The sequence below is a fragment of the Jatropha curcas genome, chromosome 10, assembly GCF_041381405.1.
Source record: "Jatropha curcas cultivar XTBG-Jc1 chromosome 10, XTBG_Jcur_1.0, whole genome shotgun sequence".
Lineage (NCBI taxonomy): Eukaryota > Viridiplantae > Streptophyta > Magnoliopsida > Malpighiales > Euphorbiaceae > Jatropha > Jatropha curcas.
In genome coordinates, this window is record NC_143160.1 from 21,601,708 (window position 1) to 21,673,796 (window position 72,089).

Here is a 72,089-nt window from a genome sequence, read left to right on the forward strand (position 1 = left end):
TACCTAAATTGGACTTATGAAGACAGAGTTATGCTAGTGTTTGTGACACATGTACAGGCAGCCTTGGCAGATTTCAAGGCTACATTAGACATGATGTTGGGATGCATATGTAGATTCATTCAGCCTAAGATATTTACTGAATTTAACCTTCTGAGTTAACTTATATTAAAATCAAGAATTTTGTTAATTTGATTGGTATAAATTAAGTTACATAAAGATTAGTAAGAGTTGTGTCGCAGGTGCAACAGTCAAATTATTTCCATGCAAGTTCCTTTACAAGTGATTAATTGTTTGCATTATTACTCATTAGATATTACTGATAATTGTCTAGGACATCCTTTTTAAAGCATGAAAGCATGAAACAGGTTAGCAACATACATAATGAGACAGCATACAGATAAACAGTATGGTTTATGCATTTCATGAATAAGTTAATATGTTGATTGTATTAATGACATACAGATAATATGCTCCATTGAGGTTAAGTAGAAACCATGTAGATAAGGCTATGTCGCGACATAGATTAGCAGATCTGCGCCCCATACAGTTTGTTACTCCGGCTACAGGCCGTTGAGTGGATATGATTATATATGGGTCATAGCAGCCCAGCCATACAGTATTCATCCAGTTTCATACAGTTCTTCTTATCACTTAGGTTTCACTATAACCTTATGGAGCCATACAGTTATGAGATTTTCTTATTTATAAATTATACGATGTTGACTAAAAATTACATAAGTCATACAACATAATGAACTACAAGTAAGATAATGAAAGTATAATGATATGTGAGCTTACATATTTATTTATTTAATTCATACAACATAAGGCTTACATGTTTATTTATTTAATTCATACAGCATAAGGAACATAAGGTAAGATCATGAAATTATAATGGTATGTGTGATTAAATGGTTATGTAAAGGATTTCTGGTATCATTAGAACTAAATTATGTATGTTATTAATTATACGATTATTTGATATTTCTTTGCTATAGATGTAAATTTATGTTGAAATTTAATGATTCTATGATTATCAATGATTTTATGAAATTTGTATTTTAAGTAAGTTGCCATCGCAACTTTGGTAAGTATGTGAATTATGAGCACCACTGAGTTTTATACTCAGCGCGTTGATTTTTATCACGCGTAGGTTGAAGATCGTGGTTGCTACTTGAAGATATGAAGAGTAATATCAAAGCAGAAGTGACTACTTTGGTAGTAGTAGATTGAGATTTATATAATTAAGAATTATGGCATGTATAATTATTACGTTTTTAGAGATTTTGTTATTGGAAATATAATTGAAGCATGTAATTATTTTGGCGTTAGTATTTGAAGAGAAGAATAATACTTATTAAATGATTGATTATGAAATATTTTAAAATAGTTCACTAAGACTTGATATATATAATGAATGCAATTATTTGATGGATATTAAATGCTATTGAGGATTTATACAGTTATGAAAATATAACAGTGTTATTGTGTTCTGATGATTATTTGGAGATGTTGGAAGTTTGGAGTTAAATTGGGAGTGATGTTTGCCGAGCTTAGTTTTATGTAGGATTTTCCAATTTATTTATATAAAAAAAAAACATGACATAATATTTAGCATGCAGGATGATATCAGCATGACATGACATAGGTTCAACCAGATTGTAGCGTCTCGGCTCGGTTCATTTGGGTTAATGGGTGGACCGGGAAGGGATGTTACAAATTTTGGTATCAGAGCCTAGGTTTAGGCGGTTCTCAGACTATATGTGTATATATGTAGGAATTTATCTGTTTTGCAGTGAGAGTATGAGTAATTTAAGTTAAAGACATGCCATATTGGTTTGATTGGAAACAACTAGCCATTGGAGAATGGTGTCGTGGTAAGCGGAGTATAGATTGAGGTTGCTATTGATGATTAATGGGTATATCTTTCTGGACCATTATTCATGGAGGATAGCCTTAGAGAATAATGAATAGGGAATTCGATGTAGTGGTTATTGGAGATGAAATATTATTGAAGCGTTAAGGATTTGTGTACTTTTCGTGAGTTGATATGAGTTCTAAATGTTATAATTATATATGAGATTTATTTTGAAATTGATTTTTATCCATGATAGTGATAGCATGAGTGACTTGTGAAAACGTTTGTTCATGTTGAATCCAGAAGAAGCATATTTGATGTTGCTTATGAACAAATGATTTTGCTATGAAAAATTTTCTTTTCTCTGAACACTTTGGAAAAAAAAAAAATTTATTTTAAATTTTCAAGTGTGGTTTTCGAAAGTTTTGATAAATGAAAGGATTGTTTTATAAATGACAATGAAGTCACTTGTATAGATTCATGAGCTGTGAAGTATATTGGTTTATGACTTAAGCATGAAAATAACATATATGTATATACTTAAGTATGTAAGATGAAGTGTGAACTTGTATGGTTGTGTACGCAAGAAGATATGTCAAGTTATACATGATTAAAATTATAAATGTTAAGTTGAAGTTAAATGATGAAAGTATGCTATTTTTGTTTAATACTTGTTGAATGTGAAATGCATACATAAAATGCATGAATGTGTTACATGTGCCTGTGGAAGGAGTATTTAAGGATGAGTTGCTAGTATTATCTAATAAGAAAAATAAATGATTCGGGTTCAAGGACATTAGATGAAGTTACATGATTTTGGTTAATGGAATTTATTATGACTATTGAGATAAGCATTTTTCTGGATAGAATATAGATACATATATTCATTGGTGTATTTGCATAATGATATTTATAAGGTTTAAATGATGAATGATTTCATGTGATTTGCTCTAAGAATGATGATGCGTATTTTTCATAAACAAATACTGTTGGTGGAATGAAACATTATTTGAAGCTATTTATGAGAAGTGACTTCTATTTATGAGAAATAATTATTACTTGGTGGAGTAAAGTATGTTGTGGTATTCATCAGGAATAATATAAAGTACTATGGTTATAAGAAAAGTATGGTGATTCTTAGGAAGAAGTAAATTACTTAAATCTTGATGAGCCTAGTAGTGGATCTTGTATGAGGTTTAAAGTCTTTTGAGATTTAAAGTATTTGTTGAATTCTAGATGTTATGTACGTTCTAAATAAGAATTTTTGTTTAATGAGAGATTCTATAATCTGAGGAAAAAGTAAACGACTCCTATAAAGAAATTAAGCTAATTATGTTATATAAATATTGGACCATGATGGTTAAGTGAAATGATGAATGACATCGGACATGGAGAGATAGTTGTCCACCTATTGAATTGATGTTATACCAAGAAATTAGATAAGTAAGAATGGATCTAGTCCTAAGAAAAGAATCAATGGCAAAAAGGTGAAGGAGTATGAATTAGGATGATTTAAATGAGATGATAGTCATTCAGAGTTTTTGTGACAAATTAGGAATCATGGTTATTACGATTTGATGGAACTAGAAGTAATGATGCATCAGAGTATATACAAGATCAAACTTACTATACTTTGAGAGTTCATGCATATGTAAAAATTGTGGATCGTGTTTATCTCACTATGCTTATATGAGAATAAATTCTAAGCTAAGACGATTAAGAGTTTATAAATGATCATTGCTACGATAGAAAAGATTGGTTCATAGTTAATAGAAGTATTTACAAGTCTTGGAAGATTTATGGATTTATGTGAGAAATCTATAAAAAAAAAAAAGTGGAATTGTCTTAACTTTCTAATGAATCTGATTTCATTCAATTTGGAGGCCCATAACTCAAATTATGTGTTAAAAACCCAGCAAAGGTCAAGTTTATGAAAATGCTGAAAAGTTCTTGATTTATGTACTTTTATACTATATTAAGAATATATATCTATAGTGTTTTGAGTAAAAATTTTGAAATGATGGGTATTAAGAAATGAAGAGTTTTTGATTAAGAATTATTGCTTTTGTGAAAGAATGATTTTGACTTGGGCTCTACTATGCATGGTTGAAACGTGGTATGATGAGATTGATTTTGTTATGTGAAGCTATGATCATATGCTAGGGTTATCAGCCCTTATAAATAGGCGGACGCGCTTATTTGCGTGATGGGGTGGTGCTTTCATAGGCCACGATTGTGTGATGGGGGTGGCGCTTTCATAGGCCACCATCAAATCTGCTTATGTTCATTCTGCATGAGTACGAGCCTTAACGAAAAATGAAATTTTATTGTTGCTATAAAAGAATGAAGATGTATGTATAATCTTCTCATTGCTTTTAAAGTATTTGAATTAAATGAATGCGATTTCGGTATTTATATAGTTGAGTAATTTAAAGCATTTGTGAGATTTGCCTTGGCTATTCTTGTTATTTTAATTGTTGGTTATTTAGCACCACTGAGTCTTCCACTCAGCGCGTTGATTTTTATCACGCGCAAGTTAGGAGCGGAGGGTGTTCATTAAGACCAGAGGAGTAGCATCAGAGTAGATATCATATTTTGGGTAGGATATTTTGTAAATGGTGATTTTTGGCATGTATAAAAATATTGTGTTATGGAGGTTGTATATACTAAGTTTTATTAAGAGTTATTATGATTTAAGGACAGAACATCTCATTATATTTTTGGTGTCTGATGATTTATATATTCCTTGAAAGGAATATGTTTAGAATATTGTGATGGAACCTAAGTATATTGATGGATATTTAGAAGTGCTTATGGCATGTTATGTTGAATTGGAGTTTTGGGGTTTGGAAAAAATTGGAAGTGTGTATATTTTCCTTGTGTGGCAAGTTAATTTTTAGGGGAAACTCTTGCAAAAATTTCGTAGGAATTTCCTTAAATATTATTTTTTGTAAAAAAACAAAATGTTAATTACTTGCCTCCTTATGAAAATCTAACCATTTCTAATTTGTGATCTAGCTTTAATAAGTGACATAAGACAGTGCTCTGGCATCGATTGTGGCATCCGCCGTCTGGTTCTCCAGGATTGGCCGGTGGGTGTTACATTTGTGGTATCAGAGCATAGGTTTAGACGATTCTAGGATATATGATTTGGTATGAGAGTGCATCTGATTTGGAGTAATGATATAAGGTTAAATACATGCCATATTATTCTGTTTTGGGAATCTCTCTCTGATGCGAATCTGCTGGTCTTTGTAGGTATTTAGTGATGTCTCAGCACTTGCCGGATGACGAGGTGGATAGTTATGCCCCTCTAGAGGGTGCTATGTTAGAGGGTGGTATGCCAGCTGGTGGTGTCGCTGGTGGCATTCTGGGTTCCGATGCAGAGCGCGCCTCGGCTGTAGGGCAGGCTACTGCGGGTCCTGTAGGGCCTAATCAGGGTGATTTGGTACAGCAATTGGTAGCTGCATTGAGGCAGGCTACATGAGTTGTTCCCCAGGCTCCAATCGCACCAGCCCCTGTTCCAGTCCATTCCCTAGTAGAGAGACTGAGGAAGTATCGTGTTGAGGATTTTATGGGTCGGAGAGATGATGATCCTTCTGCAGCAGAATTCTGGCTCCGAGCTATAGAGAGGGTCTTGGACCAAATGCAGTGTACTCCTCCAGATAGGTTGATCTGTGCTGTTTCCTTGCTGAAGGAAGAGGCTTACTTATGGTGGGAGTCTATGGTTAAGACAGCGAGAGCCGAGGATATTAATTCAGATTTCTTTCTCTCTGAGTTTCGGGAGAAGTATGTGGGGAAGCTATACACGGATCAGAGGATAGCAAAGTTCCTTGAGCTTAGATAGGGACGGATGACTGTCTCCGAGTATGAGCGGGAGTTTCTGCTGTGACATCCTACCGAGTCGAGTCTTTGCATAGTCGAGTCTTTGCATAGAGTCGAGTTGAGTCGAGTTGAACCAAACCCGGTTGGGGTAGAATGGGATTATTAGTGGACTTACTTGATTGAGAGAAAAAGAGCAAAGTGTAAGGATTAGGATTTAATGGCATTAAAAGAACAAGCTTGGGTATTAAGTTATAGCTTTTTGACAATTGAGGTATCATTTAGTAAGTTTCCATCATTTATCTTGATTTTGTGATGACTTACCCGTAATCATCATTTTACTTTCCCATTGTTCATCTTTATCTTTATCTTCTTCATATTTCTTCATCCATTTAGGCAACCTCAATTCTCTCCAAGTAAGTAGAATTACTTGCAGCTTATTGTTATTCAGTCTCTACTTGAGTTATATTGTAGATAAGTTATCAGAATTTTGGTGTGTATAGGAGAAGGGAGTTCAAAGAGTGTAGAGAAGAGAAGCTAGAACAGAGCTCACGCGTTTTTGGAGTAAAGGTTTGATATCTCTTGATTTTTATTATTGTCTTTGCATGAGAATTTGTGTGGTGTGTTGCTATTGAGACAATATATTGCTTCATGTTGGAGAATGGTAGTGGTGAGAAAACAGGGGAGGTATTGAGTTTATGTTGAAAACAGGGGAGGACTTCATCTTGATTTTGACCCCAGTTAATGATGGAATTAGGAAGTGTCATAGAAGAGTTATTTGTTCCTCTATGTGTTAGCTTTGCATGGGTTTTTGAATCACCCAAATTGGATTTGTATATTGAGAGATATGACCAAAAGAGTGCAGACTGCGCAGGCTGGAAACGCGTCGCGACCTGGCACTGCGTAGGCTGGAAGCACGTCGCGCGCTCGCGACTTTGCACTGCGCGCGCGCGACTTTCACTTCAAACTCACTGACTCTCATTTTGCTCTTCTTGCGCTCGCGACCTTGCAAGACGCTGTGTACCCCTCCCCAAAATATCACCGGCATATGAATGCATGTGACTAAAGGAAGAAATGCACGTGAGTGTGTGAGTCGCCACCTTGTTTAATTATTTTAGGGTAAACTAGGAAAAAACCCTAAGTGACTCCATTTTTAATTAACCTAGTTACTAGATTAATTATCCCAATGTTTAAGGCACAGTCTGCGAACCCGAGGTGGATCCCGAGACTATGTCATGCTGATGAACTAACCGATGGATGAATGCTTTGCAAGGTGAATGATGGATTAATGAAATGTTTGTGTGATTTTGACTTGCCGCCCGGGGTGAAATCCCGAACGTGCCTACGTACTTCCGTTTGAATGGAAGATCAAAGTCAACGTAGTTCGATAGGCCTTCTTTGAAGGGCTTTGAATGGGTATGCTTAATGCATGAGTGTGAATGCTTTGTGCATGAGTGTGTATGCTTTGTGCATGAGTGTGTATGCTTTGTGCATGAGTGTGTGTATGCTTTGTGCATTTTGTTTAGGCATTTTGCCAAAAATTGATTGATTTAGGCATTTGTGCCAAAATGGTTCATTTAAACGATTTGTCGCTTAAAAGATTGATTTTAAGGCATTTTGCCAAAAATGTTGATTTTAAGCGATTTGTCGCTAAAATGGTTGATTTTACGGTTTTAAACCGAAAATGATTGATTTTGAGGCATTTTGCCAAAAATGTCGATTTTAAGCGATTTGTCGCTAAAATGGTTGATTTTACGGTTTTAAACCGAAAATGATTGATTTTGAGGCATTTTGCCAAAAATGTCGATTTTAAGCGATTTGTCGCTAAAATGGTTGATTTTACGGTTTTAAACCGAAAATGATTGATTTTGAGGCATTTTGCCAAAAATGTCGATTTTAAGACTTTAAGCCAAAATTGTTGATTTTAAGGCAATTCATTTGCTAAAATGTGTAATTTAGGCGATTGTCGCCAAAATGGTTGATTTTGAGGCCTTCGGCCGAAATGTGTTGGTCTTAAGGCTTTTCGCCAGAATGGTTTGATTTTATGACTTTTAGTCGAAAGTGTTGATTTTAAGGCGTTTCGCCAAAATGGTTCGATTTTACGACTTTTGGCTGTAAAAGGTTTGATTTTTGATTAAGCAAGACTTTAGTTGACGTGTATGCATTTTTATGCAGTTATAGAATGATTAAGAGTAGAAAAGAAGCATGCATGAAGTGCTAAAATTAAATAGGCAGAATTTTAATTACGTACCTGATTTAATCGTCGGCCACTTCTTAACTCCAGATTTAGCTCCTCGTTTAGGTATATTAATTAATTTTTAATTTTATTTTATTTTAGTGGTCAAATAACACAATATAAATGCAATAAAATTAAATTAAATGCAAAAAGCGGTAAAGAAGACGCAAGGAGCGTGAGAGGGAGAAGGTTTCGTCCGTCAATACAGACAAGAGGTGTCAAAAACAGCCTAAAAATGGCCTATTTATAGGCCATTTTCGGGTCCCGGGCGGTGGCTGCCGCCGTGCATGGCGGTAGCCACCGCCAGAAAATCTGGGCGGTAGCTGCCGCCCAGGCTCGGCGGTAGCTACCGCCCTGTCGGTGGGGCGAGAGGCCCCGCCCGCGCAGGGCGAGAGGCCCCGCGTGTGCTGGCGGCAGGCCTCGCCCAGGGCGCGAGGGGGGGCCAGGCCCTGCGCGCGGGGCGACAGGCCTCGCTCGCGCGGGGCGAGAGGCCTCGCCCGCGCGGGGCGAGAGGCCTCGCCCTCGCGCGGCGCTGGAGGCCTCGCCCGCGCGGGGCGAGAGGCCTCGCCCTCGCGCGGTGCGGGAGGTCTCGCCCGCGCGGGGCGAGAGTCCTCGCCCGCGCGCGGCGCGGGAGGCCTCGCCCGCGCGAGGCGAGAGGTTTCGCCCGCGCGGGGCGAGGGGTCTCGCTCGCGCGCGGCGCGAGGGGCCTCGCCCGCGCGCGGTGCGAGGGGCCTCGCCCGCGCTGGGCGAGGGGCCTCGCCCGCGCTGGGCGAGGGTCCCCGCCCACGCTGGGCGAGGGTTCTCGCCCGCGCTGGGCGCCAGGCCCCGCCCGCGCTGGGCGAGGGCTGTCGCCCGCGCTTGGTGGGGGCTGGCGCCGCCGTGGCCGGTGCGGCCACCGTGTGTCGCTTCGGGAGCTGTTTTGGGAGTTTCGGACCTCCGAAAAATATTCCGGGACCTGTTCCGCGATCCTCGTAAAATTCCGGACGTTTCAAGTACCATATTGATATATTTTCGGTGAACTTCCGAAATGGCCTCCGGTCCGGCCGGACTGTTTGCAGTCCGGAAAAATTGGCTCTTTGAGCCTTGTGAGTCAAAGTTACTGTAGCAAATGCACTGTAGCACAATTAAATTTGCTGTAGCAAACTCATTGTAGCACAGTCAAATTTACTGTAGCAAAGTCAACCAATAGGCTTTTTGAGCCTCAAAATTTGAGTATTCACAGTTGCCCCCCACCGTCGACCATAAAAATGATTTATGGGAGTCGGTGGTTGTATGAAACGCAAATTTTGTAGGCGAGAATTGGACGCGTCTAGAAGACCCGCCTCTTGGCTATTTGCTTATAAATAGCCTAAAAAAAAGCTCATTCTCATTCATTCAAGACTTTCTAAGTTAAGGAAATCTCTCAAATTCTCTCAACTTCCTAGGTTTTAAGGTTTCTCTTCTTTCATGGCTTCCTCTGATCTGAGCGGTGAGGAGTACCTGGGGTCTCTGGGGATCTCGCTTGACGAAGTCAACCTTACGGTGGACGCTAACAGTCACGCCTCCGTAACAGGCATCTTCGCCCAGGTACGCCTTCTTTTACTCTGATTATTATTTTTTCGGGCCTTAGGGGCCTAAAAGAAAATAGGGATTGTGGCTTTTCGGGCTTTGGGCCGAATTTGTGAAATTGTGAACTTTGGGCCTCCGTGGCCCGAGTGTGATTTTCGGTCCTTAGGCCGAATTGTGAAATTGTGAGCTTTGGGCCTCTGTGGCCCGAGTGTGATTTTCGGTCCTTAGGCCGAATTGTGAAATTGTGAGCTTTAGGCCTCTGTGGCCCGAGTGTGATTTTCGGTCCTTAGGCCGAATTGTGAAATTGTGAACTTTGGGCCTCTGTGGCTCGAGTGTGATTTTCGGTCCTTAGGCCGAATTGTGAAATTGTGAGCTTTGGGCCTCTGTGGCCCGAGTGTGATTTTCGGTCCTTAGGCCGCATGGTGAAATTGTGAATTTTGGGCCTCTGTGGCCCGAGTGTGATTTTCGGTCCTTAGGCCGAATTGTGAAATTGTGAGCTTTGGGCCTCTGTGGCCCGAGTGTGATTTTCGGTCCTTAGGCCGAATTGTGAAATTGTGAGCTTTTCTGCGCTTACTGTTTCATGAGCATGCATGCTAAGATATTATCCTTAGTAAGGAACCAAGGACCAAATCTCATATTGTTTTACCTTTTTTAGGATCCTTACATTAGATTGGATGTGGCTGAGATTTCTATGTCCGAAATCCCGATCGAGACATTGGATCCGAACCACCCGGTTGGAGCGATCATCAATCCGTCCCGACTGGGTTACTTGAGACATTTTGATGCTTGCCGAAACAGTCACAAGGAGTTGCTGGGTGCTTTGGCTGAAAGATGGTGGGACACCACCAACACTTTTCATTTTTCCTGGGGCGAGATGACAATGACTCCCGTGGATTTTTCTGTGATTACCGGAATCCCTTTTGGTATTCGGCCGATCGAGTTATACGACGACTGGAGGACAGAAGTTTCCCCTGATCGGATGGTGGAGTTGATTGGTATAGACCTGCCTCGGATTGTCGGGCCAGGCTCCGCTACTCCAGCTTTGAGCGTTTCTAGGCGCTGGCTATACCTCCAGGCCCCCGGTATTTATGCTAGACACAGGCGGGGAGAGCTGACGGCTTCTCAAGTGGCCAGGTTCGCTTTGTTGCTGATGTTTGCGTCGACCTTCTGGTCCAACAGGAAAGAAAGGTTCAATCCTTCTATCTTGAAGAGTTTAGAAAATCTAGCCCATCTTACGGAGTACGACTGGGCCGGCGCTATCCTGAGCCGTATGTATGATGATATGTGTGATCTGAGTCGGAGCCACTGCAAACTTAGCGGGACCTACTACTTCTGGGAGGTAATGCAAGCACATTCTGTATATTTTCTGTTTCATTTGCCCTCTTCTGACTCTCGTTTCTTCTTTGTTGCAGATTTGGGCATTTGAATACTTTCCTTATACTCGCCCGGAGCAGATTCAGGCCGATCTCGGATTAGGGCTAGTACCTTTGGCTTGGAGATGGTACCGAACAAATCTTCATACGAGTCGGCATAGGCACTCGCTAAAAGATCTAAGAATCTTCTTCGATACGTGCAGCCCGGCACAGGCATGTATTTAGCAACTCTTGAATATGTTAAATAAAAAAGATTTATTAACACATTTGCTTCTTTTGTAGGTTGAAATGGGGGCGATGGCCACCCATCTACAGAGCTGGATTCAAGTTGATTCTCATTTCCAGCGATCAGATGACTTGCTTCGGCGGAGGGTGATTCTGTCGCATCCGATCTTGAGACGATATTACTTAGGCGAGAGAGTAGACCTTCAAATAAGAGGCTGTCGTTCCATTCCTTATCCTCCTCCCAGGGACATGCGAGCGGGCAAACAGATGATTCTCACTGATGCTCATATTGAGGGTATTCCATATGGAGAGCTCATCTTGGAGGGAGATTATGCTGAGTTCTGCAGACTTTTTCTGATGCAGCCTATTGGGTCGCGGCTTGATGATTTTCAGAGATCAGCTCCCTTCCATCCGCCCGCCACCCGCTCTTCTCGGGCTGCGGGTTCTTCGAGTAGGACTCCAAAGAGAAGGCCTACGACTGATCCTTCTTCTTCTACTTGGGCTGAGGGTTCCTCTCAAGCCGGTCCTAGCCGCTCGGCCAGCCATTCCAGGGCTCCCCGGGCTGTTTCAGAGGCTACCGGGTCGCTTCACTCAGACTTGGCCAATTTACGCCTTCCGTACAGCATTTCCTACCATACTCCAGACGCTTCTTTAGCCTTTCGAGAAGTCCCACTGGAGAATGTGGATCGCTTGGCCCTGCCTTCTGAGGACATTACCGAGGTAAGTAAAAATTGTTAAACCTCTCACAAAAATGATTCATGAGAGATTTGACGTGGATTTGCATTCATCTCTTTTTTTTTTTTTTTTTTTTTGTAGGTTCCTGTCGATTGATCAATCAAATGATGGAATTGATGCTCGGGATGCAGCAAGAACTGTCTTCGTCCTGGACTCGTGAGGCTTACAGTGATCAGAGAAGGCAGAGGCCCCGTCGCTGAAGTCATGGTTGCTGAATTTTTCTGTTCCCCTTTCTTTCTCTCTCTTTTTTTTTTTTTTTTTTTTTTTTTTTTGACTACTGTACTAAACCTTGACTGTGCTTCTGTACTGTATCTTTGTACTGAGCTTTATTTTGTACCTGCACTTGGTTAGTATCGAAATATATGTATGCATGCTTATTGTATTTGAAATGAAATGGGAGGACTTCATCTTATAGACAAAATACTCTCTTTTTCCTTTTTCTTCTTTTTTTTTTTTTTTTTTTTTTTGTGTGTGTGGCGGTCGCTACCGCCATCATTCGGCAGTAATTCGGCGGTTGCTGCCGCCGTCATTTATTGGCAATTCGGCGGCTGCTACCGCCTTCATTCGGCGGCTGCTGTCGCCCTCATTCGGTGCTTTTTCTCCTATAAAGGCTTATTCTTTGTTTCGGCTTTTCACTCATTCCCTATCTTCTCTCTCCTTCTTTTCTCTCCGTGTTTATCTTTTCCAAAGAATGAATCCTTCTTTCAATCATAGCATGCACAGTTGGGCTAGGAGTCTCTCTAAAGTTGAAAAGATCAACTTGAAGAGGTATGGACTCTCTCCTATCATTACCCTTAGGGGGGTAGTAGTCGACTGGGATTTCTTATGGGCTTGCATCAGGCTTTGGGATCCAGAGGCCCATGTTTTCCGATTCGGGGCCATGATGGAGGAAATGTGCCCTCTTTTTGAGGAATTCTGTGCTATCATAGGGTGCGACCCCAATGCCCCTTTGGTCAGGCATGAAGTCAAGATCGGGTATGTTCGGTCGTTTGAAAGTCTGTTTCAGTTCAGCCGACCTCAGGCTAGGGCCATGATTGTTGGAGATCAGAAAGCAATTTCTGTTGCCCCTGATTGATGAGTTCTCGGGGGTCTGTTCAGATGACCCAGACCGGATGAGATTAAGAATGCGGGCCTTGGTTTTTTGTTTATTGGCTGGCTTCTTGTTCAACAAGGATCCGGGCTACGGGGATTTGCGACTTTGTCCCATGGTTCGGCAGATGGAGGATATGGGTTGCATAGGTGGTATTGTGCTGGCAGAAACTATCAGGAGCCTCGACAGAGCCGCTTTAGGCTTTGAGGATTGGACGGTTTCTCCTATTATTCTTCAGGTATTTCTTCTTTTTCTATTTCTTATCTTTTCTTCTTTTTGGCCTGTTCCTTTGTAATAGAAAGGATCCATTACTCAGGTTTGGTTGAAGGACCATCTCCAAGTGGTTGCCACTCCTACTTTGCTGCCTTATAACCCTGTCCAGTATCGCATGCGGAGGATCTTGATCACACATCCGTCTGCTGATGCCTGGACCTCATGGCTGATTGAATTGGGTCCAAACGAAATGTTGTGGTTTGTACCTTGGTACGGCATTACCCGCTTTATTCAAGTCAGCTCTCACCATACTCAGGTTTACCTTTTAGGCCTTACCCATTGTACTTGGTACTGCGCTTCGCGCGTTATGAGGCAGATGGGAATAGATCAGACTGTACCGATCATGGATGACTCTTTATCCGATTCCACCATCACTCCGGGAGTTACCCGAGCTGTCCTTAGAGCTTGGGTTAGAGATCATCAGATGGTTAGGCCTTTACCTAATCCTGCTGGTATTCAGACTTCTCCTGAGTATCGGGCCTGGTTCGTGAATGCTGTCTGGCCGGTTGAAAAGCTGAGGAGGAACGCACTGCTGAGTGCACTTGAGGGTTGGACTCAGGCTGACACTGGTGAGGGGGTTAGGATTGATGAGGAGATTGTGTTGACTCCTTGGACAGGCGAGGCTGGAGAGAGTTCAACAGCTAGGGATGACTCGGAGGACGTTGCCCCACGGAGGCGACGGGCCACCTAGACTCTGATAGGCTTTTATTCTTTGGTTTTGAGATGTATTTTTGTTTCATGGATTTTATTTTATTTTTTTTTTGGCTTTTTGCTTGTACTGTTTGGCTTTATTTTTTTTTATTGGAGTGTTGTTTGACTTTTAAGCTTTCCAAGCACGTTCCAACTTTATTCCTTTAAGCTCTAATTTTTGCCTAAGCTGCCCTTCCGGGTTTTCAACTTAGCGAGCTACCCATTTTTGCCTAAGCCGCCCTTTCGGGTTTTCGACTTAGCGGGCCCCGACTTTTTGCCTAAGTCGCCCTTTCGGGTTTTCGACTTAGCGGGTTTTTCTTTATTTTTTTTTTTATTATATTATTTTTTTTATTATTTTTTTTTTGTTTATTATTTTTTTTATTAGCAAAGAAGAAAGAATGATGAAATGATGATTTTTATTAATGTTTAGACCGTACCCAATGAGGGCTGCCTACATATCTCCGATATGTAATTTCTTTTTTCCGAAGAGAATCAGGTCTAATGTAGTTCGTTTTACATTATGCAATGCTTATTACACAAAATATCTTTTTAACTGATCTAAATTACATGGATTCGTGAATTCCAAACCATCCAAATCAGTTAAGATGACGGCTCCGCCAGACAGTATTTTCTTCAACACATAGGGTCCAGCCCAATGAGGGCGAAACTTCCCACGTGGATCCGTGATTGGCTGTCTAATTTCCTTCAGGACTAAACAACCTTCTTCCAGTTTTCGGTCTTTGACCTTCTTGTTAAAATGTCGTGCCATTCTCCTTTGGTAGACTCGAGTTTGGTGGATTGCTTGTAACCGCTTTTCGTCCATGCCCAAGAGTTGCGAATGATAATTCTTCACCCAATCGGCTTCGCTAATCTGACTTTCTTGGATAACTCTTGCCGACTGAACTTCCAGCTCAATAGGCAATACTGCTTCCATGCCATATACTAAGGAATACGGGGTTGCCCCAGTAGGTGTTCTAATTGAAGTCCTATATCCCCATAAGGCATTCGGCAACTGTTCATGCCAAGCTTTATGCTTTTTGACTGTCTTCTGTAAAATGACTTTTATAGCCTTATTTGCAGCTTCCACAGCCCCATTTGTTTGTGGACGATAGGGCGAGGATTTATGGTGTCGAATCCTCGTTTCTTTCAACAAATTAGCAAATTCACCCTGGAAGTGAGCTCCATTGTCCGTGGTGATCTCGAATGGCGTTCCGTACCGACAAAGGATGTTGGTACGAACGAACTGCGCTGCCTTCTTGGCATTCAGAATTGAATAAGAGGCTGCCTCGATCCACTTAGTGAAGTAATCTATAGCAACCAAAATGAACTGGTGACCGTTGGAAGCTTTCGGGTGGATTTTTCCGATCACGTCTATGCCCCAAGTTGCGAAAGGCCATGGTGAAGCAATAGGATTCAAATTGACCGGAGGTTGTCTTTGCAGCTTAGCAAAAATTTGACATTCGTGACACTTCTGCGCGTGCCTCACGCAATCTGCCTTCATGGTTGACCAGTAATAACCTAGGTTCATGATTTTTCGAGCCAAGGCTATCCCGTGCATGTGTGGGCCAGATTCCCCGTTATGTAAGGAATCCATGATGGTTTGAGCTTCTCCCTCATCGACGCACCTTAGGTGCAAGCCGCTCCAACTTCTCTTGTACAGAACTCCATCAGTAAGGAAATATCCGGATGCCAACTGTCTCAATGTTCGTTGATCAGTCTTAGTGGATCCTTCCGGGTAGGTTTCATTCTGAAGGTAATTCTGTATATCCCAATACCAAGGCTTGTCATCGACCAAATTCATGATATGTGCTGGCTGTTTCTGTAGCCGCACTGTCAGAGGTCGGATGACTCGGTCTCCTTCTACATCGACCATGGAGGCTAAAGTAGCCAGAGCATCTGCGAACTGATTTTTGGCTCGCGGCAAGTAGTGGAAAGATAAATCCTCAAATTGCTGAGCCAATTCGTCCAAGCGTTGTAGGTAAGGAACCAAACGCTCTTCTTTAATTTTCCATTTCCTTAAAGCTTGGGAGACTATTAAGTTAGAATCTCCGAAAACCTTGAGGACCTTTATCTCTTTTTCCAGGGCTGCTTCTAACCCCTTTATGCAAGCTTCATACTCGGCTTCATTGTTTGTGCAGTCGAAATCTAATTTGACTGCAATCGGAATGTATTCGCCACAAGGAGTTTTGAATACGACTCCAACCCCGTTTCCATGGTAGTTCGAAGCTCCATCGAAGTACATTTCCCAGACCTCACTTTCCAAGTTCAACAAGTCTTCATCAGGAAATTCTACCTCCGGCATTTTGTCTTCGACCGGTAATTCTGCTAATTGATCGGCCAAGGCTCCGCCTTTCACCGCTTTCCGTTGCACAAATTTCAAATCATAAGCCGCGAGTACTGACACCCACTTAGCCATCTTACAATCAAGAACCGGCCTCTCCATAAGGAATTTCAAGGGGTTCGATTCAGAAACAACATTTGTGGTGTAAGATGAGAGGTAGTGCTGCAGCTTTGTACAAGCCCATACTAGAGCCAGACACAATTTCTCTATCTTATTGTATTTTAGCTCATATTCTAGCATCCTTTTGCTGAGGTAATACACGGCATTTTCTACCCTTGTATCTTCTGCTTGTTGAGCTAGCATTGCACCCATCGCTTCTTCTGTCACCGATAGGTACAACAGCAAAGGCTTTCCCAGCCTTGGTGGCTGTAAAACTGGCGGGGACAACAGATATTGCTTGACTTGGTCGAAAGCTTTCTGACAATCCTCATTCCATTTGACGGCTACTCCTTTTCTGAGCAATTTGAAAATCGGACCACAAGTGTCGGCCAATTGATTGATGAATCGGCTGATGTATTGTAGCCTTCCTAGGAAACCCCGGACTTCCTTTTCCGTCCTCGGTGCCGGCATCTCCATAATGGCTTTGGCTTTTGAAGGGTCAATTTCTATGCCCTTTTGGCTGACCATATGCCCCAGAAATACTCCGGATGTAGCTCCAAACAGACATTTTGCCGGGTTGAGCTTTAAGTTGTACTTTCGAAGTCTAAGGAAGAACTTCTCAAGTGCTGTTGCATGCTCTTCAGCTGTTTTTGACTTAATGACCATATCGTCGACATACACTTCTACTTCTTTGTGAATCATGTCATGGAAAATGGTCGTTGCCATTCTTTGATAGGTTGCCCCGGCATTTTTGAGACCAAAAGGCATGACCCTGTAACAGTAGGTTCCCCATTCTGTGATGAATGCCGTTTTCTCTTTGTCTGGCACATGCATCATTATTTGGTTGTATCCGACAGCAAGATCGGTCAAGGAGACCATCTCGTGTCCCGCCATTCGGTCCTACTAACAAGTCAATATGCGGTAGGGGAAAGTCATCTTTTGGACATGCTTTATTCAAATCCCGATAGTCTACACACATTCTGACTTTGCCATCTTTCTTCGGCACTGGCACAATGTTTGCTAACCATGTCGGGTAGGCAATGGGTTCTATGAACTTGTTTTCTAGTTGCTTGGCAACTTCCTCCTTGATTTTCAAGGACCATTCTGTCTTCAGCCTCCTTAGCTTCTGCTTCACTGGCTTAACCTCGGGATAAACTGGAATCTTGTGTACCACTATTGCTGGGTCAATTCCCGTGATGTCATTCGCCTTCCACATGAAGCAATCGACAAACTTCTTTAAGCATTCACTGATCTGTTCCCTGTTCACACAATCAGATGCAATGTATGTATGTTCGTTTTCTTCTTTGCCCATTATTATTTTTTCTTTTTCATTTTTCATTTCATTTATTTCTTTTTCATTATTTTTGCTTGGAAATGCTTGGAAAGATAGACACGCGGAGTAGTCAAAGATTTGCAAGCCTTTATTGATAATGACAGAATCGTCTTCAAAAGGTACATTAAATTTGAAATTTGGATTTTCGAAATCCAACACAGATGACTCAGGACTGGAACTGGACTCTGACTCGGTTTCGGACTCGGGGTCAGGCTCAAACTCAATACAGGACTTAATTACACATTTTGACTCTGGGTTTGACTCGGGAGGGGGTTTATCAGCAGCGCGCTCCTCCTCGACATACCAGTTGACAAGAGGCCCTTCATTTGGCTTGATTAAACTCAGCAGGTCTTGATTTTCTTTCTTTCCCGTAATGACTGCAACCTCATCAAAGAGACTTGGCAGCATGAAGTCTTCTACTTCCAGCTCAGCTATTGCCTCAGACTTGTTACCCCAGACATCAGCAAATATCTCTAATCCAGGTAGCACTTTCTTGGCGGTCGGGCAGTAAAATGGTTCTTGGAAACCGTGATAAGGAATTGTCTCTCCGGATTTGCGGAAGTGACTATTCAAAGTTAAAAAGTGTGATGGCATCTGCATTGTTCTGCCTCTGTTCCTAGAGCTCCTAGCTTGGTCTTCCTCAGTAGGCTCATATCCCAGCCCAAAAGTCCCTTGGTTTACTGGACATTCCCAGGCTTGCAGTGCGGGGTATGTTTTTCCGGACCTCGCCATAGCCATTCCTGGTAAGTAAGACATTTTCAACATTAAAGGCACTATGCAATTTATTTGCACCGTCCCAAAATCAAAGAGAATTTGGGAGTTCATAGTCTTTCCTTCTATAAATTGCACAGTATCATACTGAAATCCCGAGAGGGGAAAGTAGGCGCTTTCAGGGTTGACCTCAAAGAGAGGCTGGCCCTTTGGCTTTTTAAGCTGGCTGTAATCATCTCCTTGAACTGTTATGATTTTACCCTCATAAGGGAATTTGACTTTCTGGTGTAAGGAGGAGGGTACTGCTTTGGTACGGTGTATCCATGGCCGTCCCAAAAGCAGGTTGAAACTGGTGGGCACATCGATCACCTGGAATGGTACCTCCATTACGGCTGGCCCGATTGCCAATTTCAGCATAGCAACTCCCAATACTTCCCTTCGGGTGCTGTCATATGCTTTCACTATCTGGTCAGATGGCATGAAATCCGTTTCTTCCAAACCCAGACAGCTGGCTACTCTTAATGGACAGACGTTTAATGCTGACCCATTATCAATGAGAACCATGGGCACAGTTTTGTCTCTAGTCTGAACCGTGATATAGAGGGCATCATTGTGACTATCTCCTCCAGTGGGTAAGTCATCATCCGAAAACCCGATGTTTTGAGTCTTCGAGGATTGGGTGAGGGTGGATACTAGCACTTCGGGGCTAACCTCCACCGACGTTTGAAGCTGACTCAAAGCCTTGCAAAGAGCTTGGCGATGAGGAAAAGATGCTGCTAGAAGTTCCCAAATCGATACCCTAGCTTGTGTCTTCTTTAGCTGTGAAAGTACTGGGTCTTCTTTTGGTTCATCTGTCCTTTGGTAAGGGTTATTTGGGACTTTGTCCAAGACTATCGGCTCATATTGTCTCCCGCTCCTGGTTATAGCATCGAGTTCCTCGACAAAGTCATTTAAATCTAGGACACAAATTTCGTTCCTTTCAAGGAATAGATCGAAAGGATCGATCAATTCCTGGTCATGAAAGATAGCATTTACCCCGTGATTTGGCAAGGGGTTAGTGCTAATGTTCGGTTTGCTTCTCGGAATAATTGAGCCATTGTCTACCAAGTCCTGGATGCGGTTCTTAAGAGTCCAACATGCCTCAGTCTTATGCCCATATGCTTGGTGGTACTCACAGTATTCATTGGTTTTGAAATTCCTCGGTAAGGGGTTAGGTGGTGGTCTTGCCTCCAAAGGTTTGATGTAGTTTGCTTTAACAGCTTCTCGAAATACCAAAAGGATTGGCATGCCGAGATCAGTATATGCTCTTCTTGACTGACTGCCGTTTCTCATGTTTCCCATGCTTCCCGTGTTTCCCATATTTCCCACACGTAAAGGGTTTGTGGGGGTGATACTTGCCACTTCGTGGATTTTTCCGGGCTGGATAGGTTTTTTGTATCTTGAGGCTCCCGAATCTTCTTTCAGTTGTCCCATTTGAAGTAAATCCTCTACCTTCGTAGCAGTGGCAATGAGCGACTGAAACGTTGGTAGGTATTGTGTTTGAAGCTGAGACTGGTAGATAGGCAGTAAATTTTTGATTATTATGTCAACTTGTTCCTGTTCAGAGGGTCGGCTGATCATTTGAGAGGCTTTGGCCCTCCACCTCGTAAGGAACGAGGAAAAGGGCTCATTGTTTTTCTGTTTGGTGGTTTCCAGTTCTCTTCGGGTAACATCCACTTCCATGTTATAGCGATACTGTGAATTGAATGCATTACAGATATCTTCCCAAGTTTTCATCTTTGATCGGTCCAAACTGACAAACCATCTCAAAGCAGCGCCGGTGAGTGACTGTTGGAACAACTGAGCAAGGAGCTCGCTGTTCAATCCGAACGGGTTAAGGGCACCCACATACATTTTCAAGTGTGTTTTTGGACAAGTAGTTCCATCGAATTTGTCCATGTTTGGCATTTTGAATTTGGTTGGCAGTCTTGCTTCGGGGAACAGAGACAAGGAGTCCATGTCCACGACTTCTTTGTGTGTCTTAAGGGCGGTAACAGACCTTTCTAAGAGTTCTAGCTTTTCTCTCATTTTCTGAGCTTCCAGCTCAGAGGCAGTTTTGGAAGGCATGTCATCCAAGTTAAGGGTAGGGTTTGAGGACGCAGATGCAGCACCCGGTCCTGGATTGGAGGCACCATGATCATTTCCCCCAACCGGAATCCCGTTTCCATTACCACCGCCTAGTTCAGCTAGCAGGGCGGTTCTCTGGGCGGCCAATGCCTCATGCATTCTAGCTTCCATTCTAGCTTCCATTTGTTCCATGAGGGCTTTGATGTCATTAAGTGATGCCATTGGCCTAGTTGAAGTTGGTGAACTTGGTGAATTTGGTGATAGCACAGTAGGTGTAGCTGGCACTGACGTTGGCGCTTGAACAGTAGGTACCTGATAGGATGAGGGTAACCGGGTTAGGGTACTGTGTTGTGTATCAAGGTAACTAATAAGAGATAGATCGTCTCTTTGTCCAACTGTGCATGACTGACAAACAGAAGGATATTTTTGTGTCCCTCCACTCTTTTCTTTTTTTCTTTTTTTTTTTTTAATGCTTATGGTATGCAATGAATGCGCACAACAACACGTCATAATTTATTTTAATGAGATGATTCGTACCATTGGGTGCATATAGTCCTAAAGGATAAGTTCTATAGGCTATGACACAAATAGAGAATCGGCTTATTAAGGGACCCTTGAACCTTGAGCATGAATATACCTAACCACATGTGAAACAAGGAGTTTCGCGTGGGTCCAACGGTACGCATACTCATGGGCCACCTCCAAAAGGATTAGAGATGGTTTGCGGTAACAGGGAGGACGCTTTGGCTATCCGTCGGCATAATCAAGGAGACCTGCCGATCAGCGCTACTTGCTATCCAGACTCAGAAGTTTAAACAGAAGGAGAAGAAATTCATTTGAAATTCATTTTTTATGCAATGGAGAAAAGGATTCTCAATCGTGCAAATAAATCAACAAGTTTTAATGTCTTAATCACATTTTTCAATTAAGTCCGGATTTATCAAGTATTCTTAAAGAAAGAGCACTTGATTCGTATTAGGGTACCCTGCAAAACAAAGCATAATAAAATAATGCCTTAAAGAAAGGCCGGTTAGTTTTCACAACAATTGTAGTCCACTTTATGCAAAATGATTACATATCCCCAGCAGAGTCGCCAAACTGTGTACCCCTCCCCAAAATATCACCGGCATATGAATGCATGTGACTAAAGGAAGAAATGCACGTGAGTGTGTGAGTCGCCACCTTGTTTAATTATTTTAGGGTAAACTAGGAAAAAACCCTAAGTGACTCCATTTTTAATTAACCTAGTTACTAGATTAATTATCCCAATGTTTAAGGCACAGTCTGCGAACCCGAGGTGGATCCCGAGACTATGTCATGCTGATGAACTAACCGATGGATGAATGCTTTGCAAGGTGAATGATGGATTAATGAAATGTTTGTGTGATTTTGACTTGCCGCCCGGGGTGAAATCCCGAACGTGCCTACGTACTTCCGTTTGAATGGAAGATCAAAGTCAACGTAGTTCGATAGGCCTTCTTTGAAGGGCTTTGAATGGGTATGCTTAATGCATGAGTGTGAATGCTTTGTGCATGAGTGTGTATGCTTTGTGCATGAGTGTGTATGCTTTGTGCATGAGTGTGTGTATGCTTTGTGCATTTTGTTTAGGCATTTTGCCAAAAATTGATTGATTTAGGCATTTGTGCCAAAATGGTTCATTTAAACGATTTGTCGCTTAAAAGATTGATTTTAAGGCATTTTGCCAAAAATGTTGATTTTAAGCGATTTGTCGCTAAAATGGTTGATTTTACGGTTTTAAACCGAAAATGATTGATTTTGAGGCATTTTGCCAAAAATGTCGATTTTAAGCGATTTGTCGCTAAAATGGTTGATTTTACGGTTTTAAACCGAAAATGATTGATTTTGAGGCATTTTGCCAAAAATGTCGATTTTAAGCGATTTGTCGCTAAAATGGTTGATTTTACGGTTTTAAACCGAAAATGATTGATTTTGAGGCATTTTGCCAAAAATGTCGATTTTAAGACTTTAAGCCAAAATTGTTGATTTTAAGGCAATTCATTTGCTAAAATGTGTAATTTAGGCGATTGTCGCCAAAATGGTTGATTTTGAGGCCTTCGGCCGAAATGTGTTGGTCTTAAGGCTTTTCGCCAGAATGGTTTGATTTTATGACTTTTAGTCGAAAGTGTTGATTTTAAGGCGTTTCGCCAAAATGGTTCGATTTTACGACTTTTGGCTGTAAAAGGTTTGATTTTTGATTAAGCAAGACTTTAGTTGACGTGTATGCATTTTTATGCAGTTATAGAATGATTAAGAGTAGAAAAGAAGCATGCATGAAGTGCTAAAATTAAATAGGCAGAATTTTAATTACGTACCTGATTTAATCGTCGGCCACTTCTTAACTCCAGATTTAGCTCCTCGTTTAGGTATATTAATTAATTTTTAATTTTATTTTATTTTAGTGGTCAAATAACACAATATAAATGCAATAAAATTAAATTAAATGCAAAAAGCGGTAAAGAAGACGCAAGGAGCGTGAGAGGGAGAAGGTTTCGTCCGTCAATACAGACAAGAGGTGTCAAAAACAGCCTGAAAATGGCCTATTTATAGGCCATTTTCGGGTCCCGGGCGGTGGCTGCCGCCGTGCATGGCGGTAGCCACCGCCAGAAAATCTGGGCGGTAGCTGCCGCCCAGGCTCGGCGGTAGCTACCGCCCTGTCGGTGGGGCGAGAGGCCCCGCCCGCGCAGGGCGAGAGGCCCCGTGTGCTGCGGCAGGCCTCGCCCAGGGCGCGAGGGGGGCCAGGCCCTGCGCGCGGGCGACAGGCCTCGCTCGCGCGGGGCGAGAGGCCTCGCCCGCGCGGGGCGAGAGGCCTCGCCCTCGCGCGGCGCGGGAGGCCTCGCCCGCGGGGGCGAGAGGCCTCGCCCTCGCGCGGTGCGGGAGGTCTCGCCCGCGCGGGGCGAGAGTCCTCGCCTGCGCGCGGCGCGGAGGCCTCGCCCGCGCGAGGCGAGAGGTTTCGCCCGCGCGGGGCGAGGGGTCTCGCTCGCGCGCGGCGCGAGGGGCCTCGCCCGCGCTGGCGAGGTCCCCGCCCACGCTGGGCGAGGGTTTCGCCCGCGCTGGGCGCCAGGCCCCCCGCGCTGGGCGAGGGCTGTCGCCCCGCTTGGTGGGGGCTGGCGGCGCCGTGGCCGGTGCGGCCACCGTGTGTCGCTTCGGGAGCTGTTTTGGGAGTTTCGGACCTCCGAAAAATATTCCGGGACCTGTTCCGCGATCCTCGTAAAATTCCGGACGTTTCAAGTACCATATTGATATATTTTCGGTGAACTTCCGAAATGGCCTCCGGTCCGGCCGGACTGTTTGCAGTCCGAAAAAATTGGCTCTGCAAATGCACTGTAGCACAATTAAATTTGCTGTAGCAAACTCATTGTAGCACAGTCAAATTTACTGTAGCAAAGTCAACCAATAGGCTTTTTGAGCCTCAAAATTTGAGTATTCACAGACGCGCTCGCGAAGTTGGCCCTTGGCCTGGAAGCGCTCGCGACTTGCGTTGCGCGCTCGCGTAGTTGGCATGAAAACTCACTGTCTCTTATTTGGCATACTACGCGCTCGCGACTCTCAAGTACGCGATCGCGACTTGTGCCTGAGAACTCACTGTCTCTCATTTGGCACACTACGCGCTCGCGACTCTCAAGTACGCGATCGCGACTTGTGCCTGATAACACACTGTCTCTTATTTTCTGCATCTCGCGCTCGCGACTTCCACAGGCGCGCTCGCGACTTGGCTTTTCCTGCATTTTTGGACTTTCTTTTTCTATGTAATTGGGTTCTTTGCTCAACTTGTATGCATCCAATCATTTCAAAACAAAAAGACAACATTAGAACATGTATCAAAACAACATCCAAGCATGCAAATGATGTGAAATCATATGAACATTATAATTTATGAAGTGATGAACTATTACTATGATGTTGTGTTATACATTTGACATACCAACATTATGCTCCATTGAGGTTAGGTAGAAACCATGTCGATAAGGCCATGTCGCGACATAGGATAGCAGATCTGCGCCTCATACAGTTTGTTACTCCGGCTACAGGCCGTTGAGTGGATATGATTATATGGGCCATAGCAGCCAAGTATACAGTATTCATCCAGTTTATACAGTTTTTCTTATCACCTCGGTTTCGCTATAACCTTATGGAGCCATACAGATATCTGGACATAACATTACATAAATCATACAGATAAATGAAAGATATCATGATATGTGTGCTTATATGTGCCTTGTGTGCCTACATGATTCTTTATATACAAGTATGTGCTTTATTGTTTCTTTCCTTGTTGAGATATCCACTGAGCTTTATTTGCTCAGCGAGTTACCTGTTTAACTCGCAGGTTTTGAGACTGGTCCGTAGAGGGTCCGTTTACAACTGCTGCCGTTCATCTGTAGAAGACTCGGTCTTCAGGGTAGAAACTCATTTTGTTATTCTTTTTATGGCATGTACAGGGCACACAGTTGGGCCCAATCCATTTTGTAACTAGTATCATGTCTTGTAAAGATTATAGACAGTATTAATATAACAGCATCAGTACATTATTCCTATAAGCAATCTCAGCATGATATTAGATTCATTATACATTATGATTTCAGCATGTCAGTTCATTCAGTCAACCAGTTTGTAGCGTCTCGGCTCGGTTTATTCGGGTTTACGGGTGGACCGGGAAGGGATGTTACAAATTTTGGTATCAGAGCCCTAGGTTCAGTTTCCCTGGGCTTGCATTCATAAGTCAGTATAGTGTACATGCCATGACTACCCTGATGAACTAAGCAGTTGTTGTTCTTTTAGGAGGATGTCACAAGAGGGTGAGAGTGAGTCACACGCCTCTAGAGCAGTGGAGGGTGAGGCTCCAGCAGCACCAGGTCAAGAGGCATTATTAAAGCAACTTGCAGATACTTTTCGACAGATTGCAGGGGTGATGCCTCAAGCACCAGTCGTAATAGAAAGAGAAAGAAAGCCCCCACTGGAGAAGCTTAGAAAATATGGTGCGAAGGAATTCAGTGCCAGTAAGGATGATAGTCCAGAAATAGCTGAGTATTGGTTAGATGGGACATCGAGAGTTCTGGAACAATTGCAGTGTACACTAGAGGACAAGTTGATTTGTGCCACATCATTGTTAATAGATGAAGCATATACATGGTGGACTACTGTTCAGCAGCGAGTATCAACAGAGCAGCGTACATGGCAATTCTTCTTGGACGAATTCAAGAAGAAGTTTATCACAGAGGCTTACCTAGATGCGAGAAGGAAGGACTTCTTATACCTGCGACAGAACAGAATGTCCGTTTCAGAATATGAAAGAGAATTTACCAGGCTCAGCAGGTATGGTAAGGGGATAGTGGCTACAGAAGCCGAAAGGTGTAAAAAGTTTCAGGAAGGCCTGAATGATGAGATTCAGATGGGAGTGGTAGCTTCCAGATTCAGAGAATTCTCAGCTTTGGTAGAGGCAGCTCAGGAGATAGAGCGAATTCAGGCCAGTCAGCGTACCAGGCGCCAGCGGACTCAGCAGAGGAGAGACCAAACTCAGAGTGCACCTAGTAGCTATCAGTCAGAAAGTAAGAGATTCAGAGGTGCTAGTAGTTCAGCTGGTTCTAGACCTTCCTTTAGCCAAGGCGCAGCTAGGGGTGCTAACATGCCAGCGGTATCAGTTGTGGCTAGTTCCGCCGGTGGTAGTCGAGGTTCAGGCAGAGGAACTGGTAGAGGCACCAGTAGAGGTGCAGAGACAGCCGGTTATCCTTTTCCACCTTGTGAGCATTGTGGCAGACGGCATGGTGGAGATTGTTGGTTGGTGACTGGTAAATGTTGGCTATGCGGAGCATCAGACCATCAGAAGAAAGACTGTCCTAAGAGGGCAAGAATTCCTACACAGTTCATAGCAGGCAGAGGTAGAGGTGAGAGCTACGGAGGGCAGAGACAGCAATCAGAGACTGTGGATAGACCCGATACTAGAGGTCCAGCCAGGGTTTATGCTATGCGAACCAGGGAAGAGGAGGAAGCTCCAGATGTAATAGTTGGTGAGTTTTCTCTATGTGGTCATACAGTTTATGCTTTAATTGATCCTGGATCATCACATTCATACATTAGTGTACCTAAACCTTGGGTTAAAGGGTTAGAAGTTGCATATGTGAGTCAGGGTATGGTAGTTACTAATCCACTAGGTGATGTAGTAAAAACCCATACAGTGATCGAAGGATGTCCAATTGTTATTCATGGAAGAGAGTTTCCAGGAGATCTAATGGAGTTACCATTTAGAGAATTTGATGTTATTCTGGGTATGGATTGGCTATCCAGACATCAGGCTATAGTTGATTGTGCAAAGAAAAGGGTGACATTATATACACCAACAGGGGACGAGATTATAGTAGTTGGGAAGCGGCGAGAGTTTCTGGGTAATGTGATATCAGCCATGGCAGCAAAGAGATTAATTCAGAAGGGTTGTGAAGCATACTTGGTATGTGCATTACAAGCAGAGCAAGAACAGTCAAAAGTGCAAGACATACCAACAGTGTGTGATTATCCAGATGTATTTCCAGAAGAGTTACCAGGATTACCGCCAAGGAGGGAAGTGGAGTTTACCATAGATGTCTATCCTGGAGCAGCACCAGTATCAATTGCACCTTACAGAATGGCACCAGCAGAGTTAAAAGAGTTGAAGATTCAGCTGCAGGAGTTATTAGACAAAGGCTTTATCAGACCTAGTGTATCACCTTGGGGAGCACCGGTATTATTTGTAAAGAAGAAAGATGGATCATTCAGATTGTGCATTGACTACAGACAACTGAACAAACTGACAATCAAGAATAAGTATCCATTGCCTCGCATTGATGATTTGTTTGATCAATTAAAGGGTGCAGGTATGTTTTCTAAAATCGACCTCAGGTCGGGATACCATCAGGTGCGGATAAAGGAAGAAGATATCGCTAAGACTACATTCAGGACCCGATATGGTCACTATGAATTTTTAGTCATGCCATTCGGGCTCACAAATGCACCAGCGGTTTTCATGGACCTCATGAACCGCGTGTTTCATTCATATTTAGATCAGTTTGTGGTGGTGTTCATAGATGACATTTTGGTCTACTCCAGAGACAGGGTTGAACATGATAAACATTTGCGGATCGTACTTCAGACATTAAGGGATAAACAGCTGTATGCCAAGCTCAGTAAGTGTGAGTTTTGGCTGGAAGAAGTTTCTTTCTTAGGACATGTGGTATCATCTGAGGGTATCAGAGTGGATCCTAAGAAGATTGAAGCTATTGTTAATTGGAGACCACCCAGAAATGTTACAGAAGTTCGCAGTTTTCTGGGTTTAGCCGGTTATTACAGAAGGTTCGTAAAGGGATTCTCTATCATTTCATCACCTTTAACAAAATTATTGAAGAAAGCAGTTGTATTCCAATGGGATGATAGATGTCAGCAGAGTTTTGACACTTTGAAGAAAAAGTTGACTGAAGCACCAGTGTTGACCCAGCCAGTGTCAGGTAAAGACTTCGAGATTTACAGTGATGCCTCTCATATTGGGTTAGGATGTGTACTTATGCAAGAAAGGAAGGTGGTAGCTTATGTCTCCAGACAGTTAAAGCCACATGAATTGAATTATCCAACCCATGATTTAGAACTGGCAGCTATTGTTCTAGCATTTAAAGTATGGCGGCATTATTTGTACGGTGAGAAGTGTTACATTTACACAGATCATCAAAGTTTAAAGTATTTACCAACACAGAAAGATTTGAATTCAAGACAACGGAAGTGGATGCAGATTCTGGCTAATTATGATTATGTCATTAATTACCATCCGGGCAAAGCTAATGTGGTAGCTGATGCCCTTAGCCGGAAATCATTGTTTACTTTGAGAACAATGAGAATCAGCATGGAGTTGCACCAGCAGGGAATTATTCTAGCACAGATGCAAGTACAGCCATCTTGGGTTCAGGAAGTTGCAGAAGCACAGAAGAAAGATGCACAAACAGCACTATGGGTGAAACAAGTACAGGAAGATCATGGTGGGAAATTCAGATTGGATAACAGTGGAGTCTTATTCTATGAAGACAGAGTTGTTGTACCGCAGACAGGAGAGCTTAGACAAAAGATTCTGCATGAAGCTCATAACAGTCCATATACAATGCATCCCGGTAGTACCAAGATGTATCAAGATTTGAAGAAAGGCTATTGGTGGCCGGGCATGAAGAAAGACATCGGAAATGTTGTAACAAGATGTTTAACATGTCAACAAGTAAAAGCAGAACATCAATTGCCAACAGGGTTGCTTCATCCAATAACAGTGCCAACATGGAAGTGGGATCAGATCACGATGGATTTTGTTACTGGATTACCTCAGACGCAGCGGAAGCATGATGCAGTATGGATGGTTGTGGACAGATTAACTAAATCTGCACACTTTTTACCAGTTAGGATGGACTATTCTCTAGACAAGTTAGCAGAAATTTATGTTAGAGAGATAGTTCGACTACATGGAGTTCCATCATCCATTATATCTGATCGTGATCCAAGGTTTACATCGAAGTTTTGGGGTAAACTGCAGGAAGCATTAGGAACGAAATTGCATTTCAGCACTGCATTTCATCCTCAAACAGATGGCCAATCAGAGAGAGTCATACAGATCCTGGAAGACATGATGAGAGCATGTGTCATAGAATTTGAAGGCAGTTGGGACAGATCTGTACCTCTCATGGAATTTGCCTACAACAACAGCTGTCAATCGAGCATTAAAATGGCACCATATGAAGCATTGTATGGTAGACAATGCAGGACACCTGTGTGTTGGACAGAACTTAGTGAGAAGAAGATTTTGGGTCCAGATTTGGTTAGAGAAACGGAAGAGAAAGTGGGACTCATCAGAAAACGGCTGAAAGAAGCAAGTGATCGACAGAAGTCTTATGCCGATTTAAAGAGAAAGGATATTGAGTACTCGGTCGGTGATAAAGTATTTCTGAAAGTTTCACCATGGAAAAAGATCCTAAGGTTTGGACGAAAGGGTAAGCTTAGCCCTAGGTTCATTGGTCCATACGAGATTGTTGAACGTGTCGGACCATTAGCCTATCGCCTAGCATTACCTTCAACCTTAGATCGGATTCATAATGTCTTTCACGTATCAATGTTAAGGAGATACAGATCAGACCCATCACATGTGTTATCAGCAGAAGAGATTGACATTCAGCCGGATCTCACTTATGAAGAAGAACCAGTTCAGATCCTAGCAAGAGAAATGAAAGAATTGCGGAACAAGAAAATAGCATTGGTAAAAGTTCTTTGGAGGAATCATAAGACAGAAGAAGCAACTTGGGAATCTGAAGAAACCATGCGACAACAGTATCCGCAGTTGTTCACAACAGGTAAACTTCGGGACGAAGTTTTTATTTAGGAGGGGAGAATTGTGACATCCTACCGAGTCGAGTCTTTGCATAGTCGAGTCTTTGCATAGAGTCGAGTTGAGTCGAGTTGAACCAAACCCGATTGGGGTAGAATGGGATTATTAGTGGACTTACTTGATTGAGAGAAAAAGAGCAAAGTGTAAGGATTAGGATTTAATGGCATTAAAAGAACAAGCTTGGGTATTAAGTTATAGCTTTTTGACAATTGAGGTATCATTTAGTAAGTTTCCATCATTTATCTTGATTTTATGATGACTTACCCGTAATCATCATTTTACTTTCCCATTGTTCATCTTTATCTTTATCTTCTTCATATTTCTTCATCCATTTAGGCAACCTCAATTCTCTCCAAGTAAGTAGAATTACTTGCAGCTTATTGTTATTCAGTCTCTACTTGAGTTATATTGTAGATAAGTTATCAGAATTTTGGTGTGTATAGGAGAAGGGAGTTCAAAGAGTGTAGAGAAGAGAAGCTAGAACAGAGCTCACGCGTTTTTGGAGTAAAGGTTTGATATCTCTTGATTTTTATTATTGTCTTTGCATGAGAATTTGTGTGGTGTGTTGCTATTGAGACAATATATTGCTTCATGTTGGAGAATGGTAGTGGTGAGAAAACAGGGGAGGTATTGAGTTTATGTTGAAAACAGGGGAGGACTTCATCTTGATTTTGACCCCAGTTAATGATGGAATTAGGAAGTGTCATAGAAGAGTTATTTGTTCCTCTATATGTTCGCTTTGCATGGGTTTTTGAATCACCCAAATTGGATTTGTATATTGAGAGATATGACCAAAAGAGTGCAGACTGCGCAGGCTAGAAACGCGTCGCGACCTGGCACTGCGTAGGCTGGAAGCACGTCGCGCGCTCGCAACTTTGCACTGCGCGCGCGCGACTTTCACTTCAAACTCACTGACTCTCATTTTGCTCTTCTCGCGCTCGCGACCTTGCAAGACGCGCTCGCGAAGTTGGCCCTTGGCCTGGAAGCGCTCGCGACTTGCGTTGCGCGCTCGCGTAGTTGGCATGAAAACTCACTGTCTCTCATTTGGCATACTACGCGCTCGCGACTCTCAAGTACGTGATCGCGACTTGTGCCTGAGAACTCACTGTCTCTCATTTGGCACACTACGCGCTCGCGACTCTCAAGTACGCGATCGCGACTTGTGCCTGATAACACACTGTCTCTTATTTTCTGCATCTCGCGCTCGCGACTTCTACAGGCGCGCTCGCGACTTGGCTTTTCCTGCATTTTTGGACTTTCTTTTTCTATGTAATTGGGTTCTTTGCTCAACTTGTATGCATCCAATCATTTCAAAACAAAAAGACAACATTAGAACATGTATCAAAACAACATCCAAGCATGCAAATGATGTGAAATCATATGAACATTATAATTTATGAAGTGATGAACTATTACTATGATGTTGTGTTATACATTTGACATACCAACATTATGCTCCATTGAGGTTAGGTAGAAACCATGTCGATAAGGCCATGTCGCGACATAGGATAGCAGATCTGCGCCTCATACAGTTTGTTACTCCGGCTACAGGCCGTTGAGTGGATATGATTATATGGGCCATAGCAGCCAAGTATATAGTATTCATCCAGTTTATACAGTTTTTCTTATCACCTCGGTTTCGCTATAACCTTATGGAGCCATACAGATATCTGGACATAACATTACATAAATCATACAGATAAATGAAAGATATCATGATATGTGTGCTTATATGTGCCTTGTGTGCCTACATGATTCTTTATATACAAGTATGTGCTTTATTGTTTCTTTCCTTGTTGAGATATCCACTGAGCTTTATTTGCTCAGCGAGTTACCTGTTTAACTCGCAGGTTTTGAGACTGGTCCGTAGAGGGTCCGTTTACAACTGCTGCCGTTCATCTGTAGAAGACTCGGTCTTCAGGGTAGAAACTCATTTTGTTATTCTTTTTATGGCATGTACAGGGCACACAGTTGGGCCCAATCCATTTTGTAACTAGTATCATGTCTTGTAAAGATTATAGACAGTATTAATATAACAGCATCAGTACATTATTCCTATAAGCAATCTCAGCATGATATTAGATTCATTATACATTATGATTTCAGCATGTCAGTTCATTCAGTCAACCAGTTTGTAGCGTCTCGGCTCGGTTTATTCGGGTTTACGGGTGGACCGGGAAGGGATGTTACAACGGTTGAGTAGGTATGCTTCTAAGTTGGTCACTACTGAGGCAGATAGGTGTAAGCGGTTTCGGAAGGGGTTACTGGATGAGTATGGGATGCACTTGACATCCCAACCCCACACCACATTAGCTGGTTTGGTGAAGGCTGCTTCAGAGCTTGAGATTATTCGGAATGAGAGATAGGCCAGAGGTTAGAGGATCCAGTAGAGTAGTCAGTATAAGAGATTACAGAGTGCTACGTCTGGACAGATGTCAAGGGTCCAGTCTAGTAGCAAGAGGTTTAGAGGCGGACTGCAAATGGGGGTCAGACCGGGCTAGACAGTTGGTCGGGGTATATTTACGAGATCAGCTCCTCTGGCTTTATCTGTTGCTAGTGGTGGAGGTGCTGCATGGCCAGGTCTACCAATTTGCAGTCAGTGTGGCAGGAGACATGTTGAGGTGTGTTGGGGAGCTACAAGAGCTTGCTATAGATGTGGATCCACTGAGCATATGATTAGGGATTGTCCTATGACTGTGACTCGTCCGGCTCACCAAGTTGGGAGGCCAGCTCCCTATGTTCAGAGAGGCAGAGGTAGAGGCCAGAGTGAGGGATATGGTACTAGGAGTGAGAGACAAGTTTCTGAGACTGTGGAGAGACCAGAGACTAGAGCACAGGCGAGGGCTTATGCCATCAGGACTAGGGAGCAGTGGGATGCGCCGGATGTCATTGTAGGTACCTTCTCTATCTTTGACACTTCTGTACTTGCTTTGATTGATCCGGGCTCCACGCATTCATACATATGCATACATGTGGGTAGACTGGGTAGTATGCGTGCTGAGACATTAGAGCACAACATTGAGGTTACTAGCCCTTTGGGTCAGAGTGTAGTAGTTGATCGGGTGTATAGAGATTGCCCTGTAGTCATTCATGAGTATGTATTTCCGGGTGATTTGATAGAGTTGCCTTTTCGGGCGTACGATGTGATATTGGGTATGGATTGGTTGTCTAGACATGGGGTCATTATTGATTGTAGACGTAAGAGGATTACGCTTTAGGCTCCAACTGAAGAGGAGATTGTAGTTGTGGGGGAGAGGATGGATTACCTCTTTAATGTTATTTCAGCCAGTACCGCTAGGAGAATGATACAGCATGGCTGTGAGGCGTTCTTGGCCCGTGTACTTGAGCCTGAGCGGAGATCTCCCAGTGTCCATGAGATTTTGACAGTGTGTGACTTTCCAGATGTATTTCCCGAGGATTTGTCTCGTTTGCCTCCTGTGAGAGAGGTTGAGTTTAGTATCGAGGTTGTGCCGGGTACTGCACCGATATCCATTACTCCATACTGGATGGCTCCTACTGAGTTGAGAGAGTTGAAGATTCAGATTCAAGAGTTGCTTGGTAAGGGTTTCATTCGACCTAGTGTATCTCCTTGGGGCGCTCCAGTATTATTTGTGAAGAAGAAGGATGGTACTTTGAGATTGTGCATTGATTATAGGCAGCTTAATAAGGTGACACTGAAGAATCATTATCCATTACCTCGAATAGACGATTTATTTGATCAGTTGAGAGGGGCCACTGTGTTTTCGAAGATTGATTTGAGATCAGGATATCATCAATTGAGAGTTAGAGAGTCAGATGTACCTAACACTGCTTTCAGGACTCGATATGGTCACTATGAGTTTTTAGTGATGCCATTTGAGTTGACTAATGCCCCAACAGTGTTTGTGGTGGTTTTTATTGATAATATTTTTGTGCACTCTCCGACTAGAGAGGATCATGATCACCACCTATGAATAGTTCTTCAGACCTTGAGAGACCGACAGTTATATGCCAAGCTCAGTAAGTGTGAATTTTGGTTGACTGAGATTGCTTTCTTAGGGCATGTTGTTCTGCAGAGGGCATTCGGGTGGACCCGAAGAAGATTGAGGCAGTGCTTGATTGGAAGCCACCTACGAATGTCACAGAGATTCGCAGTTTCTTAAGTTTGGCTAGATATTACAGGAGGTTTGTCAAGGGGTTTTCTCTTATTGCAGCCCCTTTGACTAGACTTCTCCGTAAGGATGTCCGTTTTGAGTGGACTGATAGATGCCAGAGTAGCTTTGAGAAGCTTAAGGGATTTAGTCAGACTTATGAGCCTACTATTTATATATTTTGTTCCATTATCAGCTCTCAAAATTTTAACCATTGCATCAAATTGTGTACTAATCCTGTTATGAAAAGATTTAAAGCAAGAAAACAACACTTTTTGCTCTTAGCAAGTAAACCCAAGTCAATCTAGTGCAACAATCAATAAATGTAACACCCCTTTATAACCAGATAAGGAAATAGTAGAAGGAAGACCCCCTATATCCGAATGAATAGTCATGAAAGGGATTATTATTATTACGGAAATATAAGAACTCCTTGTATGTTTAGCAAATTCACAAGCATCACATTTTAAAGACTCTAACTAACAATGCTCAAAAAGACTATGATATAATTTCCTTAGAACTAAAAAAGAAGGACGTCCTAATCGCATATGCCATATTATTTTTTAACTAACATTACCATGATTTTCTAACAGTGCTGAAGGAATACTACGAGCCAAAGGCCAATCTTTTTCAAGAAGATATAGGCCGTCATGCAATCTACCAAAGCCAAACGTTTTCTCTGTTCTCAGATCCTGCAAAACACAATGAGTAGAAAAAAAAACTCAATTTTGCAGTTGAGAGCTTTTGTAGTGACACTAACAAATAAAAAGTTTACAGAAAAACTAGGGATATGAAGGACAAAAGCTAAATTAATGGTGAAGGTGCACTTAATAGAATCTGTGCTAGAAATAAGTGTGAAAGAACCATCAGCAGCGCGAACAGTTTTTTTGCCAAAACAAGATAAATAGATTAAAAATATATTAAAAGAGTCTATCATATGTTGCTCCTGAATCATCAATAGAATTAATAAGAAGGCTCATACTAGATTGCACAAAATTAGAAGTGGTTGTGAAGGAGGAAGAGTCAAGTTTTGACAAAAAAAAAAAAGTCTTAACAATTGTATCTCTTCAATAGAGAAATTCCCAACAAGAGATGCTTCAGGTAAGTGTGCAACAGGTCTAATTGAACCAATTCTTTAACCACCACGACCCATCATTTTACTATCAGGACTCCTAGTCGATCATCCATATAATTTCCAAAATGTGTCTGTGGTTTTAATACTATCACCCATTGTATATAACTCGAGAAAGAGAGGAAATCAGGTCTAAGAATCAGAAAACAAACCCACAATAGGCAAAAAATTACAAAACAACCTTGATTTGAAGAAATCAAACCCAGGGCAGCAACGGGAACTGGCTGTTGTCGGAAAGGTGGCCGAAAAATGCACCATGAGCGAGCACTGAAGAAGGACGCAGAAATTTCAGCATCGCGTGACGTCGGACGGTGACCGAAATCTGGGTATGGGCCGATCAGCAACCCCTCTTCCTCTTGGGCTGGGCAGTGTCAAGTCAGTCTCCCTCCTGTGGTCATAGTAACTTCAACCTAGAACTAGGGTTGTCCTATCTTTACTTTCCTTTCTCTCTTTATTGTGTTTAGGTTGAAAAAAAGTTAGTTATGGCTCTGATACCATGTTGATTTTAAGAACAGGTTTGAAAAAAATTGGTTATGTTATTTTCTTATATTTCAATGAGATCCTATACATCCTATTTATACACAAATATCAAATTCTAAATAGAAAAAAAAAAACCACTATGGAAAGAGCAATATACACTCCTAAATAGCATATACAAGGATATGCAAAATCAAATAATTCAATACTTTATTACTTAGAAGAAAAGAGATTATAATGTTTCTGAAAGAGCAGGGGATGTATAGAGATAGCATAAAGATTGTTTCTTCCAAAGCCTCTGCCTTTCTTACTGCACACCTAGGTATTTATATAAGAGCATGGAGTTTAAAGATTTAAAGTCTAGATAAATATTGCCTAATAAACATAGAACTTTATCTGCCTAATAAAATAAAATTGTGGATAGTTTTGATTATACCCTAAATCCAACTTTTTTTTCCTTGTATCCTGAACTTCAACTTTAGTTACAATAGCACTATAATTTCAAATTGTACTTAATTTAATGAATAAAATATTATTTTTGATAGTGGGAGTGACAGGAAAGGAGTTAGATTGGTAAACGGTGAGTTTTTGGTTAATATACCATGAAAGAGTATAGGTCTTATGAAAATAATATTTTACTCATTAAATTAGGTACAATTTGAAATTATGGTGCTATTGTAACTAAAATTGAAGTTCAAAGTATTAGGAGAAGAAAGTTGGATTTAGACTCCATTTGTTTCCGTAAAATAACTTGCAGAAAAATATTTTCTACAATTGCTGTTGTTTGAGGAGCTCAAAAAAATAAGTCAACGGAAAGTATTTTCCTGATCAAAAGAAAATTAAATCATTTTTAAGGAAAATAACTTCTCATTTTCGAGAGAATAAAACACTTTCCGGACATTTGCAAACCTTATAAATCCATATTTTTTTAATTTATTAATGATCATAATTACTATCACCAGTCACCATTTACTACCGACCACCACCACCAGCCACCGGCGGCGTTCATAATTTATATATATATATTTTTTGCATTCTTTTCATATTTAACAATAAAATTTTTAAATTATATAATTTTTATTATTATCGATATTTTTTATGATCTTATGAGATAAAATTTTAATATTTTTAACTAATTTTCAATATTACAACCAAACAACGGAAAATAAATTATTTGAAAAATATTTTCAAGGAAAATATTTCCCAAGTATTTTCATAACAAGTTATTTTCCTATAAATTATTTTACGAAAACAAATTGAGTCTTGAATACAATTAAAACTATCTGCAAGAAGTTTTTTTTTAATGATTTAGCCCATAGATAGATATCGTTTAACAGGACAAACAATGCCTAAAAGAACAAAATACTTTTCTACAATTTATATAGTGACAACTTTTTTTCTTTTGAGATAAGTATTTGAACAACTATAAATGTGTAAGGTAATTGAACAAAGCTTCATCATAGTTGATAAGCGCTGGAACTGAAAAGATCTTAATCTAACAAATTAACATATGTTACAGTTCATGAAAATTGCATGAACACGGAAAACAATTGATCAATTTAGAAGACTATCTATTTCCTATTCCCGAAGGAGATTTTGCACTACATACAAAGTAGATATGTCAGAAATAACAACCACGAATCTAAATTCGTAGTGCAGATCTCAGGTCCATATGGCTGTATGCGACAACCTGCAACATGTAATTTTCTTATCAGGCTTTTTTGGAAACTGGGAAATACAGCTTAACCGAGATGGGGAAGGAACCATGCGTTAGAAATCATCTTCTAAATCTTGGTTCCCACAAAATAAAAATGAATTAAAATTCATCGAGTAGCTTACTTAGAGACATGCATTAGAAATCATCTTTTGGGACCTGAATGTTGTCACTGTTGTGCCTCAGGCTGACAAGCTCAATATCAAACATGAGAGTACCCAATGTTGAGCCTTCTCCATTCGCAAGACGCGTGGGATTGAAAATAGTTGTAAATAGCCTCTGCCTGTCAAAAAACTACTAAAAAGAGGAGGAAAATGAAAGCAAGTAAAGTTATTCTGATAAAAAGATACATAGGCTCCAACGAAACTGTAAAGTATACAATATTATAACATTGTGTCCATGCTATCATGTCTCTACAATAAAATTGGATCCAAAGCCTTTATGAGTTATAGTTGCGTACCTACTAGTTCTTAGAACTAGAATCACCATAACAGCACCATGTCCAAGCACATTATGAAGAAATGCAACTTGATTGTTAAGAGATTAAGATCACATTTATGTAGAAATTGTTACACTACAAAACTAAATGAAAAATCAAAAATGAAAGACTTGGCAATTCAGCTTCTGATTGCACATCAACCAAGCTAGAGCCACTCTCGTATCAGATTGTGCTCATGGTGATAGTGGTACAAAATTTATTGAAACTACTTGGCGATCAATGGCAAAAGAAGTTTGAGCTAAATCAGCATTATCAGTCCAAGTAACCCTGTTTCTGGCAATCTCACAACTGTATCACTGGCAGCTCTATCAAAAGTACAAATCCTTAAATAGAATATAACCCTAGTTATTACAAGGCCAAGGTGTATTATGGCAAAAAGAAGTCCTGGAGCCTAGGCACAAGGTCCACATGCATGTTTAAGTGACAAAAGGAACAAAAGAAATATAATAAGATAATACTATATAAGATAACTGCAAATATAGTAATATTAAAATATAAGCTGTTGTGCTGCCAATTTTTTCCGAATTTATGTGTGCTTCTTTTTTATGTTTTTCTAATTTTTTTTTTTCTGATATCTTAAAATATAGTTTTCAGATTTATGTGTTTTACTTTTATTTTTATTTTTCTTGCACCTCACCTCACTCAAGCCCGCACCTTTGCTAAGAGGCGAGCGCCCAGGCTCCAGTGGCCCTTTGTGCCTTAACACGCCTCGCTCATTTAATTACTATGGTTGTATGTTTAATAGAATGTTTGCTGCATTTATACCCAACTCTTTTTCCCTTTTTTTTTTTTTTTTCTACTATTGTACCCCTAATCTGATAGTTCATTGCAACTGTACTCTATGAACAAAATTGAAAATAAAATATTATTACATAACATTTATAAAATAAAAATTAATATTGACTCTTTTTCTTTTTTCAACTTCTCTTCTCATCCTCTTTCTATCTTAGATTCTCTCTTTCCCTCTCTTTCTTTCATATAAACTTCAATAGAACATAGAGTTTTAATATACAACTCAAATTATCCTTTCCTTTCTCTTTATTTTAATAGAATTTGTACTCATATGTAGATTCCTTTTATATGTATAATTTTATGGATATATAAATAGACACATACACTCACGCACACATAAGGTAACTCCATCCCTGAAATATTGCAAAGAAATGACTGATGAAATAACTTAAAAAAGAACAAACAAAACTAATGACTAGATGAAACAACTTAAAAAGGAACAAAAATAACTAAGTCGCCAGCCTTGTGAGTGTTTGAGGCAGAGGCAGTGGTGGGTGCACTCCTTGCTTGTGCCAGGCACCTTCAATAACTATGATTACAATTTACAACCAGTTCTCACCACACCAATGCTACAGTGAGTTAAATCGAGAACTCCAGCGTACTTAATTATAAACTTGAAGAAAGGCTCAAAATATAAAAGTCCCATATCAAGGCAAACAGTTTGCAATAAAGTAAAGTTTAGAAAAGATCTAGGCTCTTAAAAACGAGAATGGATCTAAACAATATATGGAAAATACAGCCCTAAACTAGAGTCTTACATGCAACTTCATCACAACTCTCAAACCCATCTATCTTTTGCCTAAGTGCTTGATCACTGTCAAGCCAAAGACATTATCCCTACAAGCAAAAATTAATACGACATAGAAACTCCAAAAATAGGCTACTTTGATCCATTCACCTAACTGTGCAAGAGGAAAGATTAGATATGGCATTCTCTCTCTTTCTCTCTCACATGCCTATTCGAGCACAATTGCCACTAAACTTCACAAGTGCACACCTTTGTTTTCTAATCCGTGACAGGACAATGTGGGAACTGTAAGGTCTTCACTGTTCTAAGAAATGTCTGCCCTAGAGGTAGAAATAGATCTTTAAATAGTGAAATAACAAATTTAAGTGTCCTTTTCAGTTGCAACTCTTGTTCAAAGCAGATTACTTCTATTTAAACATAGTAAGACAGGGAAAGTTCTGCAAGGTAGAAAGGAGGAAATAGTAGTTTAGGTTACGAAAAATGAAGACATTTTCTCATATAACATAATCAGAAGAAAATATAATTGCAAAGAGCTGGAGATAATTTGTCTTTAGAAAAGGGAAAAAATGATAAAGATTCAATTAGGAAAGAAAGGATAAAATTTACATACATTAGGTGGTATAGGTTCTTGTGTTGTGTTCTGATATCCTTGTGATGGCGGAATGATGACTCTACGAATGCCACCAACTCTCATTGATTTTACAGCTACTTCAATCCCTGAAATGACCTGCAAGTAGTTCAGATGCATCATTAGCGAATGATTTTCCAACTTCAATTTTTTTTTTCCTTATTTCAATTTTGATTGTTCATGCAATTATCAATTTTGTTTTTCAAATATTTATTGCAACATGCCAAATTATCATTTGATCTAATTGCATTCCATGGTGAATAAAATATTTTTGACAATCTAGGATGCTATAAAACACAATAACTTTATTCATAATTATATATTAGCCTCAGAAGCAATTTTCATAAACTGCAGCAAGATAATAACAGTTGATTAGTATTTAGCCCTCAAGATTCGACCTATTTGACAAGTTATATCTCTACTTTTAAAGTCGAGTTAACCAATATTTGCAAGTTCATTCCTCAACTACTTTCGTTAAATTTGTTATTAGTCAAAAATAAAAAGTTAAGCCAAATGGTATAAGAAGTTTACTATCTAGTCTTCAATGCATTATCTGGGAGTTTTAAATGGAACAACGAGTTAATAGAGACTAATCGATTGTGAATGGGAGTCAATAACCTTATTTTGATTGGGAGTTCCAAAGAGAATAAGAGACTAATCGATAGTTAAAAAGAATTACGAGACTAATTGATGTGAAGTTTTTAAGGACAATTGATATTTGGAGGTTAATATAAGAACGTTAGCATATAGCCTTCATCAACTCTCGTATACATTATAAAAAGACTTGCAGATGGGGTTAAGAGGTTAACCTCCTAAAATAAACTCTCATAAAGATTGGTGAAATTCACTACCAAGAGCTCTATTTTGACAAATTTGAGCAACTAAGCAATCGGAAGAACTACAGCATATTTGTCAGAACGAAATATTAGAAATTTGTGACTTCAGTTTCTAAAATAGAGATTAGATTTATGAACCAAATACTGAGTTAAATCAAACTTCCAGAACCAAATAGCAAGTGAACCCAATCTATTACAAATACTACATATATTAGAAGAGTGTGGGTCGAGAAACTCACTTTCCTCGAGCCCAGAACGAAATTGAAAGGAATTGGTTCACCACTATCATCTTTGTGATCGTATGTTGAATCAAATCGCCATCCTTGTTTTGCTGCCAATCTTCCATAGTAATGGATTGCAACCTTTAAAAAACAAGTTTAGTCTTTCTCGAAGCAAATTTGATCAAATTGGTTATTAATAAGAAAATTGACGAACACAGTTACACAGAGAGAGGACCTGGTCGCCGTCGGCAGGGACTTCGCCGGAGCCGACACGGATGTCCAAGGCCTTAACTCCACCAGAATTTGGGAGCTCGAGAAGCTGATTATTTGAAGAAGCAGCAGGGACTTCGCCGGAGCCGACACGGATGTCCAAGGCCTTAACTCCACCAGAATTTGGGAGCTCGAGAAGCTGATTATTTGAAGAAGCAGCAGCAGCAGAGAATGGGACAGAAATCGAAAAGATTGTGCATGCTGATACGACTGATAAAATTCCTCTTCTTGTTTGAAGGGATTCCGGAGGAGATGATAAAGCAGATGACACTGGTGTCAATTGGACGACATGATCGTAGGTTGCATGAAGGGGTACTGAGGACGCGAAGCATTTCAGCGCCATTTTCTTATCTGTTTTCGGAGGAAGAATGCAAGTCTCTGGTCGCATGTCAGTTAAAAAATATTTGAAAAGAAAAATAATTTAAAATACGGAATTTGAAACACAAAAAATATTTGGAAATAAAATAATTTAGAATACGAAAAAAATTTTTAACATACGAATTTTAAAATACAAAAATATTTGGAAAAAGAAAAATTAGTAGTTAATTGTTTATATAATGGTTAAAGCACAAGAATGGTGATTATAGCTACGGATGGAAATAGTGGGTATACGGGAATTTTGAGCCATATGTATTTGTATCCATTTAAAACTTAATATTGGTGTTATTCAAGTACAGTATATGAACATATTTAGAATTTACTACTCGCACTTGTCTTAAATCTGTTTAAAGTATTATTTAATTGGATAGGTCCATAAATATTATACGAACAAACTTATTTAAAATATATTTTAAATAATAATGCGTGAAGAGCCGTTGGTATCAATGACCAAAGCTATTGAATATAGCAAGTACCTATATATCTTTATATGAATCATTTCCATATTCGTTATGGATAGTAATTTCACTAATCATACCCGTTCCAAACTCATTTATAACTACTCTTACTTTTATTAAATGGTTCGGAGCGAGCGAGTACCCTAGAATAATCATTGCAATTTCATCCCAAAACAAAGCACTTATCTTATATTGTCCCTCGAATTCAATTTTTCATGTAAAAATTTTTCAATTCCAATTTGTGTAACTCAAAAAGGTGACTTTTACTTGATTTTCAATGGACCAACGCTGAAAAGATTACGTGGACAACCAACTCACAATTTTTTTTTTTTTATCATGTCAGCTTGAAAAATTGCTCTTTCAATCGCGTCTCATTTTCTCTCCTGTCTATTCTTTTCTCCCAAATCAATTAGCCCCAATTGAGCATATTACAAACCATAACGAGACTCTGCTTCCTTCTACTCTCATCCATCTTGTACCTCTCTTTCTCTCTTCTATCTCATGGCTGAACCATCATTCGCAAGCTCAAAAAGGAATACACGCCTCCAACGTTCTATCAATGAGGTCGAGAAATGAGCTTGAGAACTATATGGATTGATAGCAATGAAAAAGATTTCTTGGATGCATGAATTATGAAATAGAAATTTCTATTTGTGGTATTTTTTCAATTTTGGTAAATTTTTTTTAGGCTTTTAAGTTCTTATTGTGTACCTTATGGTCTTGCAGACACCTAGCTATTGCAAGGGTGAACATCTTTTTTTTATCAGCAAATAAATTTCTTAATATTATTATAAAAAAGAAAACCGGAAAAAAGTTTAACTAATTGAGGAATCTAACCCAAGTCAATAGACTTCTCGTAATACACCCAAACTAAGACCTGAATCAGTTAAATAAAACTCGAAAAACAACTGAAAACAACAATGATAAGCTTAAATCCTTCGCTCTTGATGTAAGAGTAAAGAAATAAAACCATAACATTATAACCAAGCAAAAAAACTTTCTACAGCCCCTTTCTTAGCTAGTAAATTTGTAAAATGATTTTTAGATTTCCTGACATGAGCAAAACAAATATAGGAACATGACAACACCATCTCATCCAACTTGTTGAATAATTTCCACCATTTCCATGGTCTTTTCTCCTTATGCAACATTCAACCTGTTGCTTAGAGTCCGATTCAATTATCAAAGGACAAGATCTCAAAGAAGAAGCAAAAATCTAAATAGCTACAAACAATGTCAATGATTCAACTTCATTGGAGTTTAATATACCAACCGCTTTGTAAAGCATGCAATTAACTACACTTGAAGAATTTCTTAAAACTCCTCCAACACCCGTTGGGCTTGGCTTTCCAATAGCAGAATATCAATATTAAATTTTAAAAAACCATCAAGTGGACTTACCCGCTCCTCCAATAAAGAAACACGACTCTTTCTTGCACTATATCTTATCAGTAATTTGAGTGAAATTTTTAAATGAACCAAATTAATCAAATTATTTTTGAAATTAACCAAATTTAAACAAATCATATTGACTACATCTCTTCATCAAAGCTGCAAGTCGTGCAAATATTATGACATGGGTCCCTCGTGCTCATGGTAAGTTGAAATGTAACTTGGATGTGGCTCTTTCTAATGGTATGTTTGGTTTTGGCATTATTCTTAGGGACTGTATGGGTATGTGTGCAGCAAGGAAAATCATACTCTATTTTGGCTTTAAATGATCCACATTTGGGTGAGGCTTTGTGTTTTAGGGAGGCACTAAGTTGGTTAAAGACAAATGGTGACATGAATGTGATTATTGAGACAAATTGTCTAAATTTAATGCAGGCTCTACAGTCTACAAATTTAGATTTATCTTATTTTGGTTAGATTGTCCATGATTGTAAAGCTTTTTTTGAAGAGCTTTTATCATTTTCTTTTGATTTTGTTAAGAAAACTGCAAATCAGCGTGCTCATACGATAGTTAGGGCAACTGTTTCTGCTGCTGATTTCGAATGGGGGTATGTCCTCCTTTATTATTGTATAATGTTCTGGTTTTTGATTCAAATAATATGGGTTGAACCCGAATTATTTTTTGTACCAATCGTGCCTGGCCAAATTGGTCGATTTAACTATATTGGTCTTACAATCATTTACGCCTAATATTTATTTTATAATTAGATTAATTAGGTTAATATGGTTGATTAAATTTTAACCGAACTCTAATCAGTTGCCAAATAAATCCAAATTTATCTTTCAAACCAAAACTTATTTCTAATACACCGAACTGAATTGGCCCAATTAGCTAAATTAGCCAAGTTAACGGCTGAACCATTTACATACTCCTAGCTATTGTTATTTCCTAGATAGGTGGTCAAATTTGGTTACAATTGGGTTGCTTAGGAAGCTTGATAGGGTAGAGAAAGAAAAGAAAGTGGTTGATAAAGTGAAGCTAAAGATGATTCGGATATGCTATTTTGTAGCAGTTGTCGTGGTTATTGTTTTGGTATTATGCAACTACCTTCTAGGATCCAAATGTCACTAGGTCAGAAGATAATTTTTGTTTCAGAAGAGAATCCGTGATATGTAATGTAGCAAGTGTTGGGACATTGGTTAGTAGATATTGATAGGTTGGTGAATAGAACAATGTCCATCACTTTTAAGTAAACTTTTAAAGTGCATTTTGAAAATGAAATGGAAAAAGTACTTCACTATAAATTGGTAATAAAAATTTAATGTTAATTGAAATCGTGAATCAATGACTATAAAAAGTTATATTAAATTTATATTAAAAAGTTATAAAGCATAATTAGACAAAGTTAAGAATAGATGTAAATTTTCTTCTTTGCATTATACTATAATTGCTAGACATTAAATGATTAAATCTTAATATTATGCAAAAGTGAATCAAACTTCTTATATGATTTTGTTTCATTTGTGAATCATAAAATACAGCAATATGCCAAAGTGTCAACAATTATTTCATAGAAGTTTATAACTTTTAAGGCCAAACTCTCTATATTGGAGTCTTCTTGTTGCTTCCTCCATAGTCATTAACTCGATTAGAAAAAAAAAATCGAAAACAATTGACAGAAAAATTAGGAAAAAGATATTGATGATATTCGAAAGTGATGGAGGCAAATTGGAGAGAAAAGGGAGAGAAAATTTAAATTTAGCAAAAAGGGAAAGAAATTGGTGAAAGAGAAATGGAGAAATGGAGAGGTTGTTCATAAGATCTTGAGAAAAGAGAAAACGACTTACAAAAATTTGGGTTGCTCATAATGGAGAAAGGAACAATCAGGAGAGAGGAAAAAGGTGAATCACTTTACTGTCTCAATTTTCAAAGCTTTTCGACACAGATTCACTCAAAATCAGTTAAAATTCACTTTTATGCTAAAGAAATTGGGGTTGAGGAATTTTTACATGATAAATTGAATTCGAGGGATAAATTTTTACGTGATTAAACAATTTCATGCTGAAAATAATTATTTAATTAATTATTAAATGTAAAATATTTTTAAAAAGTTTAATTAATTATTGTGCTAAACATCGGAAGATTTTAACTTTTAAACATTACTATTTTTTTTTTCAATTTGTGTTGCACGTTATTTTTGCTCTTTAACTTTTACTCGTTGCAAGAAAATATAACTTAATTATATATAATTTCTTCATTTTTTCAGTAGAATTTAGATTTAAATAGAAAATCAATATATATATCTTTATGATTATTGGCACATCTTATTAAAGCATCCATATCCATTCTTTCTTTCATGGTACAAAGTTTGAAATCTAAATCTCCTTTTTCTTTCTTTATGTTTGAAGTTAATTTAGTAGTTGATCTTTTAATTGTTTCAAAAAAAAAAAAAAAAGTGGTTTTGCGATCGACTTTTGCGACCGACCTATTTCGGTCATAATATTGGAATAATGTTGCAACCAATTGCGATGAATGTTGAAGTAACAGAAAGTTAATATTCACCGATGGATTTGCGATTAATCTGCGACAACTTTAGCGACGGAATTGCGACCGCCTGCATATCTATAGCTAATTCTAGTGCTAATAACTCCCGCCAGTTTGGTTTCTATTTTGCGACCCATTGTTACGAATTAGTGACCGAATTGCAACCGTTTCATAGTCCATAGCTAAATTGCGCGCTGCAATTCAGCTCCAAATTTAGTTTCTGGTTTGCAAGGGATTAGTGACCGATTTGCGATCGATTGTTTTGGTCGCAATTGGTTTGATTACAAAACGACATCGCAAGATTAAAAATTGCGATCAATTTTTTAATGACTCTGGTCACAAAAAATTAGGGTTTTGTAAAACCTTTGGTCGCGAGTGCAGCGCGCCTTCTCCCTTTTCTCTCCGTTTCCAACAGCTTCTTCTCCTCTCTAAATTTTCGCCGATCACCGGTTGCTGTCCCTGTCACTGGAAATCGCCAGTGTCGCCGAAGACGCCAAACTAAGGTTATTTTAAGATATCTTAAATTTAACAAGGATAATATCGGTAATCTCATTATTTCCTCTTTATTTTCACTTTTATATATAATACTGGTCTTTTTTATGACGTATGTTGCACGTTGACTATGCTCGTGATATGTTCATTCTTCATACTCATTTAATTTTTTATTTATATAATATTAAAATATAAATTCTTATTTAAAATGAATGGTTAAATTATATTACACTTTATATATACAATAAATATTTTTTTGATTCTATGTTAACGTAATGATTCATACAATTTTTATTTTACGTGAATTGCTTTCATTTTATTTTATAAGAAAAAATCAAATTGATTTATAAAAATCATCATATAGTTTCTATTATACATTTTATAATTAATTTACATGTTTTGTTAATAACTTTCACTGTAATCTCTTGTAGTAAATAAATATATGTTAATAATAAGAAAGCAATCTAATAAATCAAATTAAATATTTATAAATTATAATAAATTTTTATTTTTATTTTTTTAGCCAATCAAAATCATGAAAGCATTTCAAAAAATTATTAATAAAATTATATTCTTTAATAAAAATAAGATTTGAATTATATAAAATATCAATATAACTAATTATATTCGATATGTTTAAAAATAATAATTTATATCTTATTTTTTAGCTAATCAAATTAGACTGCAATTTGTAATTAAAGAAATTTAACTATACCCTTAAATCAAATTTGAATCATCTAGATATATTTATTTAAAATAAATTCAAAAAATATAAAAATTTTCAAATACCTCATTTACATATATTATTTAAAATAATAATGTTGAAGTTAAATTATAAATTATAATAATAATAAATTACTAAAAATTATTAAATTATTATTAATAATTTGCATAATAATATAATGAAATAAAATATAATTAGACACAATAAAATAATAATAGTAAAAATTTAAAATTTTAAAATACTTAATTATCTATATTTATTTATCTATTAAAAAAGTCAAAAAAAACAACGCGGCAATTCTTCAATAAGCAACTTACGATCTGCTACTATGCTACCAAAATAGGTCTTATCATTAAAAGGTCGTTAAAGAGTTTGAACCAACATTTGGAATCGGTTTCAGAGAGAACTCGACGCCTGCCTTTGGCTTTAATCTAGTTGAGTGCCTCTCAAAATGAAATGGTCTCTACTGTCAATGAATCATGAGCCCTAAGGATAGACATTTGGCAAGCAGATAATCATGAGCCCAACCTGCACCTGCAAATGTAGATTTATGCTTGAAAGATGCATTTGCACTACATTATAAAAATCCCACAGCAAGCCTTTCAATAAAACAGCTCGAGCATTTCCATTCACATTAGATTTGACCTGTAAAACCTAGGCCTGCTACCAAGAATAAAACTAGGTAAAACCTATATTTAAGTCAAAAGCAGCAGATGATCTACAATTCTGCCAAACAATTGAGTTCCTATGCTTCCATAGTATCGGGATAACCATGCAAAACACTTGAACATCCGAGACGGAGAAAACATTGAACACATTCAACAACAAACCGTTCACTGTAAAATCATGTTGCAACTCATAAATGTCGATAACACCAATTAACTAGAACACGGTTCCAACGTTCTCTCACAAATTTACTGTCAACAAACAAGTGCAGTAGAGATTCATCGAAATTCTCAACACCCACCCTTAATATTAGATTTTTTATTTTCGGAGGAATTTTCAAGTTCCAAACAGAGTCCAATAACGTTTTGTCACGCCTCGACTCTAAACACCAGCTTACAGGTAAGTGCTTGCTCTCGGGTCAACGGATGTGTGCTCGCCTTCGTCCATGAGGCTTCGTGGGCTTCAGAGGGGTCAGGGCCCAGTTCAAGCCCACTTGACTTGTGCAATCTGGCCCGGCCCACTTGATAGAGTGGCGGTTAGTTGGGATGACTGCTATTTCATCTACTAGGCATATGCAAAGAAATTATAGGATTAGCATGGTTCGAAAGCCACACGTCATTCCAGATAGAGACAGAATCACCAAGGCAACCTCTTGATCACAACTGAAGAAACAAGATTAAATGCTGCTTGAATGCTACTCCAGATATAACTGGGGTTAGACCTCGATTCAGCATTTAACAAAGAAGAAGAACGGTGGTAACGAGAAAACACGTGCCATAATAGAATTTGGTTGAGTAGTCTCCAGACTCGTTTTCCCATAAAAACCCAGATTAAACTCATGTAAATTTCTGAAACTAAGGCCTCCTTAAGACTTTGGGCAACACATAACTTCCCATCTTAGCCATATAATACCTCTAGAATCATTCGATCCATTGCCACACAAAAAGTATTGGAAAGCAAGAAGATACTCACTGTATAGGTGGAAACGAATTAGATGACAGACTTTAATAACACTACTGTACCCGCTTTGTTTAAAGGAATTTTTTTCCTACTCTGCAACTTGTGCAAGTATCTTTAACAAAAGAGAAAATCTATTTTTTATTACAACCTACACGCACAGGAAAATTGAAATAAAAACCCAAATCTGTAACTCCTACCTAGAGAGGATCAACCAACGATTTTGTATCGAATCTATTTATGTTGGCGCTAAATGAAATAGAAGACTTTTGATAGTTAATTGTTTGACTGGAAGCTTTCTCGTACAAGGATACACATTCCTTTGCCCATAGACATTCCTTCTTCACAGTGTTAAAAAACAACAAACTATCATTGACGAAAAAATGTGGGATATAGAAGGAGCTTCATGATTAATGCGACAGCCTTGTATCCACCTTCTTTGTTCTCTGTCTCTAGGCAAGGAGGACAGCCCTTCCGCACATATTATAAATACATATGATGACAACGAGCATCCTTGCCGTAATCCTTTAGAAGGGAGGATTGGACCAAGCTCCTTACCATTAAGCAAAATATGATATTGAACTGTAGAAACAGACCTCGACACAAGATAAATCCAATTTCGATCAAAACCTTTTTTATCCAAAACTCTCTGTAAAAAGCCTCACTCCATTTTATCCTAGGCCTTGTTGATGTCGATTTTCAATGCCACCATTCCTGTATTCCCTTGACGCTTTCGCTTAAGATAATGAACCACTTCATTAGCTAGCATTATATTGTCTGAAATCAAGCAGTACTTCGGAAAGAAAATAATTTAAGATACGAAATGTTTGTTGAAAAATATTTAAAATAAAAAATGATTTAAAATATAAAATATCTGAAAAGAAAACAGTGTAAAATATAAAAACATACTATTATTTAGTGCACGTGGGTTGAAATATTTGAAAAGAAATATAATTTAAATTATGAAATTAAGAATACAAAAATATTTGAAATAGAGGAAGTGGAAGTGGACGAGTGGCATAGAGAGAATATTACTAGTAAACTATACATATAGGAAAGCTGATAATGGATGGCCTTAGCAGCCGATGGTAGACAAATTTAAGAGTAGAACTGTAGTTCAGGGAAGAGAAGTTCAAAATTTAAAGGAAAAATTTCAGTACGATTATTATAGTTTGTGAAATACAATTAATTTATCTCTAATTTTTTTAAAATATATTAATTTATTTTTATGTTACTATTAAATTTTTTTATCCAATTTTTACATCTTTTTTGTTAAGTTAACAAAAAAATATAGAGGTCAAAAGAAAAATACTAAAATATTTATACCATAAAAATTATAATGCAGTCTTTACGTTTGAAAAAATATAATTAGTTCGTTCTTATATTTTTTAAAAATAAAAGGAAAAAAAATGTAAAATTTAAAAGAAATGACTTTATAGTCTGACGGAAGTAAATTATAAAAAAATTTTAGTATATTTTCTAAAAGATAATGATGGACTAATTGTATTTCACAAATTGCAGGGATCGTATTATAATTTTCTTAAATTTAAAATATGAAAATACTAAAGCGAAAAATAATTACAAATTTAAAATATAAAAATATTTGAAAAAAAAATAATTTAAAATATGAAAATGTTAAACCATTCGTGCATGTTAGCTGAAAAATATTTGAAAAGACAAATAATTTAAAACATAAAAGTTTGGATTGGAAAAAAATTTAAAATTGAACAAAAAAAATATTGATTCCCTTAGCGCATATCAGACAGAAAAATATTTGAAAAGAAAAATAATTTAAATCTATATATCTATACAATCTTGAAGCAAAAATTATTTTAAAAAATCTGACTTGGCATATTTTCGCATTTCCTTTTTTCTTTTTTTTTAGAAATTTTCTACACTTTTTTAATAATTTTTAGTATATATTATATATTCTCTAAAAGTTTGAATAATTATAACTTTAAAAATTTTTGAATTTTTGAATAAAATTTAAAAACTTTTGTTCATGGTGCTGGAATGTACTCCACAAGTGCACAGATCGTACAAAAAGTAAAAATATTATTGTTCCATAGAGATCGAGAAATAAGCTATTAATTTTTCAATTTGACAATTATTAGAAAAACCAGATAGAGTGAAATGATTTAAACTAAGTTGCAAATTAAATTAAATAAATTCAAAAGAAAATTACTATTACATTTCTATATATTGGTTAAATACACTAGTCAAAACCTGCTTTTGTAAAATACATTTTTATATCCCTAAGTTATGGTTTCGTTAGACATTTTAGTCCCTCAGGCTATTTTTGTATATGTTTAGCCGCAAGTCAAAGAACCAAAATGTAATCAAAAGAGAGAAAAATTTTTATTACTAACGTACCCTTATTCACCAACCTTACTATTCTCTCTCTCTCTCTATCTCTCTCCATCTTCCTCGACCTTTTCTTCTTCTTCGGTATGCAAAAATTGCTACTTCCCATAAGCTCGTTAAATTAAGTGCAGAAACATGCACTTATAAAACAATAGACATGCAAATCAAACCTCCATTGTTGGTGTTGGACCATTATCATTAATAGACTTTTTTTTTTCTTTTCTTTTTTTAATCAACTCATGCCCATACTTACATCCTAACACAAATCTTATACTCGTCAATGAAAAAGAAAATTTTAATAAGTCATATAAGGTAACATATAGTCCGAGTACATCATCCTGAATTTTACGATCCCTATTGCAGAAGAGACTTTCAAATCACTTAGAAGTGATTTATTGCTGCAGTTAAAGAAAGAAAATAGAGGAAGTGAACAAATAAGCCTAAGAGGAATTTTATCAAATAGTTGATAAGCATAAAAAGACACTGTAATTGCTGGAAATTTTGGATGATTATATTGAACTCAATTCAGTCTTTATATAGGCTTAAGAAAGGAACAAACAAATCTTAAAAGCAGAACTATCTGACACTATCTCAAACATGCCTCAACTAATTCAGAAAATAAAGAAAACAATAAACAAGTTCTAAAGACTAAGTCAATAATAGTAAAAATCATATTTCCTGCAGTAGATATTTTTGAATCAATTATTCAACACTCCCCCTTATTTTTACAAACTCCAAGCTAATTTCTGAAGTAGACATGCTTGTCACGTGACAAAGATTTTGTAAAAATATCAGCTACTTGTTCATTTATATTGCAATACTTCGACTTGATTAATCCATCTGCCATAAGTTCCCAAATAAAATGAACTCAAATCTCGATATGCTTCGTTCTCTCATGATAAGGTGGATTCTTAGACATGGCAATTGTTGCTTTGTTATCACAATAAATATTAGTTGCTACATCTTGCACTTGACAAAGGTCCGCTAAAAGTCTCCTCAACCATATTACTGTCCGCTAAAAGTCTCCTCAACCATATTACTTGACATGTTGATGATGTAGCAGCTGCATATTCAGCTTCCAATGAAGACAAAGTTATTGTAGGCTACTTCTTCGAACTCCAGGAAATAGCAGCTGAGCCAAGACTAAACACATAACCCGAAGTGCTCCTTCTATCCTCCAAGCATCTAGCCCAATCACTGTCATTAAAAACAACCATCCTGAAATCTGAGACTTTTGAATACCATAAACCAAAATCAATAGTTCTAGCTACATAACGCAGGACTTGCTGCAGCTCCAAGATGATGCTCTGACAGATTGTGCATAAACCTGGAAATTACTTCAACAGAAAAGGTTATATCCGGCCTTGTATGAGTTAAATAAATTAACCCGCCAATTAAGCTTCTAAAGTCGAATCGGCTTGATCAGTTCCATCATTGGCCTACAACTTCTCATTTAAATTCATTAGAGTAGCTGCATATTTGCAATTATACATGTTGAATCTTTTCAATAAATCAGTTGCATATTTTCGTTGTGACACAAAAACTCCATCTTCAACCTGCTTCACCTCCAATCCAAGAAAATAATGCAACCACCCCAAGTCTGACATCTCAAATTTTCTATTCATACATACTTTAAAATCATTAATGAGAGAAGAAGAAGAACCCATATAGATCATGTCATCAACATAAACAATGAGAAACTCGTTTTTAGCTTGTCTTTTGAAGTAAAGGGTAGGTTCATTCTTACTTTTCTCAAAGTCATTATCAAGAAAGTATGAGTCAATTTTACTGTACCATGCCCGTGGAGCCTACTTTAAGCCGTAGAGAGCCTTTTTTAGCTCTTCTTTCCCACGAACAATAAAACCTTTGGGTTGAGAGACATACACTTCCTCTTCTAGCTCTCCGTTTAGAAACGCCGACTTGACATCAAATTGGTAGATGGGCCATTTCAATTGAGCAACCAAGGCAATTAGAATTCTCACCATCTCAAATCGAGTAATGGGAGAAAAAGTGTTTTTATAATCTACACCTTTTTGCTGTGCATACCCCTTCACAACCAGTCGTGCCTTGTGCTTTTGTATGCTGCCATTTGCTTGAAATTTGGTTCTAAACACCCATTTCACTCCAATGGCATGCTTGTCCTTAGGTAGATCCACCAATTCCCATGTTTCATTCCTTCAAATTGCTTCAAGTTCTTCGCTCATTGCAAGATGCCATTCTTCTTTCTCTACTACTTCTTCAAATGTCTTTGGATTAGCAACAAACAAGGCTTGTATAGTCTAGTAAATTTCTTCCAACAACCTGAATTTTCTTAAAGGAGTTTCATCGTTAGGAGAGCTTTTGCTGCTGGAATTTCAAGAAGCAATATTTGGTGAAGGGGGAGAAGAAGAATCAGAAGTATTTGGAATTGGCAGTTGTTGTTCAGGAACTGGAGGACAATCATTTCCACTTGAAACTAAAATCTACATCTGATATGATTTCTTATCCCAAACCCAGCTTGCTTCTTCATCAAAAACCACGTTCCTGCTGATAATTATCTTGCCACTCAATGGGTTATAAAGCTTACGCCTTTGATTGAGAGCAATATCCAACAAAGATACATTTTATCGATTTTTCATCAAGTTTACTGTGATTGTATGAATCAATCAAGGAATAGGCTATATAACCAAATATTTTTAAGTGGCTTACCTAGGGTTTCCTACCGCACCATTCTTCATACTGTGTTTGGTTAAGCATCGCTTTTGTTGGAGATAAATTGAATAAATAAACAGCAACAGCAACACCTTCAACCCAATACTCGACTGGCAATCCCTTAGCTTTTACCAAGCTTCTAACCATCTCAACCACCGTTCGGTTCTTATGTTCAGCAACTCCGTTTTACTCCGGTGTATAAGGTTCTATCAGCTCTCTACGCATGCCTTGCTCCTCACAAAATTTATTGAATTCATTTGAAAATAAATTCTCCTCCCTGATCAGTCCGTAAAGTTTTGATGCTTCTTCCACTTTGCTTCTTAACAAATGCCATGAAATTCTTGAAGGTCTAAAATGCTTCAGATTTGGATTGGAGGAAGAAATCCCAACTCATGCGACTGTAGTCATCTGTAAACAATAAAAAATAGCGACTTCCACCAAAGATGGTGTTTTCATAGGGCCACACAAGTCAGCATGTACAAGCTCAAGACACTCAAATGCTCTAAAAGACTTCCCCACAGGAAATGGCTTTTTTACATTATTTCCCATACATACACCCTTCACACAAGTCTAAAGACTCAATTTTAGGCAACCTAAAAACCATTTCCTTTTGACTCAACAATTTCATACCCTTTACATTCAAATGCCAATACTGTAAATGCCACAATTTCGACTCACTATTCTCTTTGACAATAAGAGCATAATTTTCGACACTAGAAACTTCAAGTGGAAAAAGCTTATTCGGTGCCATACTAACATCAACAATGACTTGATCTGATTTCTTATCTCTAATCACATAGGACCCATCGTCAAATGTGATAGAGTGCCCATTAGTCATAAGCTGCCCAATACTCAATAAATTTTGAGACAAAGAGGGACTAAAATAAACATTGTAAAGGAGCTTTATATTACCATCACCATTGTTAATTGCCACCTTGCCCTTGCCTTCAACTTGCATATGCTTGTTGTTATCGAGTCTTACTTTCACCTTGTATGACTCATCCAACTCCTTGAACAATGATTTTATTCTGGTCATATGATTGGAACAGCTGCTGTCTAGAAACCAGATGTTGCTTGAAGCTTTTATGTCTTTTGAATAGGCCATGAATAGCTTCATCTCCTCTTCATCTTCAGCATAATTGGCTTGCTTTTCCCTTTTCTAGCAATCTGCTTTTACATGCCCATATCCCTTGCAATTCCAACATTGAATTTTGCTCTTATTTTTTTATCTATCAAGTGTCGGTTCTTGTTCACCTTGTCCACCAGCTCTTCCTCTTCCTCTACCACCTCTGCCATGGTAGCTTCCTCTACCATGCCACCTACTAGTTGCATTTCTTGAATTACCTTGCTGCTTGGAGGACTCCCTTATCACTTGAAATGCCATTTATTCATTTTTCTTATTTTTCGGGTTCAGTCTTGCGTCATGAGATTGCAAGGATCCCATCAACTCATCAAATGAGGAAGTAGCCAAATCTTTGGACCCTTCAATTGCTACAACAACATGATTAAACATTGGAGTCAGACTATTTAATACTTTCTCTGTAACAGTCTGATTTTCTTTTAGTGTCGGTAATAGTGATTTACCGGTCTGTGAATAGTACTATCGGTCCGGGAGTTGGTATTATTTTAGTTCGAAAAAATTACTATGCATAGTTAATATTTTATTTCCTATTTTTGGAGCATGTTTGCATGATTTAGGCGGGAAGAAAATATTTCATAAATAATATTGGAGAGGTTATGGATTAAATGAATATTATTTCTAGTGTGGTGTATAAAAAAATAAATGAGGAATTATTTTAGTGGAGTTAAATAATAAGTAGAAGAAAATTATTTGAGGAATATTTAGAGCCATTGGATGACATTACTTAGGACTTGATCTTAGCCACACATTTGGCATTAAATTAGGAAGTCAAATTCGACTTTGTCACCTTAAAGTTAACTTTCTTTTTCTTCACTTCTCCTTCTCCAACGTCATTTTCATCTTCTTCCTCTTCTTTCATTTTCTTCATTTTCTTACCTCCAAGTTACCACCAAGCTACCTAATTAAACCATAGAATAGTACTTAATTCTTAAGAATTAAGTACTAGAAGGTGAGATTAGTGATTAAAAGCAAAGAGAATTGAAGTTACCATTGAAGCAAGTAAGTTGTGGTGTTTGAGTTTTGTGAATTAATAAGTAGAATTCATGGTTTAGACATGTTATTGATGCATTAAATCATGCTCCATTTATTTCTTTTGTCAATTTTTGATTTTAATGTTGATTTCTCATACTTTGAAGAGGTTGGAGAACCATCATCAAAAGGTAAACAGAAAGCCAAGGAGTAAGGCTTTCCAAGCTTATTCAAGCTTGTTCATAAGGTTAGTGCAATCATATTCTTTTTCCCCTTTCACTTGTTTAAGTTGTTTTTACATGGTTAGGTTTTTGAATGTATTTTGGGAATCTTGTATGTTTTGGTGCAATTGATGAATTTTAATGTTAGATATGTTCTTAAGTGGGATTGGACATCATTTTCGACCCCTTTATACTTCCCATCTGTTTCTGACTTCTTCATCAAAGTTGTAGCTCTATTTCTCAGATTTCCAAAACATATTCTTATGTCTAATTCCAAGACTTGTAGCTCAACTTATGATTTAAATACCAAAACTGGTTCTGTTATGGTTTCTTACCTATATATCCGAAATGATTGTCCGTTTTGACCACTAAAATGGCAAACTAATGTCTTATGTTCTTCATAAAAGTTGTAGCTCTACCTCTTAGCTTTCCAACCTGTCCTCTTATGTTCAATTTGGAGATACATAGCTCAACTTATGGCTGAAACACCCAAACTGACTCTGTTGTGTCGGGCCACATGCCTCACTGAATTGAGTGCCCATTTTCACCACTATAATGATAAGATTATCGTTCTAAGTTCTTCATAAAAGTTGTTTCCCTGTGTCTTGTGACTTCTCTCGTTCTAGATTGGTTTAATTTGAGTGTTTGGTTAAGTAGGAATTCAATAAACATTGGACTTGGTTCTGCTGAATCAGATCTGATATGTTGGTCTGTGTTCCTAGCTTTTGTTTGCTATCTTACTGATTGATCTGGGCTGTGTTCCCTTCATAACATTTGTAGCATTTTTTCTTATCTTTCTAATGAATCTGATTTCATTCAATTTGGAGATCCATAACTCAAGTTATGTTTTCAAAACCCAGCAAAGGTCAAGTTTATGAAAATACCGAAAATTTCTTGATATATGTACTTTTATACTATATTAAGTATATATATATATATTTGATATATTTCCTTTGAAGAATGTGGTAATTTTTGTAAGTTGTAAGTTGAGAAATTTTGAAATGATGGGTATTAAGTAATGAAGTGTTTTGATTAAGAATTTTGAATAAGTAATAAAGTCCTTTGTGAAAGAATGATTTTGATTTGGGCTCTACTATGCATGATTGAAATGTAGTATGATGAGATTGATTTGGTTATATGAAGCTATGATCATATGCTAGGGTTATCAGCCCTTATAAATAGGCGGATGCGCTTGTTTGTGTGATGGGGATGGCGCTTTCATAGGCTACGATTGTGTGATGGGGGTGGTGGGGTGGCGCTTTCATAGGCTACGATTGTGTGATGGGGGTGGTGGTGGCGCTTTCATAGGCCACGATTGTGTGATGGGGGTGGCGCTAACATAAGCCATGATCAAATCTGCTTATGTTCATTCTGTATTAGTACTAGCCTTAACTAAGAATGAAATATTATTTTTGCTATAAAAGAATGAAGACATATTTGTATTTATAATCTTCTTATTGCTTTCAAAGTGTTTGAATTAAATTAATGTGATTTCGGTATTTATATAATTGACTAATTTAAAGCACTTGCAAGACTTGCCTTGGCTATTCTTGTTATTTTAATTGTTGGTTAAGAGATTGCAGAGTGCTACATCTAGACAGACTTCAGGGGTCCAGTCTAGTAGCAAGATATTTAGAGGCGGGCCGCAGATGGTCAGACCGGCCAGACAGTTGGTCGAGGTATATTTACGAGATCAGCTCCTCCGGCTACATCTGTTGCTAGTGGTGGAGGTGCTGCATGGACAGGTTTACCAACTTGCATTCAGTGTGGCAGGAGACATGTTGGGGTGTGTTGGGGAGCTACGAGAGCTTGCTTTAGATGTGGATCCACTGAGCATATGATCAGGGATTGTCCTATAACAGTGACTAGTCCAGCTCACCAGGTTGGGAGGCCAGCTCCCTATGTTCAGAGAGGCAGAGGTAGAGGCCGTAGTGAGGATATGGTACTAGGAGCCAAAGACCAGTTTCTAAGATTGTGGAGAGACTAGAGGCTAGAGCACAGGCGAGGGCTTATGCCATCAGGACCAAGGAGTAGTGGGATGCGCCGGATGTCATTGCAAGTACTTTCTCCATCTTTGACACTTTTGTACTTGCTTCGATTGATCCGGGCTCCATGCATTCATACATATGCATACATGTGGGTAGACTGGGTAGTATGCATGTTGATACATTAGAGCACAGTGTTGAGGTTACTAGCCCTTTAGGTCAGAGTGTAGTAGTTGATCGGGTGTATAGAGATTGCCCTTTAGTCATTCATGAGTATGTATTTCCGGGTGATTTGATAGAGTTGCCTTTTCGGGAGTACGATGTGATAGTGGGTATGGATTGGCTGACTAGACATGGGGTCATTGTTGATTGTAGACGTAAGAGGATTACGCTTCAGACTCCGTCTTAAGAGGAGATTATAATTGTGGGGGAGAGGATGGATTACCTCTCTAATGTTATTTCAGCCAGTACCGCTAGGAGAATGATACAGCATGGCTGTGAGGCGTTCTTGGCCTGTGTACTTGAGCCTGAGCGGAGATCTCCCAGTGTCCATGAGATTTCGACGGTGTGTGACTTTCCAGATGTATTTCCCGAGGATTTGTCTGGTTTGCCTCCTGCGAGAGAGGTTGAGTTTAGTATCAAGGTTGTGCCGGGTACTGCACCGATATCCATTGCTCCATACCGGATGGCTCCTACTGAGTTGAGAGAGTTGAAGATTTAGATTTAGGAGTTGCTCGGTAAGGGTTTCATTTGACCTAGTGTATCTCCTTGGGGCGCTCCAGTATTATTTGTGAAGAAGAAGGATGGTACTTTGAGATTGTGCATTGATTATAGGCAGCTTAATAAGGTGACACTGAAGAATCGTTATCGATTGCCTCGAGTAGACAATTTGTTTGATCAGTTGAGAGGGGCCACTGTGTTTTCGAAGATTGATTTGAGATCAGGATATCATGAGTTGAGAGTTAGAGAGTCAAATGTACCTAAGACTGCTTTCAGGACTCGATATGGTCACTATGAGTTTTTAGTGATGCCATTTGGGTTGACTAATGCCCCAGCAGTGTTTATGGATCTGATGAACCGGATCGTCCATCCTTATTTGGATCAGTTCGTGGTGGTTTTTATTGATGATATTTTGGTGTACTCTCCGACTAAAGAGGATCATGATCACCACCTACGAACAGTTCTGCAGACTTTGAGAGACCGACAGTTGTATGCCAAGCTCAGTAAGTGTGAATTTTGGTTGACTGAGATTGCTTTCTTAGGGCATGTTGTTTTTGTAGAGGGTATTCGGGTGGACCCGAAGAAGAATGAGGCAGTGCTTGATTGGAAGCCACTTACGAATGTCACAGAGATTCGCAGTTTCTTAGGTTTGGCTGGATATTACAGGAGGTTTGTCAAGGGATTTTCTCTTATTGCAGCCCCTTTGACTAGACTTCTCCGTAAGGATTTCCGTTTTGAGTGGACTGATAGCTGCCAGAGTAGCTTTGAGAAGCTTAAGGCGATGCTTACTGAGGCTCCAGTTTTAACACAGCCAGCTCCAGGCAGACCATATGATGTTTATAGTGATGCTTCGCATAATGGTTTGGGTTGTGTGCTTATGCAGGAGGGCAAGGTAATTGCTTATGCTTCCCGACAGCTTAAGCCACATGAGAAGAACTACCCTACCGATGATTTGGAGTTAGCAGCTATTGTGTTTGCCTTGAAGATTTGGAGACATTACGTGTATAGTGAGAAATGCCATTTGTATACGAATCATAAGAGCCTTAAGTATCTGCTTACGCAGAGAGAGCTTAACCTGAGGCAACGTAGATGATTAGAGCTACTTAAGGACTATGATTTCACCATTGATTACCACCCGAGTAGAGCTAATGTAGTGGCAGATGCACTCAGTAGAAAGGCATTAGTTGCTCTTCGTGCTATCAATGCACACTTATCTATGATTAGAGATGGTGCTCTTGTAGCAGAGCTTATTGTGAAACCTAGCCTACTGCAGCAGATTAGAGATGCACAGCAGGGTGATGAGACTATTACTTTGTGGAAAGGCCTAGTCAGAGAGGGTCAGAAGAAGAGATTTGAGATTAAAGATGATTGCTTGTACTTTGGGGATCAGATCTGTGTACCTAAGATCTCAACTTTGAGGCGGAGTATCCTAGAGGAGGCCCACAGTAGTCCGTATTCTATGCACCCAGGTAGTAATAAGATGTATCGGGATTTAAGAGTGCAATATTGGTGGCCGGCTATGAAAAGGGACATTGCGGATTTTGTATCGAGATGCTTGATCTGTCAGCAGGTTAAAGTAGAGCATCAGGTCCCATCAGGTTTACTACACCCTATATCTATTCCGGAGTGGAAATGGGATAGGATTACCATGGATTTTGTGATTGGGTTGCCTACTACACCTAGGAAGAAAGATGCTATTTGGGTCATAGTTGACAGATTGACTAAGTCAGCGCATTTTCTTCCAGTTAGGACCAGCTATACGATGGAGCAATACGCGGAACTCTACATTGATGAGATTGTGAGATTGCATGGAGTTCCTTCTTCCATTATCTCTGATAGAGACCTGAGATTTACTTCGAGGTTTTGGAAGAAGTTACATGAGGCTTTGGGTACTAGGCTGCATTTCAGTACAGCTTTTCATCCTCAGACAGATGGTCAGTCAGAGCAGGTTACTTAGATTTTAGAGGATATGCTGAGAGCTTGCATCATTGAGTTTGAGGGTAGTTGGGAGAAGTACATCCGACTTGCGGAATTTGCCTACAATAACAGTTATCAATCGAGCATTCAGATGGCTCCCTTCGAAGCACTATATGGCAGGAGATGTAGGACTCCACTATGTTGGTCAGAGTTAAGTGAGGGCAAGATTATAGGTCCAGATTTGATTCGAGACACAGAGGATAGGGTCAGAATTATCAAAGATAGATTGAAAGCAGCTTCAGATCGTCAGAAGTCCTATGCCGACTTGAAGAGGAGGGATATAGAGTATGCAGTGGGTGATAAGGTTTTCCTTAAGGTATCTCCGTGGAAGAAGGTATTAAGATTTGGAAGAAAGGGTAAGCTTAGTCCTAGGTTCATTGGTCCATATGAGATCATTGAGCGTGTGGGTCCGTTGGCCTATAGACTAGCTTTACCACCAAACCTGGATAGAATACATAATGTCTTCCACGTATCTATGTTGAGGAGGTATCGATCTGACCCATCGCATGTGATATCAGTTGAGTCTATTTGTAACACCCCTTCCCGGTCCACCCGTTAACCCGAATGAACCGAGTTGAGATGCTACAACACTGGTTGACTGTATGATTAGACATGCTGATATCATAATACTGAATATTTATATATATATACCGATGCCGTTTACATTACTAGTGTACTGAATATTTATATACATTATACAAGTGTTCAAAATGAGATGGGCCCAACTGTGTGCCCTGTACATGCCATGAAAGAATAATAAAAGATACATATCAAAATAGGGAGCTACCCTGAAGACCGTGTCTTCTACAGATGAACTGCTGCAGTTGTACGCTGTCGCTCTATAGACCAGTCTCAAAACCTGCGAGTTAAACAGGTAACTCGCTGAGCTATTACAGCTCAGTGGATATCTCAATATAGAAAGACATAATTAAGCACACATATATGCAGAAAGAATTATGTAAGTACATATAATCACACATAACATACGGCTTTCATTTCACCTTGATGATCTTTCTTACTGTTTATTTTACTGTCTGACTCATGCAATAGCAAGTTAAAATATCTGTATGGCTCCATAAGGTTATAGTGAAACCGAAGTGATAAGATAAACTGTATGAAACTGGATGAAACTGTATGCTATAGGCCCCGAACCGGATTCGCCTATGCCAATATTGTCCGTTTTGGTGCCCCTAACCGGATTTGCACCGCACGGTTTAATCATATCCACTCAACGGCCTGTAGCCGGAGTTCCAAACTGTATGGGGCGCAGATCTGCTATTCTATGTCGCGACATAGCCTTATCTACATGGTTTCTACCTAACCTCAATGGAGCTTAAGATTAGCATGTCAACAATGTAACACAATAGCACATAAATGGTTTCACAACGTCATAGTTCATCATATTGATTTGATTTCACACCATATAAATGCTTACATGTTGTTTTAATCCATGTTCTTATATTATATTTTTGTTTTACAATGATTGGATGCATGCATGTTGAGCAAAGGAATGTAATTGTATAGAAAATGAAGTCCAAAATACATGAAAACACAAGTCGCGAGCGCGCAGGGAAAAGTCGCGAGCGCGAGATGCTTCCCAGGGAGAAGTCGCGAGCGCGTCTTCAAACCTCGCGAGCGCGAGAAGTGCAATTGAGAGTCAGAGAGGTTTCTGGCTCAAGTCGCGACCGCGCAGCACAAGTCGCGAGCGCGAGATGAAGTCGCGAGCGCGCTTGTGGAGTTCGCGAGCGCGAAATGTGCAAACTGAGAGTCAGAGAGCTTCTGGCCGAAGTCGCGACCGCGCATGTGAAAGTCGCGAGCGCGAGTTGCTTTCCAGACCGCGCGGGCGCGCGACGTGTTTCCAGATTGTGCAGTCTGTGTTCTTTTGGCCATAACTCTCAATATACAACTTCAAATTAAGTGATTCAAAAGCCCACGTAAAGATAACACATAGAGGAACAAATAACTCTTCTATGACAATTCCTAGTTCCATCATTTACTGGGGTCAAAATCAAGATGAAGTTGCTGGTAAAATTTCCAGCAAACTCTGGTTCATAAACTCATTCCATCCCCTGTTTTCACATCATTTTCAATCCTCTCACTCCACAATAAGCAACATATGATCTCATGAGCAACACTCCACACAATGTTTCATGCAAAGAACATGGGAAATAACAAGAGATATCAAACCTGTCTTGCCACAAAGCTGGGGCTCTGTTTTAGCTTCTCTTTTCTGCTACCTTTGAACTTTCTTCTCCTATACACAAGAATTCTCATAACTCATCTCCAATATAACTCAATTAAAGAGTGAATAACATATAACTTCAAGGAATTCTACTTACTTGGAGTGGACTTACTGCGTAACTTGCATGAAAAGTGCAAGGAAATGGAAGGGAAACGTAAGAAGAAAATGAAAAACGTGAAAATAGGAAAGTGAAAATGATAGGAACGGGTAGACTCTAGAAGAAGTGATTTGGCTGTGTAAACTCTCTAATTGGTACCTCAAGTATACAAAGGCTACAACTTACTACCCAAGCTATATGTTTGGAGGCAAACAAGTCCTAAACTTTCCATGCAAATAAGTCCACTTATCATCCATTCTACCCCAACCAGGTTTGGTTCAACCCGACTCAACTCAAGAGGATGTTACAGTTCTCCCCTTCTAAATAAAAACTTCGTCCCGAAGTTTACCTGTTGTAAACAAATGCGGATATTGTTGTCGCATGGTTTCTTCTGATTCCCAAGTTGCTTCTTCTGTCTTATGATTCCTCCAAAGAACTTTCACCAATGCTATTTTCTTGTTCCGCAATTCTTTAGTTTCTTTGGCTAGGATCTGAACTGGTTCTTCTTCATACGTGAGATCCGGCTGAATTTCAATCTCGTCTGCTGATAACACATGTGAGGGGTCTGATCTGTATCTTCTCAACATGGATACATGAAATACATTATGGATTCGATCTAAGGTTGGAGGTAATGCTAGGCGATAGGCTAATGGTCCTACGCGTTCAACAATCTCGTATGGACCAATGAACCTAGGACTTAGCTTACCCTTTTGTCCAAACCTTAGGATCTTCTTCCATGGTGAAACCTTCAAAAATACTTTATCCCCAACTGAATACTCAATGTCTTTTCTCTTTAAATCCGCATAGGATTTCTGTCGATCACTTGCTTCCTTCAGCCGTCTTCTGATGATTTCTACTTTCTCTTCTGTGTCTCTCACCAAATCTGGACCCAAAATCTTCTTCTCACTAAGTTCTGTCCAACATACAGGTGTTCTGCATCTTCTACCATACAATGCTTCATAGGGTGCCATCTTGATGCTCGCTTGATAGCTGTTGTTGTAGGCAAACTCCATGAGAGATACATATTTGTCCCAACTGCCTTCAAATTCAATAACACATGATCTCAACATGTCTTCCAGGATTTGAATCACTCTCTCTGATTGCCCATTTGTCTGCGGATGAAATGCAGTGTTGAAATGCAGTTTCGTTCCTAATGCCTCTTGAAGTTTACCCCAGAACTTCGATGTAAACCTTGGATCACGATCAGAGATAATGGATGATGGAACTCCATGTAGTCGAACTATCTCACTAACATAAATTTCTGCTAACTTGTCCAGAGAATAGTCCGTCTTAACTGGTAGGAAATGAGCAGACTTGGTTAATCTGTCCACAATTACCCATACTGCATCATGCTTCCGCTGTGTCTGAGGTAAGCCAGTAACAAAGTCCATCGTGATCTGATCCCATTTCCATGTTGGCACTATTATGGGATGAAGTAACCCGGATGGCAGTTGATGTTCTGCTTTTACTTGTTGACATGTTAAACATCTTGTTACAACATCTCCGATGTCTCTCTTCATGCCTGGCCACCAGTAGCCTTTCTTCAAATCTTGATACATCTTGGTGCTACCTGGATGCATTGTATATGGACTGTTATGAGCTTCATGCAGAATCTTTTGTCTGACCTCCCCTGTCTGTGGTACAACAATTCTATCTGCATAAAACAAAACTCCATTGCTATCCAATCTAAATTTCCCACCATGATCTGCCTGGACTTGTTTAACCCATAGGGCTATTTGTGCATCTTTCTTCTGTGCTTCTGCAACTTCCTGAAGCCAAGATGGTTGTACTTGCATCTGTGCGAGAATAGCTCCTTGCTGTTGTAACTCCATACTAATTCTCATTAAGCTCAAAGCATACAAGGATTTCCGGCTAAGGGCATCCGCTACCACATTAGCCTTGCCCGGATGATAATTAATGACATAATCATAATTAGCCAGAATCTGCATCCACTTCCGTTGTCTTGAATTCAAGTCCTTCTGTGTTGGTAAGTACTTTAAACTCTGATGATCTGTGTAAATGTAACACTTTTCACCATACAGATAATGCCGCCATACTTTGAATGCTAGAACAATGGCTGCCAGTTCTAAATCATGGGTTGGATAATTCAACTCATGTGGTTTCAATTGTCTGGAGACATAGGCGACCACTTTCTTATCTTGCATGAGTACACATCCCAACCCAGTATGAGAGGCATCACTGTAAATCTCAAAGTCTTTACCTGACACTGGCTGAGTTAACACTGGTGCTTCAGTCAACTTTCTCTTCAAAGTGTCAAAACTCTGCTGACATCTAGCATCCCATTGAAATACAACCTCTTTTTTCAATAGTCTTGTTAAAGGTGATGCAATGATGGAGAATCCTTTTACAAACCTTCTGTAATAACCGGCTAAACCCAGAAAACTTCGAACTTCTGTGACATTTCTGGGTGGTCTCCAATCAACAATAGCTTCAATCTTCTTAGGATCCACTCTGATACCCTCCGATGACACCACATGTCCTAAGAAAGAAACTTCTTCTAGCCAAAACTCACACTTACTGAGCTTAGCATACAGCTGTTTATCTCTCAATGTCTAAAGTACAATCCGTAAATGCTTATCATGTTCTGCCCTGTCTCTGGAGTAGACCAAAATGTCATCTATAAACACCACCACAAACTGATCCAGGTATGAATGAAATACGCGGTTCATGAGATCCATGAAAACCGCCGGTGCATTTGTGAGACCGAATGGCATTACTAAAAATTCAAAGTGACCATATCGGGTCCTGAATGCAGTCTTAGCGATATCTTCTTCCTTTATACGCAACTGATGATATCCCGACCTGAGGTCGATCTTAGAAAACATACCTGCACCTTTTAACTGATCAAACAAATCGTCGATTCGAGGCAATGGATACTTATTCTTGATTGTCAGTTTATTCAGCTGTCTGTAATCAATGCACAGTCTGAGTGATCCATCTTTCTTCTTGACGAATAACACTGGTGCTCCCCAAGGTGCTACACTGGGTCTGATAAAGCCTTTATCCAATAACTCCTGCAGCTGAATCTTTAACTCTTTTAACTCTGCTGGTGCCATTCTGTAAGGTGCAATAGATACTGGTGCTGCTCCAGGATAGACATCTATGGTAAACTCCACTTCCCTCCTTGGTGGTAACCCTGGTAACTCATCTGGAAATATATCTGGATAATCACACACTGGTGGTATGTCTTCCACTTTCGACTTTTCTTTCTCTGCGTGTAATGCACATACCAAGTATGCTTCACAACCCTTCTGAATTAATCTCTTTGCTGTTATGGCTGATATCACATTACTCAAAAAATCTCGCCGCTTCCCAACTACTGTAATCTCTTCCCCTGCTGGTGTATATAATGTCACCCTTTTCTTTGCACAATCAACTAGAGCATTATGTCTAGATAGCCAATCCATACCCAAAATAACATCAAATTCTCTAAATGGCAACTCCATAAGATCTCCTGGAAATTCCTTTCCATGAATAACAATTGGACAGTCTTTGATCACTGTATGAGTTGTTACTACATCTCCTAATGGATTGGTAACCAACATACCCTGACCCACATGTGCAACCGCTAACCCTTTAACCCAGGGTGTAGGCACACTAATGTATGAATGAGATGAGCCAGGATCAATTAAAGCATAAACTCCATGATCACATAAAGAAAACTCACCAACTATGACATCTGGAGCTTCCTCATCTTCTCTGGCTCGCATGGCATAAACCCTGGCTGGACCCCTGGTCTCAGGCCTGTCCACAGTCTCTGACTGCTGTCTCTGCACTCCGGAGGTCTCGCCTCGACCTCGGCCTGCTATGAACGGTGTAGGAACTCTTGCCCTTTTAGGACAATCCTTCTTCTGATGGTCTGAGGCTCCGCATGTCCAACATTTACCAGTCACCAACCAACAATCTCCACCATGTCGTCTGCCACAATGCTCACAAGGTGACGAAGTATAACCGGCTGACTCTGCACCTCTACCAGTGCCTCTACCAGAACCTCTGCCTGAACCTCGACTCCCACTGGTAGAACTAGCCACCACTGATGCTGCTGGCATATTAGTGCCCCTGACTAAGCCTTGACTAAAAGGAGGCCTAGAACCAGATGAACTACTTGCACCTCTGAATTTCTTGCTCTCCGGCTGATGTGTACTGGGTGCACTCTAAGTCTGGTCTCTTCTCTGCTGAGACCGCTGGCGTCTAGAACGCTGATTGGCCTGTATTCGCTCTATCTCTTGAGCTGCCTCTACCAAGGCTGATAATTCTCTGAATCTGGAAGCTACCACTCCCATCTGAATCTCATCATTCAAGCCTTCTTGAAACTTCTTACACCTTTCGGCTTCTGTAGCCACTATCTGCTTACCATACCTGCTGAGTCTAGTAAATTCTCTTTCGTATTCAGCTACAGACATTCTGTTCTGTCGCAGGTATAAGAATTCTTTCCTTCTCGCATCTAGGTAAGCCTCGGTAATGAACTTCTTCTTGAATTCATCCAAGAAGAATTGCCAAGTACGCTGATCTGCTGTTACTCTCTGTTGCATAGTGGTCCACCATGTATATGCCTCCTCTATCAGCAATGAAGTGGCACAAATCAACTTGTCTTCGGCTGTACACTGCAATTGTTCTAGGACTCTCGATGTCCCATCTAGCCAATACTCAGCTACTTCGGGACTATCATCTTTGCTCGCTTTGAATTCCTTTGCACCATATTTTCTAAGCTTCTCCAATGGGGGTTTTCTCTCTCTCTCCACCACTACTGGTGCTTGAGGCATCACCCCTGCAATCTGTCGAAAAGTATCTGCAAGTTGTTTTAACAGCACCTCTTGACCTAGTGCTCTTGAAGCCTCACCCTCCACTGTTCTAGCTTGACCTGGTGCTGCTGGAGCCTCACCCTCCACTGCTCTGGAGGCGTGTGACTCACTTTCACCTTCCTGAGACATCCTACTAAAATAATAACAACTGCTTAGTTCATCAGGGTAGTCATGGCATGTACATATACTGACTTATGCATTCAAGCCCGGGGAAATTAAACCGAGGGCTCTGATACCAAAATTTGTAACACCCCTTCCCGGTCCACCCGTTAACCCGAATGAACCGAGTCGAGATGCTACAACACTGGTTGACTGTATGATTAGACATGCTGATATCATAATACTGAATATTTATATATATATACCGATGCCGTTTACATTACTAGTGTACTGAATATTTATATACATTATACAAGTGTTCAAAATGAGATGGGCCCAACTGTGTGCCCTGTACATGCCATGAAAGAATAATAAAAGATACATATCAAAATAGGGAGCTACCCTGAAGACCGTGTCTTCTACAGATGAACTGCTGCAGTTGTACGCTGTCGCTCTATAGACCAGTCTCAAAACCTGCGAGTTAAACAGGTAACTCGCTGAGCTATTACAGCTCAGTGGATATCTCAATATAGAAAGACATAATTAAGCACACATATATGCAGAAAGAATTATGTAAGTACATATAATCACACATAACATACGGCTTTCATTTCACCTTGATGATCTTTCTTACTGTTTATTTTACTGTCTGACTCATGCAATAGCAAGTTAAAATATCTGTATGGCTTCGTAAGGTTATAGTGAAACCGAAGTGATAAGATAAACTGTATGAAACTGGATGAAACTGTATGCTATAGGCCCCGAACCGGATTCGCCTATGCCAATATTGTCCGTTTTGGTGCCCCTAACCGGATTTGCACCGCACGGTTTAATCATATCCACTCAACGGCCTGTAGCCGGAGTTCCAAACTGTATGGGGCGCAGATCTGCTATTCTATGTCGCGACATAGCCTTATCTACATGGTTTCTACCTAACCTCAATGGAGCTTAAGATTAGCATGTCAACAATGTAACACAATAGCACATAAATGGTTTCACAACGTCATAGTTCATCATATTGATTTGATTTCACACCATATAAATGCTTACATGTTGTTTTAATCCATGTTCTTATATTATATTTTTGTTTTACAATGATTGGATGCATGCATGTTGAGCAAAGGAATGTAATTGTATAGAAAATGAAGTCCAAAATACATGAAAACACAAGTCGCGAGCGCGCAGGGAAAAGTCGCGAGCGCGAGATGCTTCCCAGGGAGAAGTCGCGAGCGCGTCTTCAAACCTCGCGAGCGCGAGAAGTGCAATCGAGAGTGAAACAACCCGAATTTTTATTTTCAAAACATTTTCTAATTAATTTATTGAACTGACAGCCTGGAAATTCATATTAATATTTTAGTGCGAGCACTATGAGAGACCGAACCGAAAATCGATTGAAAAACCGTAAAACCCAAATAAAAAATCGAAGATTTGGGCCGAATCGAACCGGTTCGACCCAAACCATCTAGAATTTTCTTTTTCCTCTATTTTTAGCGCACATCTCACTCCCCCTTCCCCATTCCTGCGCTTCCCGACCACCGGCGATACCATCTCCACCATCTTCTTCTTCTTCTTCTTTCTTTCCTTTTTCTTTCTTTCTTTCCCTTTCTTCTTCCCTGCACTTGCATTCGCATCACTGTGCAGCAGGTCCAGCAGCTCCAGTTGAGCGCCACCGCTGTTCTCACTGCCGCTCGTCACCGGAGCAGCTCTGTCGTTTGTCCCGCCTCGTCCTAACTCACGCAGCGCCACCAGATCACGCAGTCAGGCCCTCTGTCAGGTCTGTCGCGCCTACAGCAGCAGCACCAGCTTCAGGCCTCACTGCCAGCCGTCTCTCCGCCTCTCTCCGCCACTGTTAGTTGGATCCGGCCACAGGCAGTTACTGCCCTTCGATCCGACACGCGTAAAAACTCCCACTCTAGTAAAAATTCGACAATAATTATATTTTGGGGTAAAGTTAATTTTAATAATTTTAGTTACTTGAATTAATGTTATTATTGTAGTAGATTAATTTTATTATTGTAGTTATTTAATTTAGTTAATTTAATTTAGTAATTGTGAGTAGTTAATAATATTAGTGTTGATTAAATTAAGGAACCTTGATAATGATATATTAATGGAATTAAAGTGTGGATTAAGGTAGTTTAGGTATAATATTATTGTATATTGTAATTTTGGTTGTGTGGTGATGTTGAGATTGAAGGAGGATGGGAAATTTTATTTAACTAATTGCCCGACGGATGGGCCGTGTAGATTGAGTTGAATATTTGATAAATTGTTGATACTTTAGCAGGTGGATAGTCCAATTTTTAGGGGAGATGCTGCCGAAATTTCGGTAGAAAATAAACAAAATAGAGTTAGGTAGAAAAATAAAAATTTAGAATATTAAATAAAATTCTTAGAGTGGTAAAGAAATATTTTGTCTGATAGAATTATTTTCTTTTGTGTCGTTCTTACTTTGCTTAGATCGCCCGGGTCCATCTAGTGCTCCTCCAGGACAGAATCAAAGCTAGAACTTCGCTCTCCAGCACTGTGAGTAATAATAAATAATGCAGATCAACATGCATTTGCATATCATTTAATTACAAACCTTATATATATATATATATATTTTTTTTTTATATTAAACTCATATTTATTTTATATTGAATAGTTGTATATTTTGATGGATTTGGTGTAATACGTTGAAAGAATTGTTTGATTAATTGTGCTGTGCATATACCGTGCTTTGTTTGTGTGGAATTGGGATGAAGTGGGTCACCATGGGACTGTGAGACCGTACCGTTATATGGATCCAATATGATTACCGTCAGCCGGGTAAATGGGAGATCGGCGCCCCCGTGTGCACCTACCGTTACCGTTACCGTTAACCACGGGTTGGCTTCTCGTCGTTGCGCACCGGACAGTCTAGATTTGATCGCAGCCCGCAGGGTGGCCTCCTGTTGTGAGCGCTTGATGATCTAGATTGGATGGAGACCACCGGGTTGCCTCCTGTTGGTATGAAAAAGAAAAGAGAGGATAGAAAAACAATGAGAGGACTGGTCAAGTGAGGATTAGACCGGTCGGCCAGTATGGGGGATCGGCTCCCTGGTGCACATGTGAGAGGATGAGCTATGTGGGAGGACGGCTCATCGGGGGTTCGGTGACTCCACTGACTAATTTCCACGTGATGTGATTGTTTGAAGGTGACATTGTTTGTGGGTGCTGATGTTATGCCATATGATTGACTGTTGTGTGTTCATTCAGTACATTAGGGCGCATTTCGCGTGACTGTATGTGGTGTGTATTATTTATTATTATTCACTGAGTTGCAAAACTCACCCCCCCTTCTCTCCAAACTTCTCAGGTAGTAGGAAGTTGCTGATCCAACGGAAGCTCTGCAATCTTCTCCGCAGAGTTATAAATGTAAACTTTATATTTCTGTTATTTAATTTTGGATGTATAAATTATTCTATTATCGGCTTGTTATTGAACTCCGCAGTTATAGGGTTGTGTATTAATATTGGACTTATTGTTAGTACTACGCTATAAATTAAATATTACGTAATTAGCTGCAGGTGAACCAGTAAGTCCACCATGTGATTATAATTTATTGTAAATAGGCCCTGGTTTTATATCATGTGTTATTTGAGTTTGGGCCAGATGTTTGTATATGGGCCTACTGTTTGATGATAATTGGGAAGGATACATAGATAGATTGGATAATTTAGGCTTACTACGGGCCTCGGGGGCCTTAAGCTTACCTGGGCCCTAGTGCCGGTCCGACTCACAGAAACGGGTCGTGACAAAGGTGGTATCAGAGCCTAAGTTTAGAAGTCTAGAGATAACTGCGGAGTTATTTCTGTCACGTCTTGATATAGTTTTCTC

General features: G+C 39.4%; 1 protein-coding gene across 3 annotated transcripts; it reads right to left on the bottom strand.

The window, feature by feature from the left end:
* Positions 1-36,929: 36,929 nt before the first annotated feature.
* Positions 36,930-41,687, bottom strand: LOC149493261 (FKBP-like peptidyl-prolyl cis-trans isomerase family protein). Of its 3 annotated transcripts, XM_089715747.1 has the most exons (5): positions 41,253-41,686; positions 41,036-41,158; positions 39,943-40,059; positions 37,419-37,587; positions 36,930-37,269 (listed from the first exon to the last, which is right to left on the bottom strand). In XM_089715747.1, exons 1-4 carry the CDS (start codon positions 41,673-41,675, stop codon positions 37,432-37,434), a joined length of 819 nt encoding a protein of 272 aa, XP_089571873.1. In that variant the 5' UTR covers positions 41,676-41,686; the 3' UTR covers positions 36,930-37,269; positions 37,419-37,431. The 3 variants fall into 3 exon arrangements, with proteins under 3 accessions (XP_089571873.1, XP_089571875.1, XP_089571874.1); XM_089715749.1 differs by lacking the exon at positions 36,930-37,269 and having other exon boundaries at positions 37,449-37,590; positions 41,253-41,687; XM_089715748.1 differs by lacking the exons at positions 36,930-37,269; positions 37,419-37,587 and adding an exon at positions 38,565-39,769 and having other exon boundaries at positions 41,253-41,687.
* Positions 41,688-72,089: the final 30,402 nt, after the last annotated feature.

Coding starts and splice junctions, on each gene's coding strand:
- LOC149493261 (XM_089715747.1), bottom strand. CDS start 41,675: ATGCGACCAGAGACTTGCATTCTTCCTCCGAAAACAGATAAGAAAATG. Junction 40,060..41,035: donor TCGTTCTGGGCTCGAGGAAA/GTGAGTTTCTCG, acceptor AACTACTTGCAG/GTCATTTCAGGGATTGAAGT. Junction 37,588..39,942: donor AAGAACCTATACCACCTAAT/GTATGTAAATTT, acceptor TCTTTTTAGTAG/TTTTTTGACAGGCAGAGGCT.